The sequence below is a fragment of the Siphateles boraxobius genome, unplaced genomic scaffold (genome assembly GCF_051911475.1).
Source record: "Siphateles boraxobius isolate OS27281-9 unplaced genomic scaffold, OSU_SipBor_1 22, whole genome shotgun sequence".
NCBI classification, from domain to species: domain Eukaryota; kingdom Metazoa; phylum Chordata; class Actinopteri; order Cypriniformes; family Leuciscidae; genus Siphateles; species Siphateles boraxobius.
In genome coordinates this window covers 3506484-3567548 of record NW_027508833.1, presented here as the reverse complement: position 1 = coordinate 3567548, position 61065 = coordinate 3506484, and the positions used below count along the sequence as shown (strand labels likewise).

Sequence of the window (61065 nt, the reverse complement as noted above, 5' to 3'; positions counted from 1 at the left end):
TGCCTGTACAGTTGAAAGATGATTATTTTTTTTTAAATCAGTGCTACCTGACTAGAGAAAATAGAAAAATTCAGTTGACTTCCCTTTTGAGCGAGGTAGGGATACGCTAACACCCATTATGCACTGGGAATGTCGGCGTCCAAAGGGGTGTTCACGCCATGTGGGCGATTTCAACTGGTAAAAAGCGTTCACTTTCTCGTAGAGCTCGTATACAGCTTGTAAGATGGGACATTTCTGAAAGCTCCTAGTTGTACCTCGTGACCGCTGCAGATTCATAGGTGTTGATAGTGTTGCCATAGAAAACCATAATTCCCAGTCTGAGGAGTAAACAAGAGATGGTCTTATTATTGAGAGATACGAAAGCCCGTGGCTCCACCATTGGAGAATGCATAAAGGCCAACTTGGATCACGTGTGTCTTGGTAACCAATCACATTACAGCCTTGACGTAATTTAATTTCGCTCATAGTTGTGCGACAGTCAATCACTGTTTGCGGATACCATAGAAATCATTCCTGTTGCACAATTGTCCGTGACTTCTCTTGTAAAACAGATTAGATCAATCCAAAGCAAATGTTTATCAGCAAACATGTTGAAGATTAGCTAATGGGCTGTTGATTCATTAAATAATAAGCTATTTCAGTACAAAAGCAGTTTATTCAGCGTAGTGAAGCCTCTTCTCCATTGATATCCATTAAAAATCCTTTCTTGCGTACAGGCGTTATAATTTTTTCAGCTAAGGTTCAGGCTTGCATTCAAGTGGCATTGTGTGAACAGCTCCAAATGGATTAATCTTGAGCTTAAGTAATTACTACATGGTTACACAAGACTGCTATGTTTAAACTTATGCTGGAGCCACACCAAAAGATATTTAAAATCTTGTAATATTTTCAAAATGTGAGAGAACACAAACATGAGGACAAAAACCTAGATTTAACAGTTCTGCTCCTAGTGTGGTGTGCCGCGATGTAAAGAAGACAACACACCACACACAAACAGATTTTCAACCAGGTCCCGACTGTGAACACAGGAAATCTCGCAAAATCTCTCGAGACCTCAGAAAAACATGGCGGACGATAGACAGCGAGAAATTGCTATGAAATTTTGGTATATTCTACAGGACATGTTGTATAAACACTCAGCGGACAAGCGGATCCTCCTTCTCTGATGTCCATATCCATTTCACTCTGTGCTGTGCCATGACTGCGTTTGTTATTCCGTCTTCCGTCACCTCGCTTTCTGATTGGGTATTGTTTTGTTCCACCTGGCAATCAACAGAGTATGTGCGCCTTTGTCCTCAGGGTTCCCCCACACATCAGGATTTCTGATCTTATATATTCACCATGTTAAATATTTAGTATTCGCGATCAGGGCAGCTCTGACGTTCTTCCGAGCAGGTTTGGTCACACTTAACACACCTCACACCACAGAAAAATCTGATAAGATACAGGGCTCTCAAGTTTTATCAAAAGTTTAGAGTGAGATTTAGGGGAGGAGCCACCCAAATATTTGCAGCAGCGGTCCCTCGACCCAACCAAATTCGCATCAATTTTTGCTAGCAGTTCAATTTTGCCTATTGTTCATAATTGACCAGCACAAATGGAAATTATAACAATTGTTAAATCTGATAAAAAGACAAATTCATCCAAATAAAATAAATAGTTATATTTAAAAAATACATATTTATTGAAAAAATAAAAATAAATTTGACTCCAAACAAGCCAACTGAACATCAGTGCTCAATGTACATAACATTGTGTCATAACAACTTGCCCTGTGCATGTATGTCAAGACCCAAACTGGTCACCTTTACAGGGGTCATCGGATGGCCATTTTCCACAAGTTGGTATGATTCTTTTGGGTCTTCATGTAAAGTTTGTAACATACTTTGGTTAAAATTTCTCAATGGTTGTGTAAAACAACACCCTTTTTACCTCTTCAAAAACAGCTCTGTTCACAGTGACCCGTTTCGGTGCATGTCTCTTTAAATGATAATGAGCAACAACTTTTTGGCTTTTTGAGGATAAAAAAAAGTGAATGGATTTTTTTCATTGCATGGTGATTGTGTCCACACACTGCAAAGACACATTTATTTGCAAACACCATATAAAAGTGTATTTTGCATCCGATGACCCCTTTAAAAGCGCGAATTTGGCTATACTCCTCAACATCAGCTCTCACTGTCTTTGATCACAGGCAAGAGATATCGTCCATGAATCGTAAAATCAAAATGCTAAAAAAAATAAATGAAGATGTCCCCAAACCGCATTCATCAGATCGTGCTCTTTCAACTTCCACTCCGTATGTGCGCGTGTTGTCTAATAACGAACGAGCTTGCAGCGGGAACACATAATTTGCCCAGAAACAACTAATTCTAATTTCTGATTGGCTGGTAGCTAGCATTTAACTCACAGGTATATATATATATATATAGTAATTTTATACCCATGCTAATTACATAGGCCTATTAATTTAGTGTCACATTTTTTTTAGATTAGTTGTTTGATTGTTGGCCACTTATAACATGAAATTAGGTGCTTTGTTTACAGTATTTGCTCTTCATATTACTAGTTGTCAACAACATTCACTGTGCACCCTCTCATACAACAGGCCATTGTAGTTTCTGTTTTTAACGGCAACACTATTAAGGATATATAACATAATGGACATTCATGAATTGCATGAAAGCGAGTGGAAATTAGTTTTTACTGGCAGTCTTACAAGTGTGGTTAAATACTTGGCCGTTTGTTTTGACAAAGCTGTGCAACGACTAATCTTTTTTCACTTCATCCATCTCTGTTTGATTTCTCAGCTTTCCGCAGCTCTAAGACCAGCAGGTGTTAGTGTGTTATCTACTCAGCACCGGCTCTCATCCTCTATCTATTAGAGATTGGATGTTAATGCACTGTGAGCTAACATGAACATGTTTATAAACTAACATTAACAAAGTTTAATAAATGCTATAAATATATATTGCTCATAGTTTTAAGTTAATGCATTAACAAATGTTAACAAATTAGATCGTATTGTATAGTGTGACCAATATATTTATACCCACGAAAGAGAAAAAGTAAAAGAATAACACCCTACCAAACTCCCTGTAAATATATTTTACAGTGCCCAACTGTTTAAACAATTAAGACATATAGCCTACTTAGAAATGTAAAAATGCTATTGCATTAGATAAACTATTTAACCAAGCAGCATTCAACTTTCAAGCAAAAGATTTCACAAAAATATGCGCCAGGTTTTAAATAATAAAACAATGCCCATGCTCTTCAAAGTTAATTCAAATTTCACCAGAGCCACATTATATTTGTGCATAGTGCGCCCTCTAGTGTATACATATACCTATTACAGCATTAAAACCAGACTTCCATTTTTCTCCAAAATAACCACTACTGAATTCCTGTGAATTCTTTAAAAAAAAAAAAACAATAATAATAGGCTAGTAATAATAAAAATTATTATTATTAGCATTACTATTTATGTTGCAGAAACATGATAAGCTACATTATAAACCCATTTCAAGTCCGAATTAAAAGTAGCCTAACAGCAACAACACTGGTATGCGTAAATAAAAAAACGCATTGCCATCCTTCAGTACATTCATCATGACAGCATCGCAGAATCGCTCATTCTCCGTTCATATGGTCATAAAATGTGAGGACAAAGGGCTGTATTTTGCGATATTTTTAGAGCGCAGTCACACGGAGGCGGAGCACAGATGCTTCACGGCCAAGGATGCGAGTGTCAAACAGCAGGTGGAGACTGACTGCTGGAGGAAAGAACGAGACGAGAACCGACCACAAAAACACATTTGATGAGGAGGAGAGGACATATCAGCCTCCTGATCCCCTCTGAATGAGTGGGCCCTGATAACGGTAAGACTGGCTTTTACTATCGTGATGTGTTTGCAATATCGTCGTTCGCTGTGTCCTTGTGGATTTCTTGATTTCTTGCGCATTCATGTAATCAGATATTATTGCGCCCGCACACTGTATGTAAAATCAACCAATCTGCTCTGGAAACCGTCTGTGAAGAGAGATGCTGCGTGCATTTGTGCTTGTAGATGAGTCGTGCTTATGCAGTAGACTATGTCTTCTTTAAAGTCAGCGTTTCTTTACTGTACAAACAACATCTGTCTTTTTAGGGCCTATACAACTAGGCTGTTTATCGACGCAGCCTTAGTGTCACTAATGTGAAGGAGTGCACGAAACAAGACACAATTTGCATGCATAAAAAATAGGCAATATATGCTACTAAAATAATAACAAAATTGTGACAATTCTGTTTAAGTAACTGTGTTAATGAGGTTTAGATGCAGATAGATAGATAGATAGATAGATAGATAGATAGATAGATAGATAGATAGATAGATCGTGCAGACATGAGGCATATTGAAATGGTTTTACATTCATGCATGATTGCATCTGAATCACAGACTCCAAAAATAGCTGCATGAGTTCTTTAATATTGCCCAGCATGCATGTAACCTTATTTAATTACCCTGAGGCAGGAACAGTCATCACATACAGAAGCAAAGCGTAAAAAATATGCATGCATGTGCAAGCTTTATGGCGTCCCTCAACCTTAGATAGCACTCTTAAGCCTTGAACTCTAGACAGAACATAATAATCCCTGTGATTCCACTCTAGAAAATCTGTGTGTGGGTTATCCAGTGCTGTCATTGAAACACTGCAGAATTCATTCCTTTTGCCTTCTGTTTTTTTGTTTTGTTTTGTAAAGTGAACCATGGTGGATCCATTGGAACCTGACGACCAGAGTAAATTCAGAGGGACCCAGTTTGAAAGCCCAGCTGCAGCCTCTGAAGCACCATGTCTACCTGAGCCAGGTGATAATAGAGAGACAGATGTTAGTGTGGATTCCAGTCCACAGACAGAGCCCAGTACTGATCCTGTACCGAGCTCTCAAGAACCATGCCAGCAGCAAAACAGTCTACCAGAAGAGCAAAAACTACATCTGGACCTTTACAATTTTGACTCGCCGGTAGCAGAAGGCAGTCGGTATGTCCTGACAAGCCCTCGCTCTCTGGAGGCATGTGCACGTTGTGGAGTGAAACCTGTGGAACTTCTGGCTCGTCCATTGTCTGATTTTGCCCGTGAGGCACCCGGCCGCAGCATGCGTGTCGCCACAGGAATGTTTGAGATATATGAGAGGGATAGACATGCTAAACTCCGACATTGCAGAGAGGAGAGAGAGCGGATTATCAGAGAGGAGAAGAGGCGAAATCTGCAGGCAGCTCTCAACAATAATGGTGATCCGCTGGCTTCAGAGAAGTCACAGGAAACTGTAAATGTTAATAATAATTATAGTTTAACAAATCAAGCCCACAAAATAGCACCTACCTGCAGCGGTGCACCTAAAAAACAATCTGCAACATCTAATCCTAAAAGCATGACAGCGGGATCAGGACTGGTTACTACAATGTCCACATCCAGCTCTCCTCCATTCTCAAAAGCCAATCCAGTAAAGTCTGCTACTACTGCTAAAGGAACGTCTGCAAAAAAGCCCAAGTCCCTTGAAGTAGAATCTGGGGGCAAACCTCAAGGTTCGAGACCTTCAATAATCCAACGATCAATTCAGTCAGCTCCAGGAGGTCAGGCTACAAAAAAAACTTTCAGTACTCCTACAAAGGCTCCAAATACCTTCCCCAGATCAATACAAAAACCTCCTTCTTTTCCAAGGACATCAACTTCACTTGCCCCAATAGTGTCGAAATCTTCTGTCCAAAGTCCTGCCAATGGCATCACAAGTACGTTTGCACAGCATAATGGACACATCATCTCCAAATCAAAGGTTAAATGCAGAAGCCACTCGCTGGAGTCTTTGCAACGAAGGCGTGACACGTTTTGTTCCTCGACTGCTTCAACAACGAACACCACAACTACTACATGTACCTCCTCTGAATCTGCTTCCTCTTCCTATAGCTGGGAAGGGGCAAGAGATCACTGGGCTAAGACATCAAGCCCTCGTGCCCGCACTTTAGCTACCTTTAACTCTCTGATGGGTCGCAGTTTAAGCTTGGGAGACCTTAGCCACTCTCCACAGACTATGCAAAAAGTGGAGCGCATTGTGAAGGAGGTGAAACGCAGAGGACTTAAAGCTGTTCCAGAACGTGACCGAAAGATTGCTGCATTGATGCTTGCCAGGTACCAAGAGGAGGACATAATGAGCCAGACACGCTACGTAGCACACCTGCAATGGGACAGTGAGAAACGGCTAGAGGAGCTGCGACGGGAACGTGAAGAGCGGGAGAAACAGAGGGCCGTGCAGCAGTGCCAACGAGCATGGCAGTCGCAAGTTTCTACCCGGCAGCGCTGGCTTAACCAGCAGGAGCGAGAGGCTGCAGATGCCAAACTACGCCAAGCAGTGGAAAGTGAGGAGCGTTGGAGGGAATTGGCTGAGCAACAAGAACGCAGCCGATTGCAGAAACTGCAACAGGCTGCTCGTGAGGAGAAACACAAGAAGTCATTACAAGAACAGAACCTTAAAGCTCTGGAGGAGGACCGAGCTGCTGTTCTTGAGCAAGAGAAGCTGCTCCTCAAGGAGAAACTGACTATTGCTGAGCTGAAGCGGCAAGAGCGAGAGCACCAAGTACAAGAGGAGCGTCGTGGACTCAACCGTGCCGAGAAAAGGCGCCATGCGGCTCTTATCCAAGAGATTGCACGTCGTGAAGCCGATGAGCGTGAAGAAGCACGGAGAACAGCCGACGAGAAGCTAAATCGGTCTTTGGAGAACTATGAGCAGATACAAGAAAAACGTGGTCAAGAGCTAAAGGAGAAAGCTAAGCGAGAAGAGAAGCAGATTCAGAAAGCAAGACGGGCCGCCGAGCTGCGTGAGCAACAGCAGAAGGAACAGATGGAGGCAAAGGCTCGGGAAGCTGAAAGACGAGCACAACAAGCCGCTCAAGTGGCCGAAGTGCGGGCGCGGGAGAAGTCCCAACGTGCGGGGCAAAGCAGGCAGGAAAAAGAACGACTTCAGAGGCTCAACCGTCAACGTGTAGAGGAAGAGGAGAAACAGCGCCGGCTAGAATTGTTGCAGTCCATTGAGCGCAAACTGGAAAAAAGTGAACAGATTTTCCGAGAAAAACGTGCAGTGTTGGAAAGTGCCCGATCCGTGGCCCGCGCATCTTTCCATGTGCGAGATCGTGTTCGTGAAGAGACAAACATGCGCACCTTTGACAAGATGGCCCTGGAGGCTCAGTTAAATGCAAATTTAGTTGAGAAGTGAGCAACTATGCAACTTATTTGCTCTTTCCATGCACATCTGTCTAGAATTAAGTTGTGCTTGAGCCTACATGAGCCCTCATCCCCAAACTACAGCATCAAAACTGATGGTCATGCCCTGAAGTGTTTTACCTAAAGATTCATTATTCCTGATGCTGGATCATTTTCATTATGTCACCTAAAGAAATATTTTTCTGTATTTATATATTTTAAATGTTATTCGAAGAACTTTGTGCTTATGTGTGGATGATCATTTGTCGGGGCATGATTGTTTTTTTTTGTAACTTGGCAGCCATGTTGCTTTGAGAGCTGTATATAAAGAGTTCATTGTTTACAAAGACGTTTGGCACTATGGCAACAGTGATGGCTTCTTTCTAATGGTGGCTTTATTTCTTAGAAGAAGAGAAAGAAAAGGGGACCCAGAGTCCCAGAGTAAATCTTTTGAGGGAGACTCAAGGCCATTGCAGGGTGAGCCATGACTTGATGTGTGTAAACCAAACTCTGGCGAAATGCTGATCTAGCATTGCATCCTAGAGTCAGGACATGACAAAGAATGATCTAAGCACATCGTAACTGCTGATGAAGCACAGGAGTCTTTGGTCAGCAATTCCACACTGACATCCCCTGCATTCCTTCAGGTGTGTTCGATAATTTTTACCTCATAAGCTTCATTCTTCTTTACTACTGTATGGCATGTTAGTATACACTGTATACTTAAAAAAATAGTGAAGCATTAGACTTCATGTATCGGAATAATGCACAGTCATCCAGGCATTTTTGCGAAATAAACCCTGACATGATGAACACAAACACAATCACTGAACTCCATCAATGGTCATTATTCAGAAATAATTGATCACTGAATACAATTGACCAATCAGTATCAATTATTTCTGAGGGGTACATTATTGATCTCATCACATTTTGTGAGGACCATTCAATCATAATGTTGGGAATAAATATGATAACTAAAAACAGAGAGAGTGGAGAGTATTGCATTGTGGGATATGGTGCAGTATGCTTTGTTTTATATTGCACATTTTGGGAGCAGGTCATACTATGCACTGAATGCAAACTACATATTGCAGAAATAGTTTGTTATTTTGAACACTGTCTGCACATTGATGGTTAACGCATGTCTACTATCATCACATTCAATTAATTTGCTTGTGTGATGTAAATGAAAGTGCACTGAAGCAATATGAATGTTCATATTACATAATAGCTAGGTATTTGCTCAATTAGGCATATTCACACTTTTGAAGGTGACATTGGGAATTTGTGAGAAACAAGCGCTAGTCAGAAAACATTTGACTAAAAAATGCCATATCATCCTGGTACGTATCTAGAGGACAGGATTGGAGGAGATCTCGTGTCGATATCTGTGAGAAAAGCACTGCAGTAAGCATTTCAATTCCTATGAGAGCTTAACCCACAGTGATGTTTGTCACGGCAGCCATCTGTCACAGGATTTTTTGTTCTGTACAGCAGTCAACAACCAGGACAAAAACTGTATTCTAGGGCTAGCAATTATTTCAGTGGCTCTGTATACAGGCTCTTTAGATCATTATTTCATTTATTTGTATGATAATTGCAAAACACATTTCTATCATTGTCATCAAGAGGTCAGTTAAAAATAAATAAAAAATATATTTATATATTTCCTCTAAATCCATTCTGTAATTAAAATTAAACTATATTAATGCAGCATTTTACAAAGGAACAACTGTCTTTAGTCAAAATAATGCCAAATCTATTATCCAAGCAAGTATTACAGGTTAATTTTTAGTTATTTGAATAAGAACGCTTCTGTTAATTGACTGTTATCTGGTTTGTCTCTTCTGATGCAGGTTTTGGAGAGGAGAAGATGATGTTGACATCTGCGACCTGATTCAGTAAAATATAACCTGCAAAAGACATTTCACTTTAATTATGGACCCTTATTCCCTCTCTGGCAGTGACTCAGCTAGGCATGATGTAATTGGAAGGTTTAATAAACACTGAAGCCATTTTACTTCCAGCATATCCAGATGGCTCAACAACAACACTTTTTATAGCATAAAAAGCCAGAAGAAACCATTTAATTTGTATACATTATTGTATAACAGGTTCGATTTAGGGGCTTTTAAATGGAAGCAAAGTAGTGGTGCTGGATCATAACTAAGTAATCAATTATTCCTAATTATTGTAGCTAATAAGTCATAACTATCTCAGTTTTAATGATGATAACCAAAAGAGAGTTCTGAATGTAATTCATACTCGAGCCATAACAGCTTTTTAGGGCTATCTGGAAAGCAAGCTAGATATAATACAGATCTTGATTTGTTCACACTGACATTTTTGAGTATCAGTTTTGCTGTAGTAAATTTGGCCAGCAATGACTTGAAGATGATTGTAGCATTATTATTTTAAATCTAAAAGTATATCTTATCAAGGTGTTCTATTTTTGTCTCAGTAACATTCTTTTAATTATCTAAATGAAAATATGTTTCCTGTGGCAGCAGATGTTTTATTTCTCGTTCCATAGCCTACTGCAAAGAAATGTGTTGTTTATTAAAATGGAACATGCAGGGTGATACTTTATCTGAGAACCAATTATTCAGTTTTGACAATAACATTCTGTATTAAAAAATAAAAAAGATTCCAAACAATGTATGGTATATTAGTTGTTTTATGTATACGAACATAACAATGTTAAATGAATTCACTTTATGTGCAAAATTCAGGTTCCGGAAGTAAAAAATGCCATTCATTTTCTCCAGGAATTGATTTTTAATGGTAACTTGTAAACCTTTAAAGTCAAATGACAATAAGCTACAAGGTTGTGAATCAACGGTATATGCTTTTGTTGAAGCCGCCAGCCTGCACTTTTTCAACTTACTCTTAATATAATCTTTAACTGGAGTTCATGGGGGAACAACTACATTACCCATGAATCTGCCATGAACTCTCCACAAATCAGAGAATCGTGATGTATATATATATATTTATTATGTTTAGCCTATTTACTAGGATTACCATCTTGTTTTCGAGGGGGTTCTAAAAGTCTAATTCACAGCATTAGCAATGCTTCATGGGATTGTAGTTTTTCCAAGGAGCTGGTTTGTTTGGTTTGGCTCTACTTTAAAAAAACAATAATTTCCACAAAAATATTTCTAGAACCAAGGTCGCTGAAAAATACACAGAAAAAAGTCCAGAGTGTGAAAAATATCAAATCATTAAAAAAAAAGAAGCTTGAATTTTTCTCAGTTACAGTTTTGACAAGTACAGCATAGCTCACCATTACTCCATAGGCTTAAAATACATTTAAATTTGTAGGACATATTTTCCATAGAAGCTTTGTGTTGTTGGACTATAGTTATTTTATTTTCAGTAAAAGCAAACATTTGACATTTCAAAGTTCTTTATCCTACGGAGTTATAAATTTACAATTGAAGGACACATATTTCCAAATTATGACAACACTGTGTTTGTAGTTTCCTCTTACTGAATCAGGTTAAACTTGTTAAACTTTCACCAGAAGTTGCACAGCTGAGATTAGGGAGTTAGTTTCCCCTCCGTCCCAGGCCGCTCTGTGTGTCAGAATCGTGTTAGTCCTCAGACTGAACGGTGTCCTGGCGGGTGATGATCTGGTAGGCTCTTCGCCTCAAACAGCTGTCTGAAGTGAGACGCCAGGCGGTTTTTCTCAACTCTTCCAGACTGGTGGAGGAGGCACCACCGCGAGAGGAGGCAAATGATTGAGAGTGCTTCACTGCACACAGGAAAAGAGGGTGGAGCATATGATGAGGAGGTGGAGTCAATTTATTTCCATTGAGAAATTAATTGTAACCTAAAAATTAGAGTCATTTTGGCCTCTCCACATGGCATTAGTTTCTCTCATATTATGTGTAAAAACAACTATGACGGAGGACGTGGCTTTTCAGGAGGAGCCGTACTGTTGCATATTGTGTTTGTGACCTTGTTTTCTCATGTCGTCTGATTAGTCATTTAATCGAACCAGGTTTATAGTTTTACTCAGTTGGAGTGCTGTTTCTGGTAATAGATGCATACGTTACCTCAATATAGAGTTGTGGCTAATGGAACTACTTAGGTTAGAATTTGATCATGTGTGCATGCATGCACCTACTGTACGTGTAACACTTACACCAGTGCTGTCTGGAGGCCCGTCTCTGGATACGGCAACTTTTGATTCGCCGAGCAGCAGCTTTATGCAGATAGACTGCGTTCTTCATGATGGATGGTAACTTGGCCTCGATCTCCGCAGCACAGATACATTCCTCAAAGAACTCTGGGAGAACAATACCCAACTCTAATTATTTTGTTATTTCCAAATATCTTTGCATAATAACTTAAAGTAATTCTGGAATGAAAGGGCTTTCAAAACTGGTTCACACTTTATATTAGGTTTCAGGGTACTTATTTTGTTCATGTTGTAGAACACGACTGATGGAAAGTACTCACTGCGGAGATGGCTGACATCTCCTTTCATTCTTTCCTCCCTCTCGCGGGTACGTTCTATTGCATTTAGACCCTGTTCTAGATCTTGCAGGGCTTCCTCAGCCATTTTTAGCCTACGCTCCAGTTCCACACGAGACTCCATCTCCGCCTGACACACACAAACAAACAAACAAACAAACAAACAAGACAAGTGTAAGGGAAACACATTTCAGATGTGAAAGGTATGAAGGAAGGAGCAGACAGGGGCGTTTATAGAATTTCAAATGATTTGTATATCACTTAGAAGTGAGAAAAGATGAGCAGAGGATCCAGAGATGGAGAAGAGGTAATGTGACACACATGCTGTGTGTAACTGAACAATTATGTATACTGTTAGATCCAATGCAACCTTGATATAATAATTTGAATTTTTGTTATACTAAAAATTAGAAAAATTGTTCCACATCTAAATTTACTGCAAATCCAGTTTCTTGTATCCAACAAAGTGCTCCACAATTTCAGTCCACATTAGTGTTCACCTTCAGCTCTTCCTCTGTGTGCTGCTTGTCTGCTGTGAGCTGTGTGAGAGACTGCTGGAGAGCTTGAGCTTGAGAAGAATAAAACTCCCTCTCCTCCTGCAGAACTTTGGCTCGTTTCTGATTCTCTTTCAGCCTGCAGGGGGCGACAGAAACAAGGTTTGTCACACTGGCATGAACACTAGGGGGTAGAAAAGCGAGCATTGGCGTGTAGTTTGTGATAAGATGCCAAAGATGCCACATTTGCAGAGGCTTGTTCTTTGGTTGCTGTTTCCTGTGTAAAGTACTGAATAAATTATTGATCATATTCTTTTATATATTTATCAAATTAATCCAAATTTAAAGGGACACTAACTTTTAGTGGTAAAAAACAAAAATGCATGCATTTTGCAGTGGGACATTTTTTGAGAGATATTATCCTACTGCTCATAAAACATTCACTACTAGGCTTAAGAGATATAAACAGTTTAGATAGAAAGAATCTCAAGCTGACTAGCTGAAGATATTACTGTAGCTTTATCCATTAATAAACACTTGAAAATAAATTCCAGCACAGCACTACCACAACCATAATGAAATTACCCTTCACAGTAGACAGTAGATAAAGAAGTTTTCAACATTGATAATAATATTAAATGTTTCTTGAGAAACATATCAGCTTATCAGAATGGTTTCTGAAGGATCATGTGACAGTGAAGACAACACAGCTTTGCATCACTGTAAAAACTTTGCATTTTTAAAATATATATAAAAAAGATTATTATATTATTTAAAATTGTAGTAATATTTTCACAATATTACAGTTTTACCGTATTTTGATTAAATAAACGCAGTTTTGGTGAGCATAAGATACTTTCTTCAAAAAAAAAAAAAACTTTTGACAGATATTGTACATACTATAGTATATATTGCAGCAAACAGTAGTAGTATAATTTCAGGTCCCACTTTATATTAAGTGGCTTTAAGTATCATGTACATACATTGAAAAATATGTACAATGTACTTATTATGTTCATGTTGTATTGTAAAACACTTGTGCTGCTATTGAGATGTGATACGGGTAAGGTTAGGGTCAGGTGTGGTGGTATGGGTCGGTTTAAGGGTGGGTTAAGGTGTAAGGAAAGGGTCAACAGTGTAATTACAAATGTAATTACATACATTAATAACAGCTGTAATTACATGCAGGTATTTTTAAAATATGTGCAATGTAAAAATAATATATTTGTTAAATCTGACAGTTTTTAAGAGTTAGCAACAGCAAACAGAAATAAGACTTCATTTTTTGAAACGAAGTAAAAAAAATCAATGACATCTTATCAGGTTGTTATTTATAAAATTGTTGTATAATGCGTAATGGACCATACAGCAGAGTCACATTTATTCATATCCTGCTTTTGAGGTCACTCATACCCGCTAGTCAATCCACTCTCAGTCTTGTGTGCTTCATTCACATCTAATCGATAGACTGGATTATTTAGGGATCAATGTACATTTCCACTGTCATTTTCTCAATGGTCCATTTATTCTAATCCACTTTCTGGACAAACAATGGCTCTGCACATAAACACTGCTACATTCCAAATAAATCTTTTTTTGTTAAAGGAATAGGAAATCTTTGTACATGGAAAGAATCTTTTGAAAATGTGTTATTCACCTGTCTTCTGCCTGTTCTTTCTCTTTCAGCAGACTCCTCATCTGCTCCTCGATTTGCCACAGGTTTCCCTGAAGCTGCACCTCAGGATTATGGGAGTCTAAAGAGGGCCGACGATCACTATCTGTTCCAGCCGCATCCTGTCCTCTTTCTCGCAGCAGCTCGAGGGTGCGCTTTTTCTCTTGGGATAACTCCTGAATTCAGACGGAGTCAGATGTTTGTTATGGACCTTATCAGGGCACTTAATATTCAGTAATATTATTGATTTCTCTGCACTGACACTATTGTATGAGAATATACAGTATGGGACCGTCTGCAGAGCTGCTTTAAAGCTGATTTGACTTCATTTCATAATTGACAAATTTTGTATCATCAACACTGTTACTACTGAACACTGAATTGGCTCAAAGTGAATAACGACACTATACTGCAGAGTTGCTTATAGATAAATTGACGTAATTTCATAATTGGTCAACTTAAAGTACTCTTGGTACTCTAGCGGTTAAAAAAACAAAGCTGCATGCATTTAGCAGAAGAACATTATTTTGGTTGTGCTTTAGCTCTACATGACTGTGCAGTTTTGCAGCACCGGTGAACACATCGAAATCAAAGATGATGCCATGTGAGCATATAAGTGCAATATTTTATTCGCTACTAGGTCTAAGAGATAAAACCAGTTTACCAGCTGAAGATGTTACTGTAGCTTTACCCATTAATAGTCGCAGTACTTTCTTGTAAATAATTTCCAGCACCGCGCTACAACCATAATGAAATGACCCTTCACAGTAGATAATGATTTACAATGAACTCTGTCAGAGAACTACATATGGCAATTTATCTGTTCAATAAAATACCATACTCACCTGTTGAGTAATAAAAAGACCATCATCTCTTTTTCGCTTTTGCAACATTTCAAATCCCTCAGTTCTCGCATCTCTGAAAAGCTAAGCTAATGTTGATTCATGTTTTATTACAAGCTCTGTCGCGTTCTCTTTTTGTCAGCAGACTCATCTCTCTGTGTTTGTTTAAAACTTGTGATTCTCTGGAGGTTGGAGATTTAGCGGCTCCATGTCAACCTTTCTCGCTCGGTATGACAACTACAGTATCCACACCATACACGGCTAACTTTTTCTTGTTCTTCTTTTGGGCTTTTATGGCGGTTGGCGAATAAATAGTAGGTGCATTCCCGCCACCTACTGGGCTGGAGTGTGAACCATTGATGGAATAGTGTATCAAGTAGCCGGAACAACTTTTCTCTATTTACGAATATGATGAGACATGCACGTGTGAGTGACGTATACACAATTACCCACGAAAATAATTCCGCCCAGTCTAATATATAAACACCTATAATAGGTTTATCTTAGTGAATCAGGGTAAGACAAAGACACGATATGGAAGAAGGATTTTTGATGTACTAACTCGTTATTTAAATGTTAATTTTTAACTGTTTGCATTATTAATTTTGTTATTTTCCTGTTTATCAAGATGCTTTGAAACAATCTGTATTGAAGGTGACTTAATTTGACACACCTCATGGATAAACACAAGCCATAACTACATTGTAAAATGTGCCAGTTAAATATCTTTCATATGACTCAGCAGTATCATTCTTCTCACAAAAATATTTTTTGTGAATGTTCATTTATTTATTAATGCTCCACATCTGATAAGTCTATGAGTGCTTTTGTAATGATGAGTCTGACATTACATTGTCCCTTAACTTCTATAAGGATTTTTTTTTTCTTCTTCAAATTATATTTTATTTTTGGATACCTCTAAAGACTTCTGCAGAAGTGTGGTAAGATTATGAAGCTCCTCTTTCTCATTTTCCACTCCTTTCAGACACTTGGAAGTACCATCCATATCTCTACCAACACACAGAAGTAGAAAATGTTCAGGGTAAATGACATAATAACATAAACATATTAATTTAATAAATTATCTATTCTAAAGTTGGATTGCTCTCAAGACCCATTTTTATGGCTGGGCACATTTGGATGGATGGATGGATGGATGCAAGAATGACAGAAGGATAAACAAAAATGTTAATATGTTTGTAAAAGTGTTTATAATAGTAAATGTGGTGGGGTCTTACATTTTAATTTGCTCTTGTTCTACTCTTAGCTCTTGAACCACTTCTTCAAACTTCTGCTTTTCTTCTTCCAGCAACTGATTCAATTTCTCCAGCTCCTACAAAACACAGACACACACACTTTACATGCATGAAGTGACTGCATATCTAAACGTATCTGTGTACAAACATATGTCATAATATAGTAAAAAGTAAATATTTGTGGGTGTAAATGATCATAAATAGTGAGCTAACCGCCTTCTCTTCTCTTTGCAAGCACAGTTCCTCAGTCTCCTCCATGAGCTTATCTAAATAAAATAAATAAATAAATAAAATACAATCAAATCAAATAAAAAAGACAACACCATCACCCTTAATAGATTGTATTGTGAATTTGACATAAAAAAAGAATAAAGATATATGAAAGTTGTGGCCATACCCAGGTATTCCTGCTTTTCCTTAGCCAGCTGTAACCCCTGAGCTTCAAGACTCTCGATCATAGCCTCACCCAACTGAGCATTCTTCCAAGTGCTTTAAGAGAATAAATAATAATAATAATAATAAAGTAACACTAAAGTCATAACCTATAGCATCTAAAGGCTCATAAGCCCTGAGTTTTTTTAAAGTGATGGAAATGATATAATCATTTACACTTCAACAACTATCTTTTTCCGCAGAGATGTTAGTTCACTCACACTTTCCCCGACTCTTGTAGCATCTCCACCCACTGACTCTGCTCTGACTCCGATTCGGCAGCCAGGACAATGTTTCCCTGTATCAGGGCAAGGAGAAAGAGACAGACATTTATTTATAAGTGAATATTTCTTCCACGGTAAAAAAAAAAAAAATCAAAATAGTTTTGCGATTTATGGCTAAAGACTAAATACGTAAATGTGTGACTGAGTGACTTTTTCCTTATAAAAAAAAAACCAAACACTAGATCTGATGTCCTACTAAAAAAAACAGAACAGCACCTGTCCATGTAATTATACAAATTACAAAAGAAGAAAATGCATTTACAGTGAAGTCCTCGTGGTTGATGACCATGGCAAACGGCATGCTTTGGTCTTCTTTTGGCTCAACAATGCATCCACCTAATGGAATCACTCCCTGACATGGAGGAAACGGTTCAAACAATTATACATATCATGCTTTTAGTAAGAAATATATTAGAACACACTGGACATATTTTTCGGAAGTTACTCCGTATGTAATCTTCTGTATGGTATCATCCAACAGCTGTGTTGATATTCAGCAACCCTCTTGCTTGTGTGCTGTATGATTATATAATTCAATTTATATACATTTATATTTAATTAGTTTAAAATGCATAGTACACTGCAAAAAAAAAAGTTGCTGCCTTAAATTTTTAAGTACAATCAACTTGGATGTTTAAGTAATTTCAACTTAAATTACATTAAACTGACTTAAAAAAATGAGTTGAATAAAGTTAAAAATAGCTTATTTGGTGATGTAAAAACATATGTTGTCATAACTTACTAATCATATAATTTTTTTACCGTGTTAAAATAATGTACGATGTTGGCGTACCTTAGGGTGAATGTTGAAATATTTATTGGTCTCAAAGCTTTTTTTCTCATTTTCAGCATAGTACAACAGAAAACTATCCTTGATGATGAAGAATCTGTTATGAAAGCACAAACATTCACGATTAACAGCAACAAGAAATTCAATGATCAACTCGCAGCGAACGCAACACATAATAAACACATTTCCTCCTTTAAGCACTTGTTGAAAACTGTCCATTGCTTCCTCCACAAATTCATAAATGACTGTAAATATAACATTCCTTTTACTGGAATTGATCTTTCCTGGAATTGATCTTGATAAGTCCTAATGTACGCAGTACAAAAAGCCACCGGCAGCACAGAGCGTCCTCATAGATCTGACTTACTCAGCTTTAAAGGCACGTTTAAAGCATCTCAGGTCAGTAAGCTATAATGATGGGTTACTCGAAATCGTTTAAAAGCTGGAAAGCTTTTAAAGTGCACTATAACAAGGCACCACACAAAAATATGATGCGCTTAAACCATTCCAATCATCCTGTAGCTTCTTCTTTTGCATCATTATAAATTTCATAATAACATGTACTTCGTTATTGACCAAAACAACAAGAACAAAATGTGTATCTATGTGCAGGGAAAGGAAAACATAATGAAAATAAGATCACTAAAAAGATATTTTAATAAAAGAGTTTCAAGCTTTAATTTTTTTTAAATATTTTTGTATGCATACCTGCGGGACCACTTGGCTGAGGGCCTGCCGAAAGGTCTCTTCCACAGAACCCCATGCAGTTGCACTTTAGTGCTGATATCCAAAGCGTCCGAGTCAGCTTGCTCCATGGAGGTCCAGGGTGAGAGTAGGGAGGGCTTGGATAAGGAGAACATAGCTGACTCTTTCACAGGAAGAGGGAGATGAGGAGGTGTGGTAAAAAAAAAAAAAAAAGTCAATGAAGTTCAAATGGTAGCATGTACACTTTCCAATAGAGATGCACTCAATCAGGCAAAGTCTGTGATGATGTCCTCCAGTCATTCAGCGACGTGGAATGATGTATCTGCCAATATAGTGACATCAGCTGGTACTGGACAGTGTGGAAATAGAATCAGAGAGGGAGGGAGGAATAGATATGAGGGGGTTAGACCAAGAGGCTTTAGGAAAGAGTGTTTTTTTTTAATCTGAAGGACGTCAATGCAGTATTTTGAAGGGAAATGCTATTACTTATGGATTTTCTCACTTATGACGTTGGAACACACACACACACACACACACACACACACACACACACACACACACACACACACACACACACACACACACACACACACACACACACACACACACACACACACACAGACAGTCTCTTATTCTGACCAAGGCTGCATTTATTGGATTAATAACACAAAAAACAGTAATATTGTGAAATATTCCAATTTAAAATAGCTGTTTTCTATTTGAATATATTTTAAAATGTAATTTATTCCTGTGATCAAAGCTGAATTTTCATGATCATCATTACTCCAGTCTTCAGTGTCACATGATCCTTGATGTTGTCGAAAATGCTGATGAATGTATATCCATTGTTGGACAGCTGGGCAAACTAGAAAGAAATATTAATATTTAAGTTAAAGTTAAATATTTTAAACATGTTTTAACAAGTTTGTTTTCTAACAGTCCACAGGGACACATTTTCTTATAGTAACCAAATATAACCTATGTTAGACAGGTGTGGAAAGGAGATTTTAGACATTGTTCTTCTTACATAAAAGACCAATCTGTCCAATTTCACAGACAGATTAATCGGCTAAAGAGCCATTTGGTGTGTTTGTGTGCGTAAGTGTTATGAATACAGATGTATTCCTTTTTCAAACAACTTTATCAAACACATTATGGATCTATATGCTCGTAAATCTGCCATGTTTACAGCTTTTCATCTTATCCACCATATTATGTTTATGAGCATGTTTGCTAATGGATCAGGGATTATGTATCCTAGAGAGTTAACTCAGCTGTAATATGTAGTGGATTTATATTTAATAACACTTAATCGGTGACTTTACACATGGACTAAAGGTTTACAGCTTAAACCTTGTTATTTGCATAGTACTGTACATCTTAAAGGAATGTTCTTGGTTTAAAGCATGTTAAAATGTAAGCCACAGATGCTGTCGATTACAACAGAAAATAATTTGAATTTGTAAAGCAAAAATCACATTGACTGTAAAGCAGGCATATGTGGGATTTAAAAGCAGGAAACTTGATATTGCACTTTGTTATATTGTGTTGTATGTCATTTCACACTACGAGTATACATTTAGCAGATGCTTTTGGAAATGGAAATGATGCCACAGCACAGGCATGAGTTGTAATTTGTGTTATAATTGAAATACATTATTTTTCACATATTTTTTTACTGTTGGGATTATATTTGTATTCAATTATATTATATTATATTATACAACAGTTCTGGTTCTTGAATCTTATTGGCTGAGAGCCTGTTCCACGCATTCATTATATGATCAATATGTTGACAAATGTTTTTACATTGATTTAGCTCATCAAAATAAGTCAAGAAATTGTCAATTAAATCGAAATGACTTCAACATCCAAGTCTATTTTTTATACTAATAGCCTATCACACAGAAAACATTTCACAATTTATATCACGCCGCTTGTTTCTGTTGGATCTATACTGGCTGCATTTCTCAAAGCGAGCGTCAGTGGCAGAAGAGCAAACCCGCTATAATTTTAAAAATACTTCTGTTGTTGTCAAGGAATGTAGTTTTAATAGTCTTTTTAGGCTAGATTATAGTTGTTAGACCTCAAATACACAGTTTATATGTAGACATCGAGCCTATTTGGAAATTTGTTGTTTGTGTACACAACCACCCATAATGGTAAAAATCCACCCACTCCTCTTTTTTAATCCCCATAAATCACAGACAGTGTCTCAGAACTGTCACACACATTTGTAGATTCTAGTTTTTGTGATGTCACAAATGCCCACGACTGCGGATGGTCTCTGCCTTATTAGCATAGACTCCGCCCCCTCAGTCAGGTGTACACAGCCCACCATGTTAATCTCTTCGCCAAAGCATTTAAGCATTCAAGTAAGAAATGTATCCTTATTAAAGCTACTAAGTTATTCAGTCAAGAGCAGTGAGTGATTTTCTGTTTTTCTTTGTTGTTTGATTCATGTTAACAGCATTAGTAGGTACTGTAAATTACGCTGCTTTCATTTTAGTACAGATTTAATACACACATGCAACTTTTTTGCTTGCTGTTTACGTTCCGACTCTGTGTATGTGAACTTTTGGTGTTTTTGACATAACCTTGTGTGTATTTGACAGTTTAAGCTCAATAAGACGTGTAAGAGAACTTAGTTTAATACTCACGGGACGCGCCCTCTGACAGCCAGCTTTCTGTGTGTGCTTCGGATATGTGCGCTCAGAAAACCATATTAGTAGTTCTAACTTGTTTCTGAACCTCAAGTTATGTAATTAACATTAGTGGAATATGAATGTGACCGAACTGGGGTCTCAAATGTTACACATTTTCAGAAATGAAGATGGACAGATTTTTCCCCTTTTAATGAGATAAGTGTGTAAAAACGGTAGTTATAAGTTAGTTCAAATGTTTATTTCAAACCTGCATTCAAGTTTTCTCACAAATCAACATAACAGGCTACATAACAGACAAATTATACAAGTGCATGGTTTGAAAAGGAGGTGGATGAAGCAAATGCTTATATGATTCCAAACCCCCTCACATTCAACACAAAATGCCATACAAAAACAATATACAAACAAAATAATTCAAGAGCAAAAGTATTCCTGTACAGTACATACAGAATAATAATTGTTACTATACAATTGGTATAAGACAAACAAAACAAAACAACGCAGACACACCACACACCCTTACAAAAGACACTGGCCCAAAGACTCTCTGCCTCTACACCCTCTCACCACTAGCTTCATACTGAAGGCATCATTCTCTGTCCTCTACATATTTCCTTATAACATTGTTTTTAAACAAATATTTAAAATGAATTATATTAGGACAGGTTTTTAATTCATCCACCAAATCATTCCAGAGCTTCACTCCTCGCACTGAAATACACATAGATTTTAGAGTGGTTCTAAACTTGGGCAAATGTTTATTTTTATTGCCTCTTAATGTGTAACTATGATGAGCATCTCTATCACAAAATAAATTTTGAACATTGGGAGGCAAAGAATTTTGAGATGCCCTAAACATAATTTGAACAGTTTTAAGATTCACCACGTCCTGCAATTTAAGCTCTTCCAGCTCTACAAACAATGGATTGGAATGATGTCTATAATGAACACCAGAGACAATCCTAATGGCCTTTTTCTGCAGAGTGATCAAGGGCTGTAAGTGAGTTTTGTAACAGTTCCCCCAAATTTCAACACAATAATATAAATAAGGCATAATAAATGAATGGTACAGTAGAAGTCGAGCTTTAGTGTTCAGTAAATGACATGATCTTTTCATCATTCCAACACATTTAGCCACTTTTGTCCTCAGGTAGCTGATATGGGGTTTCCAAGAGATCTTCTCATCTATTATAACGCCCAAAAATGTATTTTGTTGTACCTTTTCTATTAGTATATCGTCAATAACAATTTTAACAGGTATATTACATTTACGATTACTAAACAGCATAATTTTTGTCTTTTTCAAATTCAAAGACAGCTTATTAATATTAAACCAGGTTTTTAACTTTACCAATTCCACAGTTACCGAGGCCAAAAGTTGCTCCAAATTGTCATCAGCACAAATAATATTGGTATCATCAGCAAAAAGGATAAATTTCATTTTCGTTGTTATTTTACATAATTCATTAATATACATTAGAAATAGTGTAGGTCCCAGTATTGACCCCTGCGGCACTCCACACGTTATATCCAGAAACCCTGATTTATATTGATCAATCTCAACAATCTGTCTCCTCTCGCCTAGATAGCTCTCTAACCATTTTTTTGCTATTCCCCTTATGCCATAGTCCTCCATCTTTTTTATTAAAATCTGGTGATCAATGGTATCAAATGCCTTTTGGAGATCTATAAAGATCCCCAAAACAAATTTATTTCTTTCAATACCATCTGTAATTTCTTCCAATAAGTCAATTAATGCATGTGAAGTACTTCTATTTTCCCTAAACCCATATTGACAATCGGATAGTAATTGGTGTTTATCAATGAAGCTTCGAAGTCTTTTGTCAAATAATTTTTCTAAAATTTTGGAAAACTGTGGCAGGAGGGAAACAGGCCGATAGTTATTAAAGTAATGTTTATCCCCCAACTTTAAAATTGGTATGACTTTAGCAGTTTTCATTTGCGATGGAAAATGACCAAATTGAAAGGATAAGTTACAGATATATGTGAATGGATTTATAATTTCTTCTGCAACATTACGAACAATTCTCATATCGATATTATATATGTCTTGGGATATTTTATTCTTGCAGTCCCTGATTACTTTCATAACCTCCCTCTCATCGGTTGGAGTGAGGAACATGGTATTAGAATTTATATCAATTAGTCCCTTAATCTGTTCATTAGTGAATGGAATTTTATGCGCCAGATCAGGTCCAACATTGACAAAAAAATAATTAAATCTATCCGCGATCATTGTTTTGTCTCGTATGATTGTGTCATTTTCCACAAAATACTCCGGATAACATGAGCTGCTGGAACCACGGCCAATAACGGTGTTCAACACTTTCCAAATTGCTTTAATATCATATTTCTTATTGATCAATAAATTAGTATAATATTCTCTCCTACTTGCTCTCAATATGCTAGTTAATTTATTTTTATATGTTTTATACTTCTGTTCAGTTTCACTAGTTCTATACCTAAAAAATTGCCTATATAGAAAATTTTTCTTTTTACACGAGTTCGCAAGCCCTTTTGTTATCCAGGGTGTTTTTATATGTTTTCTTATTGTACATTTTTTGATGGGACAGTGTTTATTATAAAGTGTAATAAAAATATCAAGAAAAGTATTGAATGCTGCATTTACATCGGACAATTGATAAATGGATTCCCAGTTTTGGCTTGCCAACTCGTTTTTCAGTGCTGTAATTAATTGGTCAGTTATGACTCTACGGTAATATTCACTTTGTACAGTTTTAGATAATGTACAGTTAAGATCATATACCATGAACACTGGTAAGTGATCACTAACATCATTCACTAACAAACCACCTGTTATATTATTGTCCAAAATATTACAAAATATGTTATCTATCAGTGTGGCACTATGTGATGTTATTCTGGTGGGTCTGGTGATCAGTGGGTACAAGCCCAACGAAAACATGGTATCAAGAAACTCATCTGTACTTTTGTGTATATGGGTGTTTAACAAATTAATATTAAAATCCCCACATATAATATGTTTTTTATTATTAGTAGTAAATATTTTTTCAATCCATTCCCTGAATATTGTCAAATCTGATCCCGGCCTCCTATAAATGCAGCTTACAATAATATTTCTATTCTTTGGAAGTACCAATTCTACAGTCACACATTCAAATAGATCATCCACCACTAAACACATATTGTCCACAATACTACAATGTATATTTTTATCTATATAGAGAGCCACACCTCCTCCTCTCTTATTAATCCGGTTTGTGTAAAACATTTCGTACCCATTTATATCAAACTCATTTATTTTTTCATCATTCAACCATGTTTCTGAAATAGCTATAATATTAAACTGAGACTTAAACTGGTTCAAGTAGTCTTGAATGGCTTCAAAGTTGGATTGTAAGCTCCTACTGTTAAAATGAATCAGAGAAATGCTTTTATCTAGAATAAATGTTTTATCATATGCGCTGTCAGTGTAATATAAACAGTCAGTTTTTGTATTTAAAAGAATATTGTTATCTGGGTCAATTGAATCCATGAATGTTAGTAATTTATAATCAATATGTTCAGATAAGTTATTCATTGTTTCTAAGTTTGATGCATTTATACAGTGATCATCCTCAACTTCAAAGGAGCTATCAACACAATCAGGATTAGACATCTGGTATTATTTCAGAAACATGTTCGAAGGTAGAGGGTGTATGATCATCACAGAATGAGGGCCCCAGACACACAACAAAAACAAACACACAGCAACATTTAAGAAAACACATACACAAACTCTCACTCACAACCCCCCCCCCCCCCCCCCCCCCCCCACACACAGGCAATAACGTAGAAATTAGTAAAGTGGAAAAAATAAAATAAATAAAATGCCTAAGGCACTGACTATTGATAAGTATTTTTAGTTTTATTGAATGTTTATTGCTGCATTCTTAGAATAAAAAAAAAAAAAAAAATTTAATAACTAATGTGACGCATTTAGTTTTAGAATTAAAAGTAAAACAATGTAAGAGAAGTAGAATTTTTTTTTTTTTTAATAACTAATATGACGCGGGTAACTCACAACGTCATCCCCAACTTCTTTGCGACAGTTCGCTGCAGCCCAGGTGTATTACATACGTTATTTTACGGCAAACACAAAAATGCTGAACTCACCAAGCTACAGCCACCTATACCACATCGTCCCTGACAAGGAAAAAACAAAACAAAAAAGAGTCCGGCTAAGCCCAGCCGTTTATAGTTAACAACAGTCTTCGACTGGTATGTGAGCACTGTTTTTTTTACGTTACTTACGTCCCCTCAGGGAGGTCACAATAGAACTTCTCAGCCTCCTTGGGACACCGAAAAAGATTTGTTTTCCCTTCCACGATCACCCTCAGCGTGCTGGGATACTGCAGGGAGTACTTGATATCGGCGGCACGGAGCTTTTTCTTCACCGTTTCAAACTCTCTACGTTTTTTCACGAGACCCGGACTGAAATCCGGATAGATGTAGATCGTGGATTCTCCCATCTTTAGATTCCCCTTCTCCCGGGCCAGTCTCAGGATCTTCACCTTGTCCTGGAAGTTCAAGTATTTTACCAGGATAGGTCTTGGAGGTTCACCAGACCTGGGCGAGCGGACGAATGGTGGCAAGCGATGCGCCCTCTCCACAACAGGCGCCGTGGGGAAATGTTTCGTCCCGAAGAGCGTGGTTAGAACTACCACTCGAGGTGTAGGAAACACCGGGACATGCCATTATGTACAGTAGTAGTACGATTTGATTAAACATTTGAACTTAAATTGAAGTGTTCAAGCCAATAAACAAATTCAACATAAACATCTTGCACAATGTATTTTTCCTCTTCCACAGTCGGTGATGCAGGGAGTCTTGTGATTGGATGTCAAGCCAGCCAAACAGAATTTAGCAGCCTCATCTCTGATTGGCTGGAATTATGGCATATTGTAACGCTGGGTTGTGTTGAGCAAGCGAGCCGGTTAAAGAGCTTAAAGAGCTGGTATGAGATAAGCAAGAAAGTAAAATTGCACATGCGAATGAGAATGTCTGCGCACATCCAAATACTTATTTAAAATGCAAAATTGATTTTCATTCGCTAAAAATATTCTCTTATCTGCGAGAAGAACATTTCTCTGCAAAACTCAGTTCAAGCGCGTGCGAAATGCCCTTTTGCATGCTCAAAATGTGATCTTCCGAATGATGTGACCGAAATCTAACCCCATAGATATGGCTTTAAAACGCATGCATATAATACACTTTCATGATGATGAAGAACTGCAATGTCACGTGAGTGTGACCGCAATAGAGAAATAATCAAACCCAAACAGATGCTTTGTTAGTTTTTGGCAGAGTTTCTGAGGCACGAGCTTTAAAGGCTCGGCCCTCTTCTGGAAAGTGTTGTGGGACCGTGGGAAGCAGCAGCTCATTGGCATTTAAAGATACATGCACGAAAACAATGTTTTTCCTTCCACTCAAAAATGGCGATTTACAACATGGTGTAATAAATGATCTATGGGGTATTTTGAGCTAAAACTTAAAAAGGGGCTTAATAGGTCCCCTTTAACTTAAATCCTGTACTAACTAGTGCTGCTTTTGAACTTTTGACTGAATTGTTTGCTTGTGTTTATTACCTATGCACACTTCTTTATATAACTTATAATGCTTATGGCCTAATCACAGACATGCTGATATAGAGCCATATTACACTCCTACTCAAGTAATATTGCTCATATATTATATTATTTCAGCTAATTGAATAGTCTAATCAAAACTGAAGTAATACATATTTCTGAACTTAAGTTAAAAATGTTGAAAAATATCCCAGATTGCTCTAAAAATCCATAATGTGTGCCTGTTCTTAAATTACTGCAGTAACTGTGTGAAAAGCACTATACAAATAAATGAGAATTAAATTGAAAAATTGTTTTTAAATGACTAGTCATTGCTCATTCATTTGCTTTATTAATTTACAACGTGAAAATATTTGTCAATGCAATTCCAAATGTTCTTAGACAGGCAAAATAAGGTACGTAGTACGATATGCATCCATTAAAAAAGAAAATAAGTTTATTCAAATCATGAACAAAGACTTTTGCAATCATTTTAAGCTGAACAATTGCGAGAAAAATAAGGCATACTCCTCTTGTGGAATGATCACATAAAAGCCCCAAAACTGAATTCATCATGTTCCGCTTCATTGTAAAATCTCTATTCCAATGCCGTCACCCTTCCTACCTAGACCCTTCAACAGCTGAGCTGTAGGAGAAGAATCAGTCAAAATAAGTCAATATGGCACAACATTTCACCTAACCAATCAACATTCAGTTCCATTACATATCTGTGCCAAGTCTCTAGGAGGAGGTCATTGTAAGATTCACATTTTTCCCTTTCAGAGGAGTCCTTTCTACAAATCAGCGTGAAGTTTCTTTCGTCTATATATCTTCCACAATTTGAAATTGATGCTGCGCTTGTGCACTACAGTAAGATGAGGGCGCTAGAGAGCTAAATGCATTAAAACACAGCTTTCACAAAGACTTTAATTATCATTTTCAGAGCAAGAATAGAACACTTTGTAAACCAGGATGTTTCTGTAGTCCAAGTTTACCTCTTAATGCTTTCCTATTCAAGCTTCAGAGGAAACCTTAAAAATAGCTTGGTGATGAACACAGCAGCTTTCCAGCTCAAGGATCACTTCAAGTGCAAAACCTTCAGGTTGCCAAAACAGAAATCCACCATATAATCTTCCCAACTGACCTCAAATTCCCTTCGGTTAAGACAAAGAACAAAAATGGACCTTTAATGTCATTAATTTAAAACCAATCTTTCTCTCCCACCGATTACAGAAGCTAAAATGAGACTAAAAACTAGTCTGGAGAAAAGCGTGTCAAATAGGGTATTTTTTTTGTCATTTATACAGAGAATACATATTTACAGTACACAGGCTCTGCTCTGAGCAAGCATCACAGTACAAAACATCTGACTGACCAATGAGATCGTTTTTCCAGGATTAAACAACCAATTAGGTTCGAATAATAGTCAAATAATAACGCTGTACATACACTGAACTCAACAGAACAATATGTCCGTCCGCTAAACCTTTGGACATAAAATAACCTTATTTAATATTTATCCAATAACCATATACATCATGAAATTAGTTTAAATTTAGCAGTAACCAAGTAGCCCAGTGTAGCCCAGTGTATGTTCCCATGTTAATCATATTAATGGAATATTGTTATCTCATTATTATGATTTGTGCAAAAAAGGGGGTAAATAAACTTAAAATAATTACTCCGGGCCAATGAATTTTAATGTTTGTAAAGTATCAAAACTTTTTTAATTTTTGTAAATGGGCACAACTGTGCCAGTTCATCATTTAAAAGACCCGTGGACAAATTCCATATAAAAACCAAAAGAATACCAAATTTAGAGCAAACATGACTACCCAACCACAACAGATTCTTTTAAACAAGCACCACTGAAGAAAAACGTTTTAAATGAAGAGTTGGACACTTGATCGCTTTTATTTGTGTATGGTCATCGTAAGCTGTCAGTCACAGTGTTTTGTGGAGCGGCAGGGCAGCCCATTCTTAAAGTCCTCAAATCCCATTCCCGACTGCAAAGTTCCTGCGTTCACTCCAACCACCGACTTGAATAAACTGACAGAGGCATTATTCAAACCACTTCTGTGAGGTTGTTGTTTGGCCAAAGCTGTTCAAAGTTCCATTCGCACTTTTCAGACCTGTGGCTTGAAGTGAAGAACACTAGTGCTGGTGTCCAATGGACAGCACTAGAGGTATCAGACATCCAAGAACCAGAGCTCCAACCTCCACTTTGCTCAGTCCTTTCCCTGCGCTGGCCCCGGGCGAGTGGCTGTGGCCGCCCATGCCCCCCACTTCCGGCAGGACGTGCACCGTAGCGACGTACAGGAAGGTGCCGGCCGAGAACAGCATGGCCACACCGGTGGCGTTGACGTCAGATAGTGCCTCTTTACTGCTCTGGATAGACGAAGAGGAAAAGGGTTAAGGGTCTCTTTTTTGTACTTTGCTTAGTTAGGGGTAAAACAAAGTTTAAAATAAGTGAGCAGCAAAAAACGTAAACATCCGATGCCACCCACACTGACGAGAGCGACATTTAGATAAATATGTGCTGCAAGCTTTCCTCTCAATAAAATAAACAACCAAGTTGTGAAAACAGCAAGAAATTTTTTTAATAAAGCATAAGAAAACCATGTGATCATAGCAACGTGGATGTTTGCACAAGCTCTGCAATTCGGCACTCTAGTAAAGTCACATCAATTTATACAGCACTTTATTAGAGATTGGCCAATACCATAACTGAAAATTATTTTTATTTGAGAGCTGATAACCGAAAAATTTATTTTGCAACCAGTGTAGTCTAGCAACTCTCCGTTGGCTTTCAAGCTGGAAAAACCAAACTCTAATCAGGCCAATCACATCGTGTATAGAGTTGGTGGGCGGGCTTAACAATGACGGTAGAGTTGTGACGGTTCCGCGTGAATTCACTGCTACTTGAAAACAAAAGAAGATGACTGGAGCTTCTGGCGAACAGCGGTCTTTCAAATCAGCTTTGGCCACTACTATGGAGGACTTGGAGTTAAGCTTTTCTTTGAGAAAAGAATAAAGAACGGCACAAGTCATTCTTTAAAAAGGAAGATGTGTTCGGAGTTTTGACGACCGGATACGGCAAAAGTTTATTATCGACTTGCTCCGATGGTGGGAAAACGCATGGGACTCACTCAGCCACAACCGTTTGTTGCTCTGATTGGTTGTAGCGCTATCCTATTGCGTGCAGAGGGAATTTGAAAGACAACCATTTATCCCGCCCCTCGGATTGAGGCATGCCAATGGTGAGTTCCCCGACCCAACATCTTGATGTGGGTCTGATTTGCCAGGCTAGATAACCGATATATTGGCAGATAAATCCAAATCTAAATTTTTAAATACTTTTAGAGAGCCTGATTACAAAAACAAACATCTCACCATTAAAAGCCATGTCCCAAGCACACAATTATAATGTTCTCATTATAATTTTATGTAGCCTATTTGAAAAACTTGCACTGCACGTTGTACTTAACCATATTTTTTCTTTTTGAAGTGATTTCAATCATATTTCAAGCAATTCAAAACCATAATGGTGAACAGTGCGTATCTGAAGTGTCTCAACTGAAGGAAATAACCATAATTTCTTATTGGGCCGATATTGATAACATTAAAAATGTACATATGTCGGGCGATACCGTTATGGTGGCCAATATATCGTGCATCCCTACACTTTATACTATCGATTGCTTAAAATCAAGCAGCTTTACTGTATTAAACGAGTGACTGACACTCTTTTTCATAATTACAACTTCATTTTCTACTATAAAGGCACTGAGATACGAAGAACGAACTGCTTGGAGTTTGTTTTGGGAGTTCGAAACAGCTTGGCAAAGTTTGGAACTTTGTTTTGGCCTGATTTTGCTCAAAATAACATCACAGCATTTTGTTCTTCGATTTCACTTGAAGCATATCAGGGCCTTTAGATAAAGGGATAAAGGTGGAAACGTTTTTTGGTGAACATTACATATTCATGATTGATACAGGGATGATCGTTGGCCTCCCAGTGGTAAAAATGGCACTGCATCTCAGTGATTTCCAGGCTGTCTAAAAAAACAGAATAACGGGGCGTTTCATAGCAGGGGGGCAAGAGGTGAGTAATCTCCACTCTGCCACCTCAGCTGTTCCCATGACGATGAGATGTGGGATGCCTGCGGGCGAATCTGAAAAACATAGCGTGGGCCTCCATGGTTGTTATGTAACCCTGGTGAAGCATCTGAAGTTATTTTGCCATTATGGGGTAATTAGTAGACATAAAACAAAAAAATTAACACAAATACTAAAAAACCTATATGCCAATTCAGCACATATTTAAATAATTAGTGTCTGAATAGTTTTAGAGGCAAATTGTAATATTGACAAGAACCTATTAAAACATTTATTTCATATTATAATTTACTCATAAAAATACTATGGAAGTCAATGGCTACAGTCAACTGTCTGGTTACCAACATTCTTCAAAATACCTTATTTTGTGTTCAAGAGAAGAAAGAAACTCATACAGGTTTGGAACAACATGAGGGCTTTGTAAATTATGACAGAATTTTCATTTTTGGGTGAACAAGCGTAGCATCTTCTGGGATTTCCAAAATGTTCGATTCTCTCAACTCTGCATTCAATGCATCCTCGATATCAAGAACACACCCGGGTACTATATGCATCTGTACTTACGATCTTGGGTATAGGAATTGAACTTCAACGGTTGATAATGATGTAGTAAGAGAACATAAGGACGCATATTGAGAAACGGCCAATGCAACGCCAAGGCCTTTACTAACTGGCGATTGGCTCTTTTATTTAGAATGTAGGACTTATTCCGCTATATCCTCCCATTCATAGTAATATGAGTGCACTGTCTTTGTATATCTAAAGTCTTTGTTTTAACCTAGTTCAAATGTTATGCAGATATAGTCTTTATCAAATTGACACTAACAAGGTGTACAAATACTGTCTGTTTTATTTTAATACTTGAACATACCTGACTGAGTCCTACGTAGGTGAGCATGGCCAAAACAGGGGCAGCCAAGGCAAAGACTAATAGATGTTTCCGGATACGGTTTCTTTCTAAGCCCGCATGCATGAGGAAGGAGACGAGTCCAAATGCAGCAGGAGCCTGAAATACAATAAACAGCATCATAGAAAACAGACTTAAATTTAAATCAGTATAGCAAAAATAAACACATTCATAAGGCTACACAGTTCCTAAAAAAACTAATCATGTAAAATATAGCAGTATTGATTTATAGAGAGTCAATAAGATTTTTTGTTGTTGTTGAAAGAAATGAATAACTTTACTCAGCAAGGATGCTTTAAATTGATCAATATGACAGTAAAATCTTTAACATTGTCCAAAAAAAAAATGTATTCCACATATACTGTTCTTTTGAAACTTCAATTGATCAAAAAATTATGAATAATGATAAGAATAAATGTTTCTTTTGCACCAAATCAGCATATTAGAATGATTTCTGAAGGATCATGTGACACTGAGGACTTGGCTGTCATGCTCTTTTGCTTTTACTCATTTATAATATATTGTGTTTACATTCTGAAATGTTTGGAGAATTTATTTGGAAGGACAATTGGAAAGACGCTTACGATTACATTTAGTCATTCAGCAGGTCTTTCTAAACAAATCGATACAAATGAGAAACAGCGCCAACAAGTTATCATAACTATATTCACAGAACACTAGAGTAATACAGAAGCTAGAGTAGAAGTGCATTAACTACATTAAGATTGACTGTACCTTATGCAACATAATGGCCACAAATACAATGAGCTGGACGCTGGTCTGAGACGTGGATGCAGCTGCTCCGAGAGCAACACCATCAGCTGGAGCCACAGATGAATCAAATATGATTATTGGTCAGATTTAACAGAACACAGAATATACACTCCTGGTCAAAAGATTGGAATAATTAAGATTTTTTCATGTTTTTGAAAGAAGTCTCTAAAGGTGCGTTCACACCGCCGCCGACTTGAGCTTCCAAAGCGGCCGGAAGTCATTCATTTTCAATGGAAGCTGGCTTCTCTCAGCTGCAAGGAGCGTCCAATCCCTCGGCGTCGCGTTTTGGGCGTTTTGAGCGTCAATCAGAAAGTTGAAAGAAGCTCAACTTTATGGTAATGAGCTATGACGCGGTTCAGCGGCAAGCAGCGGCAAAACGCCAGAAACCAATCAGAATAAAGACGTCCTTCACTCTGGCTGATTCCGGAGAAACATACGATGTGAACTTTCGTTCCTACCAAAACATTAGTTCCGAGAAAATGGAGGAGAAGCTGATAATCGCTGTTGCTGGGTTTCCTATCATATATGATATGACGTTGTTTGCTTACAGGGACCAGTTACAAAAGAACGAGGCATGGGAATGCAATTCATTTGCTCACGGTGACAACGATTTGACCAATTGCACTAATGCAAATAATAGCCTAATGCAAATAATAATAATAATAATAATAATAATAGGTAATTATTATTTTTTTCCCCGACCAAATGTGACCAAAACAGTTATAAAAATGCTGTCATTATAAAAGGTTTTTTCAATGTATTGCTTGTTTTTTCCGTTTATTACATTTCATGTTGTGACACTTCTCTTCTCCCTGCTACGTCAGAGCGTCCAAAGCGTCAACGAGCTTCCCCGTGCTTTTTGACAAGCGTCCTTGACAGAGCGGCCAGAGCTTCTTTGACGCTCAAGTCGGCGGCGGTGTGAACGTACAGTTATGCTCACCAAGACTGCATTTATTTGATTTAAATACAGTAAAAAAATGAAATTGTGGAATATTATTACAATTTTTCTATTGTAAAAATATTTGGAAATATATATTTTTTCCTGTGAAGTCAAGGCTGAATTTCCAGCATCATTACTTCAGTGTCACATGATCCTTCAGAAATCAATCTAATATGCTGATTTGTTGCTCAATAAATATTTATTTTTATTATCAATGTTAAAGTGAAAAGTACTTTTATTAAGCAGCCAAAACTTATTTCAACATCGATATTAATGAAAAGCATTATTAATAATTGAGCACCAATATATTTGCTAACAACTGAGAACCAAATCACAATATTAGATATTAGTCAAGACAGGAGTAATGGCATATAAACCCATACGTTTCAAAATATTAGTTTTTTTTTTTTGATCAAATAAACACAGCCTTGAAGTGCATAACATCTAAAATGAATTAAAATAGAAACCAGTTATTTTTAAAACATGAAAAAAACATGTAATTTTCCCAAACTTTTGACCGGTGTACAGCATTACAAATATGACAAATTACAATCTGAAGCTACCAAAATAACATACTACATAGAACACATTTGGATATCTCAATTAAAGATGTAGCATTACCAGTCTTTTCAATCAGTTTTACCTGCAGCATGGACGACCAAGCCAAGCGTAGTGGTGACTTTAGAGCTAGCAGTCCTTGCTGCTTCTGGATCTAAACGTGTGGAGAGAACAGTTTCAGACACATTATGCCATCAGTTTTTTACCATTCTAATTTGTCAACACGGACCATCACTGTTGTGCATGTGAGCACTGCCGATCTGATCCACCAACAGCATGAAGACGAAGCCCAGCACCAGAGAGACGCCGATATACGCGTGGAGCTGCTCGTGACTGTGGCTGTGTTCACTGCTGGGTCCCACTCCTTCTGCAACCTTCTGATCAGAAACTTCTGCTTCCACCTGCCCATGGCCATGGTGGTGCCCACCTACACCAAAACAGCAATCAGTACAGCTTCAGAAGTCATACATAACATCAGTGATGGGGACAAACTGAGTTTTGGAACTACTAACTTAACTACAGTTTGGTGAATTAGTGGTGCAGCTACATGCTACAATATTTTAAAGGGATAGTTCACCCAAAGATATTATTTTTTTCAACTATGGCAGTCCATGGCTACAGTCAACTGTTTGGCTACCAACATTCTGCAAAATATCAAAAGAAAGAAACTCATACGAATTTGGAACAACTTGAGGGTGAGTAAATGAGAATGTCATTTTTGGGTGAACTATCCCTTTAAGAAAGCATCTGATTATAGAGATGTGGATATGTTTGCACCAGCATCATGTCGACAGATGAGATCATTAAAATTACACTGATATGATATGATTATAAAGTATATTTGAGACATACAGATCTGACTGCATGAGACTATAGTTAGTTTGAATGAAGACATTTTCTTTGCATAACATATTGACATTGAGAATTGAAAAGTGTGAACTTGAATGTCACCTTCCAGCATTTCCTCATAGAGTGCATGAACTCCCTCTGGAATAATGACAGCCAGTGCAGTGCCACACAACAGCCCAGCTCCCAACACTGTCACCAACTTCAGCTTCTCCTGGAGACAGAACAGGAATCAGTAAGCATGACTAACCAACTACTATTTAGGTGTGAGGTTAACATTGGTCATCTTCATGTGAATAACCCAGATATCATGAAAATATATTCATCAGAAGAGACATCCAGGTACAATCACATTTATGAATTATAAACTTAATTTGAACCTAAACTCCCCAGGGTCCAAAAAAGGCTACATTTTGCCATTTTGAGATTATCAGAATCAGAAAATATTAAAGGGATAGTTCACCCAAAAATAAAAATTATATCATTAATTACTCACCCTCACTGTACACAAACGACGATCTTTTTGATGGAATCTGAGAGATTTCTGTCCCTCCATTGACAGCTACGCAACTGACACTTTAATACTTCAAAAAGTTTACAAAGAGATCATAAAACTAAGACATATGAATTGAGCGGTTTAGTCAAAATTGTCTTTAGAGACTCGATCACTTGAACAGATTGAATTTAGATTTTTATTCGCATATAAACGTTCATCAAATCACACATCAGTTGTGGTAAATGGTGTGGTAAATGACGTGTGAGAACCAATGAGGTTCATTCTGGTGTTAAGCAGCACTTAGTCTCAGCCTCAGAAGTCACACCGTTGGCTGAACATTGATGCATATGGCTCTCTTTTCTCGAAACACTTCAGGAGTTTCGAAGTCATGATCTGATTGGTTGAATTCTACAGGATGTCCAGGAGACGTGCGTGTCACATTTTTTATCGGTCCGCCTGGAAACAAATGCTGTGACTTCAAAACCCCTCGTGGAAGAAGAAAGCCGTTACAACCATGACAATGAGCGCTTACCAGGATCAACTAAACGCTGGATTTTGAAGCATGTGAAGTTCACAGCTCCATTGTTGCAGTGAACTTGCACTACATTGTGAATTAATAATTTATTAGATGCACACATGTGTTATTGTAGGGACATCGACATTATATTGTCACGCCCTTAAACATGACGCGGAACAAAACGAACTGTGATTAGTTGCGTTATATGTCAGTCAAACGTTGTCTTTGGCGGCCCTTGACCAAGAAAATCTGCTATGAAGTCCAGACCTTCTGCCGCCAGTCTGAAGGTCTGGCTACAAGAGACTAAAGGCTCCGTTATACTCCAGTTTGGACGCGTACATGGACAGCTGCGAACAGCACCGACGCGGACTACTTGTATTTATACTGTCTGCTGAAGTCCGAACGCGTTCCACGCATGCGCAGTAGATCGGCTTTTTCCAGCGCTTTAACCATCCACGCGGATGTCCACAAGGATCAGTTCATCATTAAATCAGTTCATTATATAAAGCGATTATGTCCCTTCAGAAAACTTTTACTAAATCGCTCAATTTATATGGATTAGTTTTACGATCTCTTTATGAACTTTTTCAAGCGTCAAAGTGGTAGTTGCATAGCTTTTAACAGAAAGCTCTCAAATTTCATAAAAAATATCTTCATTTGTGTTCCGAAAATGAATGAAAGGCTTAAGGGTTTGGAACAACATGAGGGTGAGTAATTAATGACAGAATTTTCATTTTTAGGTTAAATTGTAAATTGTAGTGTACCAGGTAGAAAATTATTATGTGAAAAAAACAATAATAATTTCAGTGTATAAACACATTCTACTGCTATGCATATTATATACACACTCACATAAACATTTTATCAGCCTCCCGCTTTTTAGTTATCTGTAGTAGCCACTAAAACAATACATTTTGGTGGATCATAAACCATAAAAAATTCGCTTGTCCAGAAAATCAACCTGAACTGCATTTTAAGACAAAACACCCCCGTTTAAACAAGATCAGCGTGGGTGGCAGGTTAAACAGCTCGTGTCTACAGTAAACTTTAGGTTGATATAACATTCAACATTCAAATTTATGAGACCATTTGCCCTGTGAAGCTGAAATCGGGGTTGCTCGAGCATTTGAAGATCATTTGAAATCTCAAACGTGTTTCTGAAAACCTCAGCACTGCACATTATCGATGTCTGCATTTTCAAACACATCTTCTACAGAGAACTAAACACTCCGAAGCTCACACTGAATATTGAGTAACTTACACCTGTCCTAAATAAACTAACGTCACTGTAGACATGGACAACTCGGGTTCAAGCTCACCTCAGAGAAGTTAACAGCCAAGGGAATAGTTCCAGCCACATAACAACCGACTAGCATAGCGAGAGACAGCAGACTGATGGAGCTGAAGTCATCCATTTCTGCTGAAGATCCAGGAGTTTAACAACAAATCCTGTGTAATCGGTCGATGTTTGGTGCCAGTCAATGTATTAGCCGATAAGCTAATAAGTTGTTTGCATCTAACCCTTACAAATCACACGATTAAAATCGAACATCCACTGCTGATCTGCTGTCAAGACGTTTTTGGAGCTCTTAGTACGTTGACCTGATCGATTATCTCAACTTTAATCACACAGAATCACGTCACGCTTAGCAAGGGTTGAAATCATGACACTCAGTCTGCGAATAACCACATAAATGAATACTTGTCATGGTCTGCTTCTCTGGTCTCAGGCCGCGGTTGATGACATGTTGGTTCCTAAATAGGCAACATTGTTTCGTCGCGGTAAACTCATCTAGTTTGCCACCTTTTCCGCAGTATCGCCACACTGGTCGCTAACTAGCCGAATGTGTAATGTTGGCAGTCTGAGCGAAGCACTTCCGGGACACATCGCTGTCAAAACAAAAGCCCCCACCCCTCTCCAAAATACACAAACTACGTCATCATCAAGACGCTAGACGCAGCCAGACTATATGCTAACTACTAGCATACTACATTTACTATTTCCCCCATATCTTTCTATGGTAAAATAATTAGAGTAGTTGGCTATGTAGTATTAAATTATGATAAATTATTATCAATTATTAACGACAGAACAAAGAGTATAGGCTACTCTGTGTGTCTGCTTTGCAATCAAAGACACATGAGGCACTTAGGCTATTTAATTTGATTTATTGTAAATTGCAATTTACCCCTGGATATTTTTTTTTTAAATATAATTTATTATTTAGAATGTATAGTATGTCCGGATTACATCCATAACACACACACACACACACACACACACACACACACACACACACACACACACACACACACACACACACACACACACACACACACACACACACACACACACACTTGCAGTCTTGAAGTAATTACTTATTCCAAATAAGAAAGTAGCTATTTTGGATGCAGCCCCCATTTTTTTTTCTTGTTTTTTTTTTCATTTTATAAATAAAGACATGGAAAAAACTACAAGAATAAACCATGGTAATACAGTGTCTGATAAAATGCTTTGCTGATTTTAAAAATATTAAAAAAGAGAAGCAGATGAGTAAAATGGACAATGTCTAAAAAGTGATTCTAAATAAGGATGTCTGTTCTGTGTGAGTGCTGAAAAAAAAACATTGTGTTTGTACTTTGTATGTAGTGGCTGTGTAAATAGGAGAATAAACAAAGTGGATTGGCGGAGCACCAAAACACTCTTGCAGCCAATCAGCAGTGGGGGGCGTGTCCACTCATGATGGGGGAGGAGAGAGAGTGGGATTTGAAGAAAGACTGTAGAAAAAGAGATGTCTGAGAGACATTACAAAAGAGAAAAGGTCAGAGGAATATCACTGGAAAAAGAAGGGTTATGATCAGACAAGAGCTTCTGGACCCGTGCTAATATTAGAAAATATTGTAATATTTTTAATATAATCTAATTTTTTTCTGCCGCTGAAGAGACAAGCCGGGAAGGCCTGAAAACCATCTAAGCTACTCTTTTCACTGGGGGCACACAAAGCTCACAAGTAAATACCATCAAATTAAGTAATTAAAAGCAAAACTAAAATCCAAGGACAGAAAAGAAATAGAAGTATAGAAATGTGCTTGGCATCTGTACAGTGAGCACTTGGATGCTGCAGCATGGTGATAAAAACATTTGGGTTCATAAGAGAACAGGTCTGAAAACATTAAATATCACCTCAATTGGCCTCTTCTCCTTCACAATATAGTGATGGCTGATGTCTCATGCTCACAGGCTTCTGACTGCCTAGGGCTGCAAGCTGAAGGGCTCAAAGTGCCAAACAATGCAGTGCAAATGTAAAATGTATATTGATTGAAGAGTGCTTGAATCTGAGCCAATGACTGTTGGCATGATGTAAAATCAACACATAAACAAACATTTTTTATTTATTCCAGGCACTAATATTACCTTCTGAAAGCCTTATTGCAGTTTTTGCACACTATTGTTGTCACTGTTACAATTTATTAAACACATTATGTGCTTTGGTATTTTAAATGTGCCTTTTGTTCTCACAATTACTACTTAATTATTGTGGTTTCAATTTAATTTCTCGTTGTTTGGATTATACATTTTGCAATTAAGATATAACTGGGTTTTTTTATCATCCACATAATATAAACTTGGAATACCAAGAAAGCCATAACTCTTAGTGTTTCAAGAGTAAGTCCCCACTACTGTAAATAAAATTGCAATGGTAGAATGCAAAACGTTACATAAAAAATTTAATTTCTGTTTCTTATTTCTGAAAATGGTATGGAACATTGTTGAAAGATGATGTATGCTAATTTGCTTTTTTCTCTATAGCTAATGAGAAAGTAGACCTCATTCAGCGATTAGCATTTGAGCTCTAGTTTGGGGAATGCTAACTACACCAACACGTATTTAAACATTCATTTTAATTATATAAAAGCCCTTGAACATCGCTTGATTCCTCCCATAGCATCTAAATCTTTAATAGATTATTAAAACACACCTTGACATTGACCAGACCTATTTTGCCTGAATTGTATCTTTTCTGACCTTGGAGCATTAAAAATTAAAGAGACAGCACATTCATGTACAAATAAAATGCAGCAACAGTATCCACTGGAAATTAGCTTTTCTTTTAGCCTTTGAGACCAAACACTAGATGGAACTGTTGTATTGTTTGGTAATCGCACACTTGTTGCCTGAACTCTTTTCAGGGTCTTGGCATAATGCATTTATACATTTGTCAGACAAATTTTTTCAAAAGGACTTCAAGGTATTTCATGCTTACAAGTTCATGTATTCCCTGGGGATTGATCATATGACACTGACACTGCTAGTGCTATACTGTTTGAGCTATACAGGAACAGAAATAGAACAAATAGCGTAAGGACTATGATATTTCAAATGTAATAGGGACACTGGGGCTAGGTATCATATGAAGTTGAATCCAGAAACTATAAGAATTTTACCCAAATGTCCGACTGCATAGCGTTTTCTCTGGTTTTGAAAATGCCAAACACCTCGTTCAAAACGGTTGTAAATTACTATGATTTCTGAATAATTCTGTCCTAAAATTACACTATTTTGAGAATAATTATTGTATTATGTTATATTGCTGCCATTACTCATCTGCTTACCATAGTTCCTGCAGTGTCAATAAACTTACCATTGTGTGTATTCAACTTATCATCTCTTTCTTGTGTCTGAGTATTCTTGACAATTACTGAAAAGCTATGAAATATATGTTTACTATGTAATATGTTTTAAATACAGATATGTTGTTTTATACTTTAGACAGTATTTTCATTTTCCAATTAAGACATTTTTGTAGTTAGCATATATAATATAATATAATATAATATAATATAATATAATATAATATAATATAATATAATATAATATAATATAATATAATATAATATTAAAGGATTAGTTCACCTCAAAATTAAAATGTCCTAATAAATTACTCACCCCAATGCCTTCCAAAATGTTCATGTCTTTCTTTCTTCAGTGGAAAATAAATGTTTTTTTTTTGAGGAAAACATTTCAGGATTTTTTTCCACACAATGGACTTCAACGGTAACCAAATTGTTGAAGTTCAAATCAATGCAGTTTCAAAGGGCTTTGAAGTGCTTCAAAGGGCTCTGCACGATCCCAGCTGAGGAATAGTGTCTTATCTAGCGAAACGATCGGTCATTTTCTAACAAAAATAAAAATGTATATACTTTTTAACCACAATTGTTCGTCTTGTGCTGGTCTGCGACGCGCCAGGCATTACGTCATTACGTTGGAAAGGTCACGCTGGATGTAGGCGGAAGTAACGCCCCATTGTTTAAAAGCGTGGAGAAGGAGGATCGTTCAAATTTTTTTGTATGTTGAATGACATATTTATGTCTTTGTGTCAGTTTATTGTTTAAAATGGTCCTTTCCCCCTGGATGTTTAAATCTTTTGAAACCCAAAGGTTTTCCTCTGCCTACGCCCAGCGTGACCGTTCCAACATGATTGCGTAATGCCTGGCGCGTCGCAGACCAGCATAAGATGAACAATTGTGGTTAAAAAGTATAGAAATGTTTTTTATTTTTTTTGAAAATGACCGATCGTTTTTCTAGATAAGACACTATTCCTCAGCTGGGATCGTGCAGAGCCCTTTGAAGCACTTCAAAGCCCTTTGAAACTGCATTGATTTGAACTTCAACAATTTGGTTACCGTTGAAGTCCATTGTGTGGAGAAAAATCCTGAAATGTTTTCCTCAAAAAACTTAATTTCTTTTCCACTGAAGAGAGAAAGATATGAGCATCTTTGATGGCATTGGGGTGAGTAAATTATCAGGCAATTTTCATTTTGAGGTGAACTAATCCTTTAATTACAGAATAGATATCTATATTTTAAATGGTATGCTGCCCTCACGTGTTAGCAAAATTATCATAAATACGAGTTTCCTAGTTAAAAATTGGACATGAACGACTCAAGTCGTATTTAGCCTACCATAAATTCCAGAATCGTAAGCAAGCTGACTAGATAGTGTGGTGAATGTTTATATGGTTGTTAATGAATAGGATGCTAGATATCATTTTGGATTAAATACGATTTTCCCAATAAATAAGCAAGATTAAAAAGGGTGTCCTTCATGGTTCTGGCAAGTTTCGGATGCCGTCTTTATTTTTTAGCTCAACTGTCACAGAATGGAAAACGTCTCGGTTACGTATGTAACCCTCGTTCCCTGAGTAGGGGACGTTACGTCGGATGACGGAGAATGGGGGTTTCGCCTAGAAAGCCAATCATCTTCGTGTATTATAAAACGAGCCAATGGCGATGAAATGCCATGGGTCTGCGGAATTTGCATAGCGTATCTCCGCCCCACCTCGTGGGTATAAAAGGAGGACGCCAGCAACATGCAGATATGTCTTCGCTGAGGAGCCGAGACTGAACTCAGGCGTCTACCCAGCGGTACAGCGGAAGTGGCAGGGAGACGTAACATCTCTGTTCCCTACTCAGGGAACGAGGGTTACATACGTAACCGAGACGTTCCCTTTCGTAGTCACTCCGAGTTACGTCGGATGACGGAGAATGAGGGGCCCCGTGTAATCACGCCACCTTCACAGCTGTCTTCCAGTGCCCTGCGAAAGTCTGATCCCCCTGTCGTGATACTGGCACGGACGAAGGAGTCCTACTTAGCACAGGAATACCAAGGTACACTGGGAAGCATATCTCAGAAGAAATATGCCGCAGCATGCTTACCCGTAGGGAGGACTTAAGAATACACATATGGCCGGAGGGCTACATGTGGAGGAACACTGGAGTGACCAGCCCGTGGGGGGGCAACTTTCAACTCCAGGAGAGGCAAGGAGACTTGACGAGGGAAAGACACATGCTCAAGGAGGCTTACAGTGGAAATACACATGTGGGGGTTACTCAGGGGAGGAACCAAGCACACAGAGGCACCTAGCCGACGCACAGGCAATAGACACTGGCGCCAGCGTCAACAGTGCTGGAGGAACTCAAGGCTTCGGAGAGGAAGGCTCACCTGAGGAGAATATTGCACATATCCAGTCCGTAGAGTGGAATGGCGAGCAAGCGAAGACACCTGAGCGGGTCCAGTACTAGCTGGTTGAAGCGAGTACACGAGAGGACACAGGCTCCACTCGGAGATTATAAAATCTGGCGAATGTGTTGGGTGTCGCCCAGCCTGCAGCTCTACAGATGTCTGCCAGCGTGGCGCCATGCGCTAGAGCCCAAGAGGAAGCCACACTCCGGGTGGAGTGGGCTGTCACACCAAGGGGGCACGGTCGGCCTTGCTGTTGGTAAGCCAAAGCAATGGCGTCCACTATCCAGTGAGACAACCTCTGCTTTGAGAGAGCCTTTCCCTTCAGTCTCCCACCATAACAGACAAAGAGCTGGTCTGAAGTCCTGAAACACTGCGTTCTGTCTACGTAAGCACGGAGAGCGCGTACTGGACAGAGCAGTGGCAAGGCTGGGTCTGCCTCCTCCAGGGGCAGCACTTGCAGGTTCACCACCTGGTCCCGGAAGGGAGTGGTGGGAACCTTGGGCACATATCCAGGCCGGGGTCTCAGGATCACGTGAGAGTGACCGGGCCCGAACTCCAGGCACGCTTCGTCAACGGAGAATGTGTGCAGATCCCCTACCCTCTTGATAGAGGCCAAAGCAACCAGGAGCGCTGTCTTCTTAGACAGGAACTTAAGCTCAACTGATTGCAGAGGCTCAAAGGGAGCCCTCTGCAGGGCAATTAAGACCACTGAGAGGTCCCAAGAGGGAACGAGAGGAGGGCGAGGAGGATTCAGTCTCCTGGCTCCTCTCAGGAACCTGACGATCAGGTCGTGCTTCCCCAGAGACTTACCTTGAACTGCTTCGTGATATGCGGCGATAGGGGCCACATACACCTTCAGGGTGGAGGGAGACAGCCTTCGCTCCAGCCCATCTTGCAGGAAGGAAAGCACGACACAGATCGAGCATCTCCTGGGGTCTTCTCGACGAGAAGAGCACCAGTTGACGAAGAGGTTCCACTTCAACGCATAGACATGTCTCGTGGACGATGCTCTAGCGGAAGTGATGGTAGCCGCCACCGCTGGTGGCAGGGTACTCAAACCTGCCTCGTCCCGTCCAGGAGCCACACGTGGAGCCTCCAAAGATCGGGTCGAGGGTGCCATAGGGTGCCCCGTCTCTGAGAAAGGAGATCCTTCCTCAGAGGAATTGGCCAAGGAGGTTCTGTCGCGAGGAGTATCAGTTCAGAGAACCAGGTCCGGGTGGGCCAATACGGCGCAACCAGAATGACCTGCTCCTCGTCCTCCTTGATCTTGCACAAGGTCTGTGCGAGAAGGCTCACTGGGGGAAACGCATATTTGCGTAGGCCCCGCGGCCAGCTGTGCGCCAGTGCATCCATGCCGAGGGTGCCCTCGGACAGGGAATAGAAGAGGGCGCAATGGGTTGAGTCGTGAGAGGCAAACAGATCTATCTGTGCGTCCCTGAACTGGTCCCAAATCAGCTGAACCGACTGGGGATGGAGTCGCCATTCGCCGGAGATGGGCCGAAACCGTGACAGCTCGTCGGCTGCAAAGTTCCGATCTCCCGGAATGTAGATAGCACGAAGGGCAAAGTCCTCAACCGCTCCGCCGAAGAGGCCGGATGAAACACGCGGGGCATCAGAAGATGAACCCGGTAGAATCACCGCAGCACTCCCGGGTTGCAACACTGTAGAGGGGGGCGTGGTCCGAGGACGCATCGTCGGATTGTCCCACACCGTCACCCTCAAGTCAGCCTCTGTGGAGGATGTAGATCGGGGTGTGGATGAGGGGACTCTCTCTCGAATGAGATCATTGAGTCTAGACCTTAGTGTTGCGATGGCCATGTTCCCACAGAAGGAACGAGTCATCCACAAGCGCTGCTTTAGCGTGTTCTAAGCCCAAACACGCAAAGCAGCGATTGTGCCCATCAAAGGAAGACAGGAAACGACCGCACCCAGTAGAACACGGGCGAGACATCTTTAAAAAGACGTGCCACGTGCAGCTCTTTTAGAGAAAAACTCAGCGATGCCTAGGCGACCAGGGAGAAACACACAGACTGGCAGATCACTGCTCAGATCCCAGGCAATGTGAACTCGCTGGGTACCGCCGTCACACCAACACCGGAGAGTTCGCTCGTCTCGAAGAAGATGATGTCACAGGATTTGGCTTGTGGAGTGAAGAGAAACTCTTGGCTCCGAAGCGAAAACATATCTGCATGTTGCCGGCGTGCTCCTTTTATACCCACGAGGTGGGGCGGAGATACGCTATGCAAATTCCGCAGACCCATGGCATTTCATCGCCATTGGCTCGTTTTATAATACACGAAGATGATTGGCTTTCTAGGCGAAACCCCCTTTCTCCGTCATCCGACGTAACTCGGAGTGAATACGAAAGGGAACACAGGATTATGGGATATCAAAGGCAGAGAAGGATACATCTATTCTGTTTTCAAAAATCAATCGGATGAAGATATCTCATGAGACAGGAAGTGAAGTTATTTTTGTATTCGGACGTGTCTTGATGCCTTCATACCTTGGAATGTTCTCCGAAGGCAGCATTTTTCAGTTTTCGGATGCAGCCATTGTCCAGTCTCGTTTATGAGAAAACGTACCTGTGTTCCAAAGCTCTGATGTTACTCCAGTGTGTTCCCATCTCCATCGTGCCTCCAGTGCTGTTTTTGTTTGAAGATTACCTACTCACCATCAGTGTTATATACGAGGTGTGTGCATCCCTGGTCCACAATCTCCTTCATCACTTGCAAAGACAGTAAACTCATCCATTCATCATCCCTGTACTGCAATAACTCTGATTTACACCTGCATTTCCTATTGTTCATTGCTGTTATAAAATATCTCCGTTTCTCCACTAAAAACCTGTCTTGAGTCTGTGATTCCATACCAATTACTTTGCTGTTGTTGTTTTTTTACTTAAATATTTCATATATCAAAACAAGATATTCTTATAACCGAGAAGCTCGCCGTATGTGTGTTTCCCATGCAATAATTGTGGAAATGTGAAATGTTTAATAGCTTTCCTTTAGTCACTCTTAAATGTTGGCCTACACTGATACTGTATTGACTTTCAAAAACATAATCTCAACCTCAGACATATTCAATGGAGTTGTGACAACAAGTCCCAATCTCCTCTGTTTATTACTAGAAGTGTCTCTCAAAGAGAAGAAAATTACCACTATTACAATACAGTAAGTTTGTGCTCATGCAATTTTGGTGGGCAAAAGACCTACAGAATATCTCTTTGTCTTCAGGAATCAATCATCCTTATTTTACCATTATACACTCAACTTTTAGTGTTCTTTTTTACAGCACCATTTTCATTTCTAAAACCCAAGCCCATGCTTATAAAAGACACAGAACTTTACTCAATTATTTGCTCGACTGTAGAGACTCAACTTATTCCACAAATCTTCAATTGGATGCTCATATTTCATTTCATGCATGCTGACTTGTTACCTAGACAACATCTGCTGAAATTGTCATTCCTCCTGCAAGTTGAAGAGAAAAAAAAGTCTCTTGCAGCCATTGTCTCTTGCATCGTTTATGCAGGAGGTCTGAATTCCAGGGAATTAACCATTTGCTCCAAAGCAAGAGGTAAATCAATTTTCCATTTTCTTAAGACTTAACTTCTATCTTGTGTCAGGCTAATGACAACGTGCACTGTGGGACAGCGGTCGTTCATCAAAGCTGTTTTAGCTGAAGTGAGGAGCGTCCTCCCTCTCTCTCTCGTTAGTTCCAGCAAAATTACTTCTGAGGGTTACTGCTATTTCGTGTAGTGCATGGAATATAAAGCCAATGCAATCAAATTTAGACCGTCTCTAAAAAATAATTGAATGTCTTCATCTGTGCTGCCTGCATTGTGTACTCGTGACCCAATCAGTTTTGGCCAATGTGATTATTCCAATAAGCTTTTTTATTACATTGAGAATGATAGACAAAGCAAAGCGCATAGGCCACAACAAGCTGACTTATTAAATGACGCGTATAGTAAAACAATTTGTTTAAAGGTGAAGTGTCTGATGTCACCAATCTAAAATGCACAAATAATGAGAGTGGCGGAAATATATGGTTCACTATACTCACATCATTGGATGGGACACTGAAACAAACAGAGCAATGTTATTGAAAACCACACTGAAAAAAGTGTTAACCTAAAAATCTTAACATCGATATGAACTGGTTATTCAAGTAAAAAAAAAAAAAAAAAGATTAACATCAATACCAACAAAACAAATTTTATGAGTTAAAATACTGTAGGTAGCAATCACACTTAAGGGTAACAATGGCAGGTTACTACTTTTTACAGTGCATAGAATATATATGTTTGCATATTCAGATATTTACAGAATTATTTAATAGAATAGAATAGAATAGAATAGAATCTGTGTATAAAAATGCAAAAATTATCTTCTTTGGATATATAAAATATATTGAAGCTTTCAAAATAAACAATAATATATATATATATATATATATATATATATATATATATATATATATATTTAGAGAGGAGAACATGATTGTCATCAATATTGATGATATATATCACATAAGTAATCATATGTTATTAATATGTTAACATGACATGTTAACATGTTATAAACATGATAACATGATGATAACATGATATGTCATTTTATCATATGATTTTGAAATGATGCACAAATTATTAATATCACACACCATTCATGAAAAAATGGTGCACTCATTTATGAATAGTGAATGATCATTACCATATTCTTCATGGTATTTACATGTTAAGGCCAAGGTACTACCACGGTACTACCACGTCTGCCACAATACCTTTCTTGTAACGGATCTGCAATACATATTAAAAACTATGCTGAGAGTTTTCCTCACAGGTGTTTGCATTCAAATTTCAACAGCACTTCACTTTTCTGCTATTTTTATTAAAAGAAAAATCCTCTGGCACCTGAGGCAGAATCATAGGAGCCACACATACTCAACATGTTGGATAACTCTCACATGGGCTCTACTGTAGTGTTTTTTTTTATTTTATTTATTTTTTATTCCATGAAGCTGTAACAATAAGCCATTGCTCTGTGGTCATGGGCCTGAATTTCAGTCAAGCATTTATGAGTGCTGGTGAGGATCAGGCCCCGCTCTTGGCTTGGGGAGCCAGCCTTCACACACTGCCGAGAGAAAGCTTATGACACAATCCCAGGAAGAGAAGCCCTTCTTAAGAGAAACGACTTGTATTGCTCTTTCATCAAAAGCCCCAGAGGCAAAAAAATGTCAACAAAATTTTTCAAATTCCTCATGTCTGGACTATATACTGGGACGATCCTTTAGTTGCTTACAAATACATTCATTCAGAAACAGACTTTGTGATTATGACTTTATGATTTTTTAAAAACCTGTACTTGTAGATAGTATAATATTTCTAAAAAGTTCATGAACTTTCATGAAGTGCACTCTTAAAAAGTGCACTTTGTAATAATGTCAAAATAAAATAGCATATTTCAAAGTCAATAGAAGTAATTGTGAAATGATATTTGAAGATGCTTTAGTTGGTCTTTAAAAGCACTCTTAACTCCAACTAATTGAATTTAATATAAATTTATAGTTTCATTTAATGGCAAATAAACAACATGCAATTAAGTGTCTGAAAATATTACATTCAGTTTGCACAAGTATATTCTTTTAAATGTATATTATTTCTTCTTTTTTTTAAATGCTAAAGTGTGTTTTTCCCCCACAAGGGTTACTGTTGAAGCCACTGAACATGGTAATGGAAAAAAATATGAGATGGGAGGAACATTTATGTCAATGCTTTTGCGTTCTCTCACAAATGTTTGTGTTGCCCCGAGAAACTTTGTGTTCGCTCGTAAGCTTTTTGAGTTCTTTACGAGAAGCTTTGCATTCACTCGCTGGAACAAAAAAGCATTGAAATATTTTTCATCGTTTTGGAACTATTTTGGTACAATTCAGTGGTACATTTTCAAAACTTTAATCATAAAACTAATGAACTGATCACACTTGCTACACTTCTTTTCTTTTCTTTTTTCTTCACTACATTATCTTTTCAAATAATGCTATCATGTTTTCATTAGAGTTGTGCATGTTTCCTTACGCATCATCAATATTTTAAAATGGTTAAACTTAAGGGGACTATAAGTAACTTTTTAGGTAATTTATAATCTAAAATCAATATTTTTATTCATAAATATGTCCCCAATGGTGTACAAATACCTCTGCCAATTTTCTGATTTATCCTCGTAAAGGAAGAATTTATTATATTTATATACATGGGACGGGTAAGTCCACGGAGGCTTCCATGTAGTTCCGCCATCTTGAAAAACTATAATAGCAAGAGAGGGAAAAAAATACGCCAACGCGTTTTCGTTCAGAGCCAGCGTGACGTAACTGAAAGCAGCAGAAACGGAGGAGCAGAGCAGTGAGAGGCGCTTGTCACTTTTATCTTTAATGGCGGACCATACCTATGCCGAGCCACTGGATAAGAAATCCTCTTCGCCAAAACAGACCAAAATTGATCGTAAAAGGAAATGTGACCGGAGGATAAAAAAAACATGAGTGAATGTCGGGATTGCTTTTTCCCGGTGGAAAGAGCTAATGCAGGAGAAATAATTCAAAAGAGACGCTGAAGTTGCCTGCTTTCTCCTCGACAGGTAAGTCAATGTTACAGTCTTAATTACAAGTTGTTTTTTTCAATTGCTTGGTTGTTTACTTTATTATATAGACAGTAGAACATTTACAGTTAAAAGTTAAACAGGCTCTTTGATGAATAGCAGCTATTTGGTAAAGTAGAGAAGACGGTAAAAAATGTTTGTAAGTTTACTTTTGTAAGCTAGAAATTCGATACAAATATATTTTGAATAGAGCATATGATTGTTCTTGCATTGTTTGCATAGCTATGTCTACTTCAATTTTTATGTTATCTGATATTTTCTGTTATTTATAATTTATACTGTGACCTCACATTGAATAATACAGACGCATAAATTCTGTATGTAGCTCTTGTAGCTGCCGGGCATCTTTGTCGTCGTTGTATTGACTCTCACTCTCCTCCTCTTCCTTGTCGTCCACCTCCTCCCCTAGATCCCACTGATCCACTGCCTCTCTGTCCTCTTCCTCTACCTCTACTTCTTCCTCTCCCTACTGTTGAATCATCTGATGATGATATCTAACAATGCACATACTTCAAAAAATATAACGAGTAAACAAAGCATAACTACTAATTACAATAGTTCATGTTTTTGACACTTATTACTTCATACTGTAACATTTGTTACATACGGCCTGTGCAGGCCTATGCAACAGAGAGGAGAGACCACGCGGATTATTTGATTTCAAGAAAAATTGGTATTTATTAGGGATGGCCCGATACCATTTTTTTTCAAACCGATACGAGTACGAGTAATTACATTTGTGTACTTGCCGATATCGAGTACCGATACCGATATTTCTACCGCAAAAGTAACTATAGGCTCCCAGAAAAGAAGACAGAAGACTATTTTAGAACACAGGTTAGAAGACTGTTTTTATTTTCTTCTCTGCTTGTTTTAACAAGTCTAAAAATAAATAATAATGAGTAAAATAATAAATGTAACACACAAACCACTGTTAATTTAACATAAAAGCAAGCAGTTACTGCGTGCATGGTCTGACATGACTGAATGCGCCCAAAGTGCGCTCCCTTAATAGTCTAATTCCTAAAAAGCTGACAGTTCATCGCGATCTCACACATCTGTTAATATCAATGAAGCTGACTGCACAATGAATTTTTCATAATATCCACACTTTGTTTGTTATAATTAGAGGATTTGCCAGCATACAGAATTCAGCACTGAACAAAAAAGTTTTGAGCAGTGAGGGGAGTCTATCTTAAATGCTTCTGATTGGTCATTGCGTTCAAGAAATCAACACACATGTCTGTGATTGGCTACATCGCTCAACGCTGCAAACATGTTATGAATAGAAACTCTGGCCTGTAAATCGTTTATATTTTGTTTTAGTTGTTCTTCTTGCTTTTCTGCAACAGATGAATGAAAATCTATTAGTTTTAATATGTTGTATTCATAGATATTTCTAGTTTGCGGGAGTCCCGCGAATCGTTTTATTCTCCCGGAACCCGCACACACAGAGTGAGTGCATTACCGCCCGCGCCCGCGCTCGCGCTCGGCCATCAGATCTAGTGCCGCGCCGCACTCTTTTGCGTTGGGAGTGCACGTCCCTATGCCTCAGTTCACCTCGACAAAGCACTCGCGGCGGCCAGTTTCGTTTCGCAAAATGTACGTGGTATCGGGGCGTGGTATCGGCGAATTTTTATGAGTACGAGTACGAGTATATGAGGACAGTATCGACCCGATCCCCGATGCCAGTATCGGTATCGGGCCATCCCTAGTATTTATTAAAGACAAAAAGAAAAAGGAACAACCTAAAATAATTAAAGTCAGTATAATTGTACAACTCAAACCGAAAACAAGATGCAATCAGGGTATGTGAAGTGTCATGCAAAAAGAAACAAAATCAGCAAAACGGTGCAAGAGAGAAGGAGAAACGGCGGCCTCCTGCAACCAAGTCTGGAGAGTCTTTAAACACCCAGGATACTGGAAGCAACCACACGCGGTCCTTGAGCAATCACCTGCAACACGCCACACCTGCGCTCCTCTCACCTATAGGAGAGACGTAATGAACAGGCAAACCGCAAAGGAGGAGGAGCTGACAGGTCCGAGACCGTCACACCCCCTCCCTTAAAACAGAGGCCCCTAAAAGGCCTCTGCGAAAACCTTCAAAACCCCAGACAACAAAATAAACAATTTTTAATTTTCTTAATTTTTTTTAATTTATTTATTTAAATTTTTTTAAAATATAATTTCTATATCTAAAAGTGAGCACTTAACATTAGTTCCGAGATATTGATAATCCGCATACATAGACTGGACAGAAAACTCTTCTGTTCACAGGCCCCCAACCCCCCCACTTCCCTCCAGCAACTCCAATCACCCTTCCTCATCCCAGAACTCCAGCAAATCCCGGTACCTGGAAAGCTACATTTAAGGAGACTAGGCAGAAGAGAATGTAGAAATAAGAAGAGAGAAAGATGGGACAAGACAAAACATTCACTCCAGCCCACCCGGAGCACGGGACAAAGCGTCAGCCATCACATTGTACACGCCCCGAATATGCCGTATCTCTAAATTGTATGGCTGTAAAAATAAAGCCCAGCGCATAAGGCGCTGACTAGGACTCTTTAAAGAGTGGAGGGATGTCAGTGGATTATGATCCGAGTAAACAGTGATAGGAACAGCACCCCCAGCTAAATATACATCAAACTGCTGTAGACCCCAAACCAACGTCAATGTCTCCTTCTCAATAGTTGAATAATTCAACTGATGACAATTAAACTTTCTTGAGAAATAACATGTTGGCCGGTCCACACCCTTCTCATCACTCTGCAGGAGCACCGCACCAGCCTCCACATGACTTGCATCAACCTGCATCCGGAAATGCTGATCTAGACGGGGTGCCATCAAAACTGGAGCAGAGGTCAACAACTACTTGACATTATCAAAAGCAATCTGAGAGGTCACAGTCCATTCAAACTTCACTTTAGCTTTTAACAGGTTGGTCAAAGGGGCTACTACCGTAGAAAAGTTGGAACAAAAACTACGGTAATATCCTACCATCCCCAAAAAGCGTCGCAACTTTTGGTGGTAGGAACAGGAAACTTATCAATAGCCACCACTTTTGCATGGACCGGCTTCACTTGACCCTGCCCTACGATCTTCCCCAAATATGCAACTGTAGCCTGGGCAAACTCGCACTTGGCCAGATTTATAGTGAGACGAGTGTCAACAAGCCTAGTAAAAAGAGCCCGAACACGGTCCAAATGTTCAGACCACTCCTCGCTATACACAACCACATCATCAAGGTACACAGCACACCCCTGCAACCCAGATACGACACGGTTCATAAGTCGTTGAAATGTGGCTGGAGCATTTGGTAAACCGAAACTCATGACAGAGTAAGAATATAGCCCAGATGATGTTATAAAAGCTGAAACTTCCTGAGCTCGAGATGACAAAGGAACTTGATAATAACCCTTCAACAAGTCAAAATTACTCACAAACCTTGCGGATCCTACACGATCAACACAATCTTCAACTCTTGGAAGTGGAAAAGAATCTGATTTCGTGATGTTATTCAATTTACGATAATCGGTACAGAATCTATATGTCCCATCAGGTGTACTGACCAATAAACAGGGAGAAGCCCAACTCGAATAGGAAGGCTTAGCCAACCCATTATCCAACAAGTACTTCACCTCTGCCTCTAAATGTCGCTGTTTATCTTGTGACACGCGATAGAACCGCTGTTTTATTGGTTCTGCATCACCAACATCAATATCATGCTCAATTAAATGAGTACATGATGGTGTATCTGAAAATAAAGAAGGAAAATCAGACATCAAAGACGATAGTTCTAATACACATTCCTCTGGCAAATGTCCAAACAATGTATTCAACTCCCCCAGTTTTTCAGAGTTCCTCAGACGAGGTTTCAACATACCGTCATCAGGACCTACCATATCCTCACCCTTACGCTCTGCCACCATGTAGGGAGTCTCCAAGGCCCTAGGAGCCTCGACAGCCGCGGCTACAGATACAGGCATCACTAGGTCACTAGACTCTGTTGTCCCAGAGACTGAAGACCTGCTATAATAGGACTTCAACAGATTTATGTGACAGAGCTGAGTAGAACGCCTAAGATTTGGTGTGGAAAGTAAATAATTTAGGTCTGACACCTGTCGAACAACCCTATAAGGACCCGTATATTTTGCAAGGAAAGGAGAGTTTACTATTGGCAACAAGGCCAAAACCTGATCACCCGGACTAAAGACCCTTGGTTCAGCTCGACGGTCATACCAACTCTTAATTTTCTGTTGGGCTTTAGTCAGGTGGTCCCTCGCCATCTCACAGGCTAAAAACAACCTACGACGAAAACCGTTAACGTAGTCCAACAGATTAACAGGAGATTCAGGACACTTCAGCTCCCCCTGTAAGACTGCTAAAGGCCCACGAACTCTATGGCCAAAGACCAGATCATTACGCGAGAAACCCGTACTCTCCTGGGTTACTTCTCGTGCTGCCAACATTAGCCAGGGGAGCCCTTCTTCCCAGTCTCGGTTAAGCTCAACACAATAACCCCTGAGAAGCGACTTCAGTGTCTGATGAAAACGCTCCAGAACTTCTTGGCTCTGGGCGTGATAAGCACTACTACATTGAGGTTTCACACGCAACTGCTCAAGCACTTCTCTGAACATGTGTGACGTAAAGTTAGATCCTCTGTCACTCTGTATAGTATGAGGAATACCGAAAATAGAAATAAATTGTGAAAGGGCTTTCACCACTGATCTAGTGGTTATTGTTCGCAAAGCATAGGCAGCAGGATATCGGGTAGACTGACACATCACCGTCAGTAGATAAACACACCCTGACTTAGATGGAGGCAATGGTCCCACACAATCAATTAACAGGTATTCAAATGGTTTTCCTACAGCTGGAATAGGGTAGAGTGGAGCTGGCTTTAACACCTAATTAGGCTTCCCTATTAACTGGCATACATGACCCGTCTTAATGAAGGATGCCACATCCTTCTTTAAGCGAGGCCAATAGAAGTACTTCATAAGACGGTCATATGTTTTCCTTACCCCTAAGTGCCCAGCTACCTCCCCATGAGCCGTCTGTAGGACCAAATCTCTAAACTTAACTGGTACTATCACCTGAAATACTGGATCCTCAATCCCTTCGTCAGTGTGAGGAGACCACTTCCGGATCAACAACCCGTCCTGAACCAAATAACCCCTTACTGCATTGCGCAACTCCTCAGGTGGTAACACCCCAACAAACAGATCTTTTAATGTCTCATCCTCCTTTTGAGCTGCAACAAAATCACTATGAGAGAGAGAAGGTGGTAGATTAGGCAAAATTACAGACTTAAACTCTCTAGTCTGGGAAACATCATCATTAACAGCACGGCTCATAGCCCGTGTCACTGCACAAGCCGTAAAGACAGACAAATTCTGACCATGAACGTCACTGTCATCTGCAATAGAGGGAACATTCTTAACAATTACAGGGGGCGGTATATCACGCCAGACACGCCCTCCAGCCAGATTGTTCAACAGAAGATGGACACCCTCTATAGGTAAGGAAGGGCGGACTGCTATTTCTACCTCCCATTGCACTAAATCAGACTGCAGATTAACTCTGTGCAAAGGAACAGAAACAACCTGCAACCCAATCCCCCGGACTAAAACATTGTTCCCAGTACTCGAGTCAACAGAAAAAGGCAAAACAGACTCCAAGATAAAAGACTCAGGCGACCCCTGTGTCCCTAAGTATCTTAACTGGCACCTGGATGGAACTACCCACCAGTGAAACTAAGCCATCTGTAACAAAAGGAAAGTAACCACTTCCACCCGTTACAACTGAATCAGCCCTACCATTTATCTCACTAACTTTAGCAGAACTCAGGCCTGATGTCTGAGATAAAGTCACAACAACTTCAGTTTTAGCCTCAGTCTCACCCACCAAAACTTGAGCAGGTATAACTGACTCAGATACAGCAAGTGTGACCCCCCTAACAACATCATCACCATTTCTCTGACTTTTCCCCTTTAACACAGGACAGTCTTAAATTCCAATGCCCCTTTTCTAAACAATATCGACACACATCAGCATCGTTCTTAGCCTGACCAACAGGTGTAAACGCAGAATACCTAGAGTCTCTGCGAAAACTCACAGCACCTCTGCGTGACTGATTTGAGTGTGAATCTATTTTCCTCTGAGTAGTTGACTCCAATGAAGAAGACCCCAAAACTCTATTGTAACGTCCAAAACGTTGTTCCTGACAACAATTACCTGTATTGCTTTCTTTTAAACTATACTTATGTGTCAAAGCGAAATCATCAGCCATAACTGCGGCTTCCGCTGCGGTTTTCATCTTATGCTCAAATACATGTGTAGCAACACGCTCAGGAAGGATATTTCTAAACTGTTCTAAAACAATTAAATTAGACAATTCTTCAAAAGTAGTGACTCCCACTGCAGAGCATCAATGATTAAAGTGGCCATTCAATTCCCGCGCTACTTCTGTATAGGTCTGTTTGTCTCCTTTTCTCCAACTGCGAAACCGCAAACGATAAGCTTCAGGAACCAATTCATAAATTTTAAGCACTGCCTCTTTTACTCTGACATATTTTTTTCTATCTGACACAGGCAACGCAATAAACGCTTCTTGTGCTCTACCTACAAGAACACTTTGGACTAACAACGTTCTCTCAGAGTCAGACCATCCACGGTCATCAGCCACACTCTCAAATAAAGAAAAGAAAATATCGGGATCTCTCTCATTGAATTTCGGCAGCAACCTAACCATGTTAGATATATCAGGGGAACGCACAAACCCCCTAAGAGCAGTACCCTCACCTCCATCAACTGAAAGCCTACCTTCAGCGCTCAGTCTCAACCGTTCTAAAGCCACATCACGTTCACTTTTTATTCTTTCCATCTCTACCTCACGTTGAGCTTCTCTCTCTTTCCTCTCCGCCTCACGCTCAGCCTCTCTCTCTTGACGTTCAGCCTCTCTCTCTCTCAGCTCTGCCTCACGCTGAGCCTCTCTCTCTCTCTGCTCTGCCTCACGTTGAGCCTCTCTCTCTTTCTGTTGCATTTCTATCAACACTTTTTGTTGCTCAAACGTAAGTGACATTTTAGAAAGAATATTCCTAACGACCAATTCCGCCTGAACTGACACTCTAATCTGTGCTAATTTCGCTGTTCTGGGTAAACCCAAGTCAAAGTTATAATGTTCACAAACTTGACGCAACTGATCCTTTGTCAAATTATTCAGAACCTCCACAGATGGAGCTACAAAAAAATCCTCCAAACTAGCCTAAAAATTAAACTAATTCTACAGCATACAATTCTTACGGATACTAATGGAAAAAAAAACAAGCTCACCTTTTCAAATTGTAAGTGTGGTCACAACACTGTGCATCAAGACGAGGCAAAACGGAGCTGCCCTGTAAAAACAAACAAACACAAACAAGAAAAACAGCGATCCTCTTCATCCCAAGGACAGATAATATTTTTAATACACAATATCAGAGGTGCCTTAACTCCCCCGACAAAATGCCGTTAAAGCAGGCATCCACGACGGTGCCCTCTGCCCAGGATAGCACAAAAATAACAAACTAAAATAACAAACAAACATTAAAACCTTGACGGGCACTCGCAAATCTCCCATAGTTATCTTATCGAATACTTTATCAATAACCTCAATCTTGCACGCACAGTGCAGACCCACACCCACCAGACAATGGCTCACCGCAAACTCTTCAACCTGGCTTACTTCAAAAACAGCCCAGGCACAAATTTAACAAAAATATTCTCCTCCTCTCCGCACCAACAAAAATAAATAATTAAATAATTTTAAACGCAACTAATTTTCAAACTAATCCACATGCGTCTTCCCAATGATTCAAAACAAAACGTTCAACTCAATGAACTATCAAAGCGCATTCCAAATCAAACGTATCTGAATGAAACGGTCCTAATATTTTTAAAGCTTCCAACGCCCCGGCCATTCAAAACCTAGTTATAAGCATCAAAATATATTTACCGATGTCGTTTCAAATCCTTATTTTGACGAGCCCCCCAGTCTGTTTGTCGTTTCAGATCCCGAACGTTCCAAATCCTTTGACGAGCCACCAATCTGTTACATACGGCCTGTGCCGGCCTATGCAACAGAGAGGAGAGACCACGCGGATTATTTGATTTCAAGAAAAATTGGTATTTATTAAAGACAAAAAGAAAAAGGAACAACCTAAAATAATTAAAGTCAGTATAATTGTACAACTCAAACCGAAAACAAGATGCAATCAGGGTATGTGAAGTGTCATGCAAAAAGAAACAAAATCAGCAAAACGGTGCAAGAGAGAAGGAGAAACGGCGGCCTGCTGCAACCAAGTCTGGAGAGTCTTTAAACACCCAGGATACTGGAAGCAACCACACGCGGTCCTTGAGCAATCACCTGCAACACGCCACACCTGCGCTCCTCTCACCTATAGGGGAGACGTAATGAACAGGCAAACCGCAAAGGAGGAGGAGCTGACAGGTCCGAGACCGTCACACATTCGTTTGTTCGTTGTGTCAATTTGAAGTTTGTTTGAAATAACAAACCTGTTCACCCGAAGGAAAACTCGACGAAGTGCTATTAGAAGACATCCTGTCATAGCTTTTTGGTACATAACGGCTACCGTAGATGCAACACGCATTTGAAAACGCGAAGCGCTGGAGAGCACAATTCGTTTGAATGCAAAATACAATTTCACCGCTAGATGGGAGTAACCCATCTCATGTGACTTGGACTCGAGTCAGACTCGAGTCATGAATTTGATGACTTCAGACTCGACTCGACAAAATGTAGAAAGACTTTCAACTCGACTTGGACTTTAACATCAATGACTCGTGACTTCACTTGGACTTGCGCCTTTTGACTCGAGAAGACTTGCTACTTCCCATGAAAACTGGGGAAAAAAATGTTCAGACGGCCGCGCCGCTCTCAGTTTATCTGCACTGTGAAATAAATGTGCACCACCTGTATGCGTGCAGAGAGCACGCGCGCTGCCTGCACGACATCCAATCACTGTAGTCCCACGTTGTTTTGATTCGACAGCATCTAAGCAGACACATTGCAAGACAACCAATTAAGCGCAACAACGCGCCATTTGGCAAAATTATACCGAAGATACTTTCGTTTGGATATATAAAAATGACGAGGTAGTCGACAAAAAACGAGTTGCAATTTGCAAAACATGCGGGTCGAAGATTACAGACGGAGCTGCCACAACGTCCAACTTTGTTCAACACCTGAAGTTGCACAAAGAAAGGTAAGTTTTGAACGAATGCTATTCACCTTATCGGATGTACCGTAACTTACTAGCTAGCTGCTGCATATTTTTACTGTATCAACGAGACAGTAAACGCACGTCTCCCTTGCGGGTTCATGCTTACAAAAATAGGGATTTAGTGCAATATGCTGTTGAAATACAAGAATTTTTTGTGAAAATTAAACTTTCTGTTTTTTACTCTATTTGATTAATGTCATTGTATAAAAAGAGGTTTAAATAAATACAAATCTTACAGACATACATGATTTGTATAAATTTTATTTCTGTGGTAAGAGGACTTGAAATGACTCGAAACTAAAATGGTAGGACTTTGGACTCGACTTGAGACTTGTTGGCTTTGACTTTTGACTCGACTCGGGACTTGCCTCATCTTTGACTCGACTTGACTCGGGACTCGAGGGCAAAGACTTGAGACTTACTTGTGACTTGCATAACAATGACTTTGTCCCACCCCTGCTTAATGTCCCTTTAAGTTCAAAACCTAACATTATTAGCCTGGATGCCAGCCGAACTTAGCCCTGCCCACAACATTTGAGATCGGGAAATTCGGTCTGGACCATAGACTAAACCCCACGGTCCATCCCGGAAAAGTCCATCCGGGGGTAACTCTCGCCACTCGTTTTTCATCGAAGGGGGTTTCACCGAAGAGGCATTTGATTTTCGTTCCTGGGTAGAGGTTTGTCGACCTCCCTAGGCCCAGAGAGCTGTAATGATCCATCGGCAGGTTCACCTATGGAAACCTTGTTACGACTATTACTATCTCTAGATGCTCCGCCAGAACCCAGCCCCGGACGTGCAGCCGACATCTAGGGGCATCACAGACCTGTTATTGCTCCATCTCGTGTAGCTGAACGCCACTTCTATGAAGTTGGACGCCGACTGCTCGAGGCCCCGTAACTAGTTAGGATCCTGGAGTCTCGTTCGTTATCGGAATGAACCAGACAAATCGCTCCACTAACTAAGAACGGCCATACCACCATCCACAGAATCGAGAAAGAGCTATCAATCTATCAATCCTTTCCATTGAGAAGCAAGTATGCCCGAATCAGAGCTGTTCGGACCAATCAAATTGTCAGGGCGGGCTTTATAAGATAAAGAACAGATGATCAACCGTAACGTAATTATCCACGTCACCAAAGAGCGCTTGGGTTGAATTATTTTACAAAAAAGAATGGCTTCCGCTGGAGAATTTAGATGTGTTGATTCATCCATCGCGTCTGTTATAGAAGATGTAGACAGCGCATTCATTTTAAAAGAGGAACAGAGAACCGCGATCAAGGCATTTGTCGATCCAATTGAGTTGCAGAGGCATTTTCTTTCCTGGTTCGGTTGAAACACGACCCATAATCACAGCCCAATGGAGCGGTATCAGACTCACATTCTGACTAGAATCGGAGTATGACAACGTCAGGCTATAACATTACACAAAACTGAATAAGACTCGTACACAGGAAGTACCACTCATATTTCTTTAAAAAAAGTAAATATCTTATTATTATTCTTAAGGTGCAAATAATCCTAGAGTGTTTATATATATATATATTTTATTATTTTATTATATATTTTGTCGGTGTGTGAGTGAGTGAGTGAATGGGTGAATGTGAGGCAATATGTAAAGCGCTTTGGTGGCCATTGGGTCAGTGAAAGCGCTATATAAATGCAGTCCATTTACCATTTATATATATATATAAATATATATAAATTATGGTTGCCAAAATGTTGTTGGTGTAATAAGATACTGCCTTTAAAAAAACTAATATTTCAGATGTAGAGCAATTATAATTCTGCTCAGCTTCCATCTGACTGCCATGTGAAATGCTCCACACCACAGACCGAGTCTGCCTGTGCTTTGTTTTGAGTGGCTTCATAATTTATAACCTCCATGAAATATTTCCACAGTCCACAGTAAGTCTGACATCTACCATCCTAGGGATGGAACATCAATCTAACTTTGACTCCTTACTCTGTCGGAACATATATAATATTTACCTTTATCAGAAACTAGCGAACTGGCAGCATTAGACGAAAGCCTCACAAAACGATACATGTAAGCCGGACTTTAGTCATGTAATTACGAAACAGAGTGCAGTGTCTATTCTACTATGCCAAAATGAATCCTAATATGCTTATCCTGAATGCTTTTGACAGGATTAACTGCTTAGGATTTCATTTTTCCCTCAAGGGATTTTAGGAGTTTCCCCACCGACCATACGTAATTCCAGACAGTCAGATCATAATTGCTCAAGTTAAGTTGGAGAACATTTGGTAAATCATTCAATAAGAGTCACATACACTGTAGTCTCACATAGCCAGACCTTCATACTGACGGCAGAAGGCCTGGACTCCATCGCAGCTTTCGTTGGCCAAGAGAACATCTCACCGAAGTGTAAAGCCCGGGACACACCAAGCTGACGTCAAAGAACTATCCAGCGATGAAATCTGACTGTGTCTTCGCCTCTCGTCG

General features: G+C 39.1%; 3 protein-coding genes across 3 annotated transcripts; 1 reads left to right on the top strand and 2 right to left on the bottom strand.

Moving 5' to 3' along the window:
• Positions 1–3337: 3337 nt before the first annotated feature.
• ccdc177 (coiled-coil domain containing 177) lies at positions 3338–9899 on the top strand. The gene is made up of 3 exons (XM_077238343.1): positions 3338–3882; positions 4748–7886; positions 9099–9899. The coding sequence occupies exon 2, from the start codon at positions 4754–4756 to the stop codon at positions 7250–7252; it is 2499 nt and encodes an 832-aa protein (XP_077094458.1). The 5' UTR covers positions 3338–3882; positions 4748–4753; the 3' UTR covers positions 7253–7886; positions 9099–9899.
• A 6-nt stretch (positions 9900–9905) lies between these two features.
• On the bottom strand, positions 9906–25711 carry plekhd1 (pleckstrin homology domain containing, family D (with coiled-coil domains) member 1). The gene is made up of 14 exons (XM_077238344.1): positions 25162–25711; positions 18203–18548; positions 17498–17591; positions 16967–17056; positions 16642–16718; positions 16386–16477; positions 16202–16254; positions 15971–16065; positions 15649–15742; positions 13876–14066; positions 12225–12357; positions 11710–11854; positions 11393–11536; positions 9906–10999 (listed from the first exon to the last, which is right to left on the bottom strand). The coding sequence occupies exons 2-14, from the start codon at positions 18352–18354 to the stop codon at positions 10839–10841; spliced, it is 1521 nt and encodes a 506-aa protein (XP_077094459.1). The 5' UTR covers positions 18355–18548; positions 25162–25711; the 3' UTR covers positions 9906–10838.
• Positions 25712–26806: 1095 nt separating this feature from the next.
• slc39a9 (solute carrier family 39 member 9) lies at positions 26807–37541 on the bottom strand. Its single transcript, XM_077238341.1, has 7 exons — positions 36951–37541; positions 34724–34832; positions 34002–34199; positions 33858–33926; positions 32236–32321; positions 31465–31599; positions 26807–28862 (listed from the first exon to the last, which is right to left on the bottom strand). The coding sequence occupies exons 1-7, from the start codon at positions 37044–37046 to the stop codon at positions 28629–28631; spliced, it is 927 nt and encodes a 308-aa protein (XP_077094456.1). The 5' UTR covers positions 37047–37541; the 3' UTR covers positions 26807–28628.
• Between the last annotated feature and the right edge of the window lie 23524 nt (positions 37542–61065).

Excerpts from the sequence above, each read along its gene's own strand:
- ccdc177 (XM_077238343.1), top strand. The coding sequence starts at position 4,754 with ATGGTGGATCCATTGGAACCTGACGACCAGAGTAAATTCAGAGGGACC.
- plekhd1 (XM_077238344.1), bottom strand. The coding sequence starts at position 18,354 with ATGTTCTCCTTATCCAAGCCCTCCCTACTCTCACCCTGGACCTCCATG. Across the intron at positions 16,478-16,641 it reads CTACAAGAGTCGGGGAAAGT|CACTTGGAAGAATGCTCAGT; the intron begins GTGAGTGAACTA and ends ATTCTCTTAAAG. Across the intron at positions 11,000-11,392 it reads GGCCTCCAGACAGCACTGGT|TGAAGCACTCTCAATCATTT; the intron begins GTAAGTGTTACA and ends TCCTGTGTGCAG.
- slc39a9 (XM_077238341.1), bottom strand. The coding sequence starts at position 37,046 with ATGGATGACTTCAGCTCCATCAGTCTGCTGTCTCTCGCTATGCTAGTC. Across the intron at positions 34,833-36,950 it reads TGGCTGTTAACTTCTCTGAG|GAGAAGCTGAAGTTGGTGAC; the intron begins GTGAGCTTGAAC and ends TTCTGTCTCCAG. Across the intron at positions 33,927-34,001 it reads TCACATGCACAACAGTGATG|ATCCAGAAGCAGCAAGGACT; the intron begins GTCCGTGTTGAC and ends CCACACGTTTAG.